General features: G+C 40.4%; 1 protein-coding gene across 1 annotated transcript; it reads left to right on the top strand.

Annotated features, from left to right (window-relative positions):
- The first annotated feature begins 20,686 nt into the window (after nucleotides 1–20,686).
- Nucleotides 20,687–69,785, top strand: mettl14 (methyltransferase like 14). The gene is made up of 11 exons (XM_034188483.1): nucleotides 20,687–21,087; nucleotides 25,991–26,079; nucleotides 26,175–26,262; nucleotides 30,203–30,280; nucleotides 40,356–40,443; nucleotides 44,318–44,408; nucleotides 44,538–44,679; nucleotides 45,719–45,811; nucleotides 60,447–60,563; nucleotides 68,994–69,204; nucleotides 69,398–69,785. The coding sequence occupies exons 1-11, from the start codon at nucleotides 21,022–21,024 to the stop codon at nucleotides 69,703–69,705; spliced, it is 1,371 nt and encodes a 456-aa protein (XP_034044374.1). The 5' UTR covers nucleotides 20,687–21,021; the 3' UTR covers nucleotides 69,706–69,785.
- The last annotated feature ends 2,304 nt before the right edge of the window (nucleotides 69,786–72,089 follow it).

Here is a 72,089-nt window from a genome sequence, read left to right as displayed (position 1 = left end):
AGTTTTGACACTTTATAAAGGTAATTTGAGGTCTTCTGTGAAAGACCGTACAACAAAAAGCTTCAAACAATAAACACAAATGCACATTTTGAACAATATATACAAAATGGTCTATGCGTTTTGTTGTCCATTGATATGGTAAACAGTGCTTTACACAGTGAAAGCAACAGAGTTATCCAGTAACATTCACATGCAAACTAGTGGAGCAATCCTGATAGTTACACACTCTTTGTTTGAGCAAGTGAGATTGTCATCAGAGGCTCTCGTGTGCTCCTGCTTTCACTGATCGCTGTGCGTAATGGCACAGGGCACACTGAGTATGTACTAATAGTATGTACTCATTGGAGCACCCAGGGGGCTATTCAAACGGGCCAACTAGTAACATATCACTCCTGAAAACAATCTTTGGCTTTTCACGTGAGGTAAATCTGCCCTACAATTGGATTTTGGAAAACCATGTGATGGTGAACCAATTCCGATTGGACACTCACATTGCACACGTCATCACACAGCTTCTATGAGGAGTACAAAGATGGCCGATGGCTGGCTCGAAAGTCCACGGAGTTAACTTTTCAGCAAAAAAAGTAAGTTTCTATCTCATATCATTAAAAAGTTATTTATAATTTAATAAAGCTTGGTCTTAGCAGTTGTATACGACGGCGTCAGCCCCAGAGGATTAATGTAACCTGAGGGATAAGAATGTGAACCTGTAATGGTGGGAACTGGTTGCTGTTCAGAGGAACTTTCAGAGTTTAGAGCACAGTTAAAAATGGTGGTTATTATCTGCATTCATATCAGGTGTTTACAGTTACACAACACACTTTCATTTCATTTCTATATGTCTTTTTTTGAAGTCAGAGCTCTCTTTTTTATCATTAAATGCAAGAGGTCTTAAGGACAATGTTAAGCATAAGGCTACCTTCCTATTTTGTAAAGGACTTAATGCACATTGCATTTTTTTTGCAAGAGACTCATTCATGTGAAGAGGACGCCCTTTTTAGGAAAAACCAGTGGGGGAGACAAGATTCTTTTTTCTCATGGAAGCAGTCGTTCTAGAGGTCAATCAATCAATCAATCAATTTTTTTTTATATAGCGCCAAATCACAACAAACAGTTGCCCCAAGGCGCTTTATATTGTAAGGCAAGGCCATACAATAATTATGTAAAACCCCAACGGTCAAAACGACCCCCTGTGAGCAAGCACTTGGCTACAGTGGGAAGGAAAAACTCCCTTTTAACAGGAAGAAACCTCCAGCAGAACCAGGCTCAGGGAGGGGCAGTCTTCTGCTGGGACTGGTTGGGGCTGAGGGAGAGAACCAGGAAAAAGACATGCTGTGGAGTGGAGCAGAGATCGATCACTAATGATTAAATGCAGAGTGGTGCATACAGAGCAAAAAGAGAAAGAAACAGTGCATCATGGGAACCCCCCAGCAGTCTACGTCTATAGCAGCATAACTAAGGGATGGTTCAGGGTAACCTGATCCAGCCCTAACTATAAGCTTTAGCAAAAAGGAAAGTTTTAAGCCTAATCTTAAAAGTAGAGAGGGTGTCTGTCTCCCTGATCTGAATTGGGAGCTGGTTCCACAGGAGAGGAGCCTGAAAGCTGAAGGCTCTGCCTTCCATTCTACTCTTACAAACCCTAGGAACTACAAGTAAGCCTGCAGTCTGAGAGCGAAGCGCTCTATTGGGGTGATATGGTACTACGAGGTCCCTAAGATAAGATGGGACCTGATTATTCAAAACCTTATAAGTAAGAAGAAGAATTTTAAATTCTATTCTAGAATTAACAGGAAGCCAATGAAGAGAGGCCAATATGGGTGAGATATGCTCTCTCCTTCTAGTCCCCGTTAGTACTCTAGCTGCAGCATTTTGAATTAACTGAAGGCTTTTTAGGGAACTTTTAGGACAACCTGATAATAATGAATTACAATAGTCCAGCCTAGAGGAAATAAATGCATGAATTAGTTTTTCAGCATCACTCTGAGACAAGACCTTTCTAATTTTAGAGATATTGCGTAAATGCAAAAAAGCAGTCCTATATATTTGTTTAATATGCGCTTTGAATGACATATCCTGATCAAAAATGACTCCAAGATTTCTCACAGTATTACTAGAGGTCAGGGTAATGCCATCCAGAGTAAGGATCTGGTTAGACACCATGTTTCTAAGATTTGTGGGGCCAAGTACAATAACTTCAGTTTTATCTGAGTTTAAAAGCAGGAAATTAGAGGTCATCCATGTCTTTATGTCTGTAAGACAATCCTGCAGTTTAGCTAATTGGTGTGTGTCGTCTGGCTTCATGGATAGATAAAGCTGGGTATCATCTGCGTAACAATGAAAATTTAAGCAATACCGTCTAATAATACTGCCTAAGGGAAGCATGTATAAAGTGAATAAAATTGGTCCTAGCACAGAACCTTGTGGAACTCCATAATTAACTTTAGTCTGTGAAGAAGATTCCCCATTTACATGAACAAATTGTAATCTATTAGACAAATATGATTCAAACCACCGCAGCGCAGTGCCTTTAATACCTATGGCATGCTCTAATCTCTGTAATAAAATTTTATGGTCAACAGTATCAAAAGCAGCACTGAGGTCTAACAGAACAAGCACAGAGATGAGTCCACTGTCCGAGGCCATAAGAAGATCATTTGTAACCTTCACTAATGCTGTTTCTGTACTATGATGAATTCTAAAACCTGACTGAAACTCTTCAAATAGACCATTCCTCTGCAGATGATCAGTTAGCTGTTTTACAACTACCCTTTCAAGAATTTTTGAGAGAAAAGGAAGGTTGGAGATTGGCCTATAATTAGCTAAGATAGCTGGGTCAAGTGATGGCTTTTTAAGTAATGGTTTAATTACTGCCACCTTAAAAGCCTGTGGTACATAGCCAACTAACAAAGATAGATTGATCATATTTAAGATCGAAGCATTAAATAATGGTAGGGCTTCCTTGAGCAGCCTGGTAGGAATGGGGTCTAATAAACATGTTGATGGTTTGGATGAAGTAACTAATGAAAATAACTCAGACAGGACAATCGGAGAGAAAGAGTCTAACCAAATACCGGCATCACTGAAAGCAGCCAAAGATAACGATACGTCTTTGGGATGGTTATGAGTAATTTTTTCTCTAATAGTTAAAATTTTGTTAGCAAAGAAAGTCATGAAGTCATTACTAGTTAAAGTTAAAGGAATACTCAGCTCAATAGAGCTCTGACTCTTTGTCAGCCTGGCTACAGTGCTGAAAAGAAACCTGGGGTTGTTCTTATTTTCTTCAATTAGTGATGAGTAGAAAGATGTCCTAGCTTTACGGAGGGCTTTTTTTATAGAGCAACAGACTCTTTTTCCAGGCTAAGTGAAGATCTTCTAAATTAGTGAGACGCCATTTCCTCTCCAACTTACGGGTTATCTGCTTTAAGCTGCGAGTTTGTGTTATACCACGGAGTCAGGCACTTCTGATTTAAAGCTCTCTTTTTCAGAGGAGCTACAGCATCCAAAGTTGTCTTCAATGAGGATGTAAAACTATTGACGAGATACTCTATCTCACTTACAGAGTTTAGGTAGCTACTCTGCACTGTGTTGGTATATGGCATTAGAGAACATAAAGAAGGAATCATATCCTTAAACCTAGTTACAGCGCTTTCTGAAAGACTTCTAGTGTAATGAAACTTACTCCCCACTGCTGGGTAGTCCATCAGAGTAAATGTAAATGTTATTAAGAAATGATCAGACAGAAGGGAGTTTTCAGGGAATACTGTTAAGTCTTCTATTTCCATACCATAAGTCAGAACAAGATCTAAGATATGATTAAAGTGGTGGGTGGACTCATTTACATTTTGAGCAAAGCCAATAGAGTCTAATAATAGATTAAATGCAGTGTTGAGGCTGTCATTCTCAGCATCTGTGTGGATGTTAAAATCGCCCACTATAATTATCTTATCTGAGCTAAGCACTAAGTCAGACAAAAGGTCTGAAAATTCACAGAGAAACTCACAGTAACGACCAGGTGGACGATAGATAATAACAAATAAAACTGGTTTTTGGGACTTCCAATTTGGATGGACAAGACTAAGAGTCAAGCTTTCAAATGAATTAAAGCTCTGTCTGGGTTTTTGATTAATTAATAAGCTGGAAAGGAAGATTGCTGCTAATCCTCCGCCTCGGCCCGTGCTACGAGCATTCTGACAGTTAGTGTGACTCGGGGGTGTTGACTCATTTAAACTAACATATTCATCCTGCTGTAACCAGGTTTCTGTAAGGCAGAATAAATCAATATGTTGATCAATTATTATATCATTTACCAACAGGGACTTAGAAGAGAGAGACCTAATGTTTAATAGACCACATTTAACTGTTTTAGTCTGTGGTGGAATTGAAGGTGCTATATTATTTTTTCTTTTTGAATTTTTATGCTTAAATAGATTTTTGCTGGTTATTGGTGGTCTGGGAGCAGACACCGTCTCTACGGGGATGGGGTAATGAGGGGATGGCAGGGGGAGAGAAGCTGCAGAGAGGTGTGTAAGACTACAACTCTGCTTCCTGGTCCCAACCCTGGATAGTCACGGTTTGGAGGATTTAAGAAAATTGGCCAGATTTCTAGAAATGAGAGCTGCTCCATCCAAAGTGGGATGGATGCCGTCTCTCCTAACAAGACCAGGTTTTCCCCAGAAGCTTTGCCAATTATCTATGAAGCCCACCTCATTTTTTGGACACCACTCAGACAGCCAGCAATTCAAGGAGAACATGCGGCTAAACATGTCACTCCCGGTCCAATTGGGGAGGGGCCCAGAGAAAACTACAGAGTCCGACATTGTTTTTGCAAAGTTACACACCGATTCAATGTTAATTTTAGTGACCTCTGATTGGCGTAACCGGGTGTCATTACTGCCGATGTGAATTACAATCTTACCAAATTTACGCTTAGCCTTAGCCAGCAGTTTCAAATTTCCTTCAATGTCGCCTGCTCTGGCCCCCGGAAGACAATTGACTATGGTTGCTGGTGTCGCTAACTTCACATTTCTCAAAACAGAGTCGCCAATAACCAGAGTTTGATCCTCGGCGGGTGTGTCGTCGAGTGGGGAAAAACGGTTAGAAATGTGAACGAGTTGGAGGTGTACACGGGGCTTCTGTTTAGAACTACGCTTCCTCCTCACAGTCACCCAGTCGGCCTGCTTTCCCGGCTGCTCGGGATCTGCCAGAGGGGAACTAACGGCGGCTAAGCTACCTTGGTCCGCACCGACTACAGGGGCCTGGCTAGCTGTAGAATTTTCCACCGTGCGGAGCCGAGTCTCCAATTCGCCCAGCCTGGCCTCCAAAGCTATGAATAAGCTACACTTATTACGAGTACCGTTACTGCTAAAGGAGGCCGAGGAATAACTAAACATTTCACACCCAGAGCAGAAAAGTGCGGGAGAGACAGGAGAAGCCGCCATGCTAAATCAGCTAAGAGCTAGAAGCTGCGCTAAGCTAGTGGATTCCTAAAACACACAAAGTGAATAATGTGTAAATAATTTAGAGGTGATTCAGCAGAAGGAGTGCTTTAGTTAAGGCACGTGAAGATTACACTGGGAAACAAATCGTTATCTAGATAACTAGATCAATCTAACTGCGCAGATTAAACAGCTAACAGATACAGCAAAACACCGCTGTGCTCCGGAACAGGAAGTGATACAATACCGCAGTGAGAGCCAACCACCAGTAGAGGCCAGGTGTGGCCTTATGTTTTTCAAAATTTCCCAGGGAGGTTGTTGTTGGGTATTTTCTCCTCCAAACATTCTTAAAACCTTTAACAAGACAAACAGAGTCAAGAAACACCAGTGTGACAGAAAGTCAAATTTAGCTCGCGAGGAGTGCAGACAGTCCGTACACGTAGTACCACTGAAAGCACTGAAGACTGCTGCGCATGCTCACTCTTTTTATTAGGAGAAAGCCCTACCCACATTGTGAAACTTGTCCTAAGGGTGGGGGGAAACATCGCAAGACAAGCTTCTTCCCGTAAAACAGAACATCTTATGGCACGTATACTAATGATTGCAGCTGCGTGGAGAAACTTTTGTTTAATCTTATCAATGGAGGTCAGCACATCCTATTCTTGCAGGCTCGTCTGTTGTACTTATCATCTGTTCTTCATCTGCTTGGAATGTTCCTGTACTGCACAAAACAAGGTCATAAATTTACAACAGTCAAAAACAACCTCCAACTCTTCACTCCCAGTTCAGCCTGACCCCAGCATGCTTCACTCCCAGTCGTTAGTGGCTACAAAAACAAAGTTGAGCTATCAGTGTAATAATAACAAGTACATTCTCAGGGTTGCGTTAAGACAGGTGCAAAACAGCTCAATAACGTTTCATCAGAACAAAGACAAAGGAACAAATGTTTAACAGTGATAATAATATATATATATATATAAAATCTTTAACATTTCCCTCCTGTTATCGCTTGTTAAACATATAGTAGGCATCACCTAGCTTAGCACTTCTTTTGAGATTTTCACTAAGAGGTTCATCATGGTATGTTCTACAGGCTTACACCCCAGAGGTTATGTCATCATTGTCATCATCATCGGTGTCTGGGTCATCATTCTTCCATTGGTCTGGGTACAGGTCATGAGAGTCATCTTCCTCCTCGTCGTCGTTTTGCCCCAGGAGTGGATATGAAGCTGGTCCCCCTCCTGGTCCTGGACCTATTGCTGTGGTTATCATTCTATTTACAAGGCCTCGAAGACATGGAATACAACAACATCCACACAATGTTAGAATCGCAGCAAATACTGCTATAGACACTAATAGTGAAGAAATCAAAGACCTCCATTTTCCCATCCCTTCCAGCCACCAATCCCAGCCTTCGGTGTTTACTCCACTGTGCTCTTTCATCTTCCTGTTCAACGTCCTCAGCCCGTCGATGGCTTGAGTGAGGCTGCCATCTGCAGCTGTGTTGTTGGGAATGAATGTGCGGCATTGTTCTCCGAACATGGCACAAACACCTCCTTTCTCTGCCAACAACATATCCAGAGCAATCCGGTTCTGGAAGGCCATAAGGGATGTGGCTGCTAACTGTGAATGGACAGCCTTAAATCCTTCCTCAGTCCAATTTCCTAATTTCTGTACATTGTAGTGGATGTAGTTTATTCTGTCTACATTCTTATTAATTGAACACCACCAACAGATGGAGGATTCGAATCCAGCTGCTATTTGATCAACCAGTTTATACTCGTCAGGCACTCCTCTGGGGACTCCTATCGCATCAATATATGTTGGATCTCCCACTCCTTTCCAATCTCTTTTTACTCTATGTCTGGCTATGCCTTTCTGCCAGTCTTCAGGAATAAGAGAGGCTGCATATGTCATAACGTCTTCAGGGGTCATGGGTATAGCTTTAACTGGTAACAATAATGATATTAAGAAGATTAATAAGATAAGATTCTGTTATCACCACACCACCACCATATATCACTCCTACTGACAGGTTTGAATGTGGACTTACTATGGACCACATCCTTACACCAGGCAGTGTGGTTTAAGCTACCCAAAGTCGCGCTTGTCCCTGTCAAGTTTACACATGTATGGTTAGCATGCCCAACTTTGCTTGAAAATAAAGGTTTAATCTTAGTCAATTTGGTCAATGGATAGATCTTGTCCCACTTAGAACAATTGTTGTTTGCTGCAATGTAGGTCTGTGTCATTACAGTCAACAGACAGTCTGTGGTTAATGTTGCCGGTATTACCTGTAATATAGGTCTGGGTCCCATACATACAACACAGTCCCTTTTTGTAGCTAGTCCTGCTTGTTCTGCCATTAAAAGCCAAGTATTATTCTGCCCACTAATTCCTGTAGTTACTAGGGACCAGTCATCTGTTTTCATTCCTTTTGTACTCTTAATCGAAACTCCTTTCGTTTTTGTTGATGCGGTTAGTATTGGTTCCGGTATGTGATCATGCTCACACACAAAGAAGAAGAAATAGGGATCCTGGCCTGACTTTTCTACCCAGAGGAGGAACAACCAGCAATCACCCGTCTGCCCTGGTGGAAAAATACTCCCTGTTGCCATTGTATTTATTGCAATGAATAAATTGTCGTCAGTCTGATACATTTTGAGGAATTGACTTTGATACTTAGCCCACCCGGTTTGTGCCCAACTAGGCGTCCATCTGTCATACCTATCTGCCACCAAGGTCTCCCATCTCTTATCCTGTTGATCATTTGTCATATACCACTTGTGACCATTCCCGTACCATGCACCTGATTGACCATCCCACCTGCCATGTGTTAAAGAACCATAAGGTACAGAAATGATCACTGTAGAATTTTTTGGTATGCAGACTTGTACGCCAAAGCGATAGGCATTATTATTATTGCATTTATGTACCGAAGCGTTGTACACTGTGCCTTCCTCTCTCCTATTTAGTTTGTTGATGTGTCCTGTATTATCGTGTCCGACACTTATGGCTTTCAATAATAAGCCCAATCCAAAAACGAAAAGTAGCATAATAAGGACTGTCCATGGGGTCCAGGGACCCTCGTTCTTTTTGTTTTTTACTTTCGTCATTTCTACACACTACAGCACACCTATGTTCAGAACAGTGGTTTCTTAAAGTCTTCTGCTAGCTTTCGTGTCTAACCTGGATCTTAACACCAAGCTCACACACTATTACTAGTCTTATCCTACTGTTCTTACTGTTTGTCTGTGTCCGCAGAAATGACTTTCTTACAGTGAGTTAAATGAATCCATGTACTTCTTTCCCCAATTTTCAAAGCTGTGGGTGTTGTGAGTAGTACTTGATGGGGCCCTTCCCACTTAGGTGAATGCCAGTGTTTTCTCTTGATGCTTCTTATCAACACCCAGTCTCCAGGTACCACTTTAGGGTCATCCTGTGGAGAAATGGGATCATCAGTGTTTGAAACTCTCCCTCGTTGTCTTTCTAACACCTTTCTCATGTAATCTGCTAAATTGGCTTCCTCAGGTACATCCCAAATTTGCCCATAATATGGTAGTCGATATTTTCTTCCAAACAATGTTTCATAAGGTGTCAAATCCGTGGTACAAGTTATGTTTATGCACATCTTCACCAAATCTATGCAATGTGTCCATGGTCTGCCTGTTTCCTCCATTGTCTTTCTAAGTCTGTTTTTTACTGTCCCATTCATCCTTTCCACTAATCCGGCACTTTGTGGATGATAAGCACAGTGATTTTTGAGATTAATCTGTAGCGCTTCTCCTACATATTGCACTATTGTATTAACAAAGTGCGCTCCATTATCTGAATAGACTGTTTCTGGTATTCCAAATCGTGGAATGATGTCTTTGCACAGTGCTTTAGCCACTGTAAGTGCATCTGCATGTTTTGTGGGGAACAATTCTACCCATTTTGAGAAGGCATCAATTACGACTAAACAAAATTCCTTCCCTTCATGTTTACTCAACTGTATATAATCCATGTGGATCACTTGAAAGGGGTATTGTGGTGTTGGAAATTTGCCTCTTTGGGGTCTCAAATTACCCTGTGAGTTGTGTTTTGCACAGGTCATACATGCTCTACAATGCTGTTTAGCATATGCATCGAACCCATAAAGACAAAAAATAGATTGTAATTGCGATAACATACCCCCTGATGAGACATGCGTCACGCCATGGCTCATGATAGCTGCCCATTTAAACATATTTTTTGGCAATATGGGTTTCTTTTGTGGTCATAAGTACAAGTCGTTTGCATATGTAGCTCCTTTGTTTAACCACATTTGTTTTTCTTTTTCAGGTGCCTGCTGTTGCATGTCAGCAAGCAGTGTGTGACCTAAATGCAAATCCGGAGAGGTTTCGTGTAGGAGAAAAATAGAAAAAGCTGCTGCTGCCTTTGCGGTTTTGTCAGCGAAATCATTTCCTTTTGAAACACTGTCAGAGCCTTTGGTGTGAGCCGCACATTTGCATATAGCAATTTGTTTAGGCAATTTCACAGCTTTCAGTAGTGCAGTTAGGAGTGTGGCATGAGTCACTGGCTTTCCAGATGATGTCACCATTCCACGCTCTTCCCACAGTTTTGCAAACACATGCACTGTGCTGAAAGCGTACTGGCTGTCTGTATAGATTGTTACAGCCCTTCCTTTAAATAAATGACAAGCTGCAGTTAGAGCCACTAATTCAGCTGCTTGCGCTGAGAATGATGATGGCAACGAAGTAGAATCCAATACTTCTGAATTTGTGACAACAGCATATCCAGATTGTGTTTGTCCATAAGCATTTTTAGTGGAGGATCCATCCACATACACAATTGTACTGTGTGGGATGGGCGTATCCAAAAGATCAACACGGGCCTTCATACAAACAGTTGCTACGTCGAGACAATTGTGCGGCTCACCATCCTCAGGTAAAGGTATCAATGTGGATGGATTCAATGTTGTACATCGCTCTACCGTAAGGTGTGGTTGTGATAATAGCAAGGACATGCACGAAAGATGTCTTGCTGGGGACAAAAAGCTCATGTTTGTCTGCAACAGAAGTGCAGAAACTGCATGTGGAACTTTCAATGTCAGCTGATGGAATAGAACAACATTACTGCTACTTTGAACAGCCATAGAGGCTGCAACAACGGCTTGTACGCATGGTGGTAGAGCACTTGCCACTGCATCCAATTTAGATGAGTAGTAGGCAACTGGCCTTAATTTTGAGCCATACACTTGTACCAAAACACTAGTCATGAACTTATTCTTACAATCAACTGTTTGAATGAATGGTTTACTATAATCTGGTAGTGCCAAAACTGTGGATGACACTAATGTTTGTTTGACTTTCACAAAAGCTTCCTCAGCATCTTTGTTCCATTCCAACACGGTTGACATTGAAATATCATCTTTGTACATCAAATCAGAAAGTGGACTAGTCAGTTCTGCATAGCAAGGGATCCATGCCCTGCAGTAATTAGTCAGTCCAAGAAATGACATCATTTGTCTACCAGAGGATGAACTGGGAGTGAAGCATGCTGGGGTCAGGCTGAACTGGGAGTGAAGAGTTGGAGGTTGTTTTTTGGGTTGTGGTTTTGGAGCATGTAAAATCGCTTCCTTCCTGTCAGACAGGATAGTACGCCCTGTGGCTGATAATTCATGTCCTAAATATTTTACTTTATCCCTACACAACTGAACTTTGTTTTTACTCACTTTGTGGCCATTATCAAATAAGAAACACAATAATGCTACTGTGTCAATTGTGCAGTTTTCTCGTGTGTCAGAGGCAATCAAAATGTCATCAACATACACTAATAGTTGGCTATCTTCCGGTGGAACGAAATTGGCTAAACATGCTGACATGACTTGAGAATAAATAGTTGGACTTTCTGCATAACCCTGCGGTAATCTGGTAAATGTATATCGTTGTCCACCTTGTCTGTTTTGCCATGGCTTTTGGGGGCGCTTCCACTGCTTTTGCTGTCTTAAGTTACCCTGTTGGTAATATATTTCATCATCTCCTTGTGCTACATACACTCCTTTGTCACTGTTTCCTGTCTTTTTCTGCTTTAAGACTTCTTCTGCATGACAACAGTGGGTATGTGTTTCTTCCAATGTGCCTGTTGGCAATCCAATCCAATGTTTCTGTATCCAAGCTTTTATATCCTTATTGGAGTGCTGGATCAGAGCGTTTTTTAATTGTTGTTCATACACTGGTGTACCTGGCAATATGCCACTATGGACCCTAAATACACTCTCAAATCTGCATCTAAACTCTGTCCATGGCTCTCCTTCTTTCTGAGTTGTCCTGGTAATTTCAGTATAATTTATTTTTGGTCCTAACACACCTTTTGCTCGTGTAATCATAGCTTCCACTCGTGTTTGCAAGACTGGATCATCATGTGGCAACGGTACGCCATCCTGGTCTGCAGGATTCCAGTCTCCGCGTACCTGACTCTAATATTTTCTATATCTTGCATGAATCCATCAATATCGACATGTGGTGATGGTATCATGTCGACTGCTGCTTTGATATCATCAGCATTCCATGTTCGATATACGAGCATGGTTGGTCGGTGCCCTGGAGTTCCTGCACGAGGATTTGGTACTTCTATCAAAGGATAGGCACCTTCCTGGTCACTGTGTTCCTCCATGGGAGGAGCTGTAGGCACTTTTGTTTGACTGCGTGTTTGTGGCTTTTCTTGTTTTTCACTTTTTACCTTAGGTTTTACTGCCAAATCATACTGTGGTGGCGGTACATCGTCATCCTCTGGTAGAGAAGGATACAAAGGCTTTCTTTATCCTTGCTTTCTCTAATCGTCGCTTCTCTGCTCCCTTCCGTCTGTTCTCTGCTTCCTCCTCCCAAAATGCCACTAAATCTGCCCCTATTTTCTGCTTCTTTTTCTCATCACCTTTATGTTCCTGTTCTAACTCCTCCTTCAGTTTCTGAATACTGGTCAGGTTCAGTCATCCGTCAAAGTCATGTTTAGTTATCCAGGTCTCCAATTTCTTTGTTGCTTTTGGATTTTTTGCTTCCATAAATTTCCAGTCGTCAGTTGATAAATTTTCTTTCTTTAAGACGTCTTTTCCCCCATTTTTGTTATTCTTTGTTATAATTTGGACTTCAGACGGGGGCACACCTAGGGTGTTCTAAATCTGAAGTTTTCACTTCCTTTGGATGTGACAATTAACAGCCCGTCGTGTGGTTGATTCCTTTCACCTCCCCGTAGGAAGCGGAATCACTTGCCTCTGCTTCCACACACGGTTGTCACTTCCTTTGTCCAAAGTATTACACTTTCACACAGTTATTTTATTTACACAAATACATAGAAACACTTTTAATAACCGTACGCGTATTCTTAGGCCAGGGGAGCTCGCCCTCCCGTGGAATTTAACTAATGTCCTGCATTAGGGGACTCCACCGTCCCTGCGAGATTTAACTGCCTTTTCACTGTGCACGTATTTCACTGTGCACGTATTTCTACCCGGTATTTCCTTTACGTATTAAAACAGAGGAGTCCGTACCCTCCTTCGGAATTTAACTACGTGCGTTCCTCGCTACCGTAGAGGAGTCCGCCCTCCCCACGGAGTTTAACTGTGTTACATTAACAGACGATTCCACGCCATCGCTTACGGAGTTTAACTGTTTTATGTGATCTGATCACCACTCACTCAGTACTGTTACAAAGAAATTCTACTCACCGACTCGACCTCCTGTCTGTCTTCTTCTGGAAAATCTCGTCAACCAGACGATGCCAACGGCGGTCGACAATTGCAGACACGATCAATCGATCGGACCTTGGCCAAGGATTTTCGTCTGGACTTGACGACCTCCGCCGGACACCTCCGGTGTTGTTGAGCTCCCGGACGAGCCCCCAGTCAATGTTGGGTATTTTCTCCTCCAAACATTCTTAAAACCTTTAACAAGACAAACAGAGTCAAGAAACACCAGTGAGACAGAAAGTCAAATTTAGCTCGCGAGGAGTGCAGACAGTCCGTACACGTAGTACCACTGAAAGCACTGAGGACTGCTGCGCATGCTCACTCTTTTTATTAGGAGAAAGCCCTACCCACATTGTGAAACTTGTCCTAAGGGTGGGGGGAAACATCGCAAGACAAGTTTCTTCCCGTAAAACAGAACATCTTATGGCACGTATACTAATGATTGCAGCTGCATGGAGAAACTTTTGTTTAATCTTATCAATGGAGGTCAGCACATCCTATTCTTGCAGGCTCGTCTGTTGTACTTATCATCTGTTCTTCATCTGCTTGGAATGTTCCTGTACTGCACAAAACAAGGTCATAAATTTACAACAGTCAAAAACAACCTCCAACTCTTCACTCCCAGTTCAGCCTGACCCCAGCATGCTTCACTCCCAGTCGTTAGTGGCTACAAAAACAAAGTTGAGCTATCAGTGTAATAATAACAAGTACATTCTCAGGGTTGCGTTAAGACAGGTGCAAAACAGCTCAATAACGTTTCATCAGAACAAAGACAAAGGAACAAATGTTTAACAGTGATAATAATATATATATATATATATATAAAATCTTTAACAGTTGTAACCTCCAAAACTGATAAGGATGGTCATTGGATTGCAGTAGTTATTAATTTTTAAGGGTCTTTTGCAATTTTAAATCTATGGATACCATAACATTGGTCAAAACAAAACATTATTAAGTACCCTCACAGATATTATGGAGGATTATAAGCAAAGTTATTCTATAAGATTTACTTTAGTAGGTGGAGATTTTAACATGGTTCCAGATGAGTGGCTCGATAGATGTCCATCTATTTATAATATAATGATAACCACTACAATACGACGTTACAGGAACTCATGAATGTTAACTCTCTTTGTGATATTTGGAGGGAAAATAACACGAATAGAAGGCAATTTTCTTGGTTGAAACATAATGGAAGATCAAGATCTGGAATGGTTGATATTTCCAGATGTATTAAATTATGTTGCTAATGTTTCAATGTCTGTTGCACCCCTAACAGACCACTGTGTAATTGAATTTACAGGGAAATCGGATAATTATCCTAAATTCCGGAAAAATTACTGGAAATACAGTGCGCCTTTGTAAAGCTCAGATGATTTTGTTGAGGAAGTTAAAAGTTTGCTAACGCTAATTAAGAATGATAAGGATATTGATACTTATTGCGGAAAGTGGGAATATTTCAAGTATAAGGTCAGGAAGCTAGCTGTTAAATTTAGTAAAGCCAGATACAAACAACAGAAGGAAATTGAATTTAAACTGGTCCAAGAAATTAATCAGTACTGTAGACAAACTGAATTATTGGAGGAAGACAATTTAAATTTATCAAGTTTACAAGGCAAATTAGATCAATTATTTATTCAAAGGGCACAAGGAGCTCATAATAGATCCAGAGCAAAATGGATTGAACAAGGAGAAAATAATTGTTTTTGTTTCTTTAGCTTGGAAAAAAGAAGGCAAGAAATAAATAAAATAAATGCCTTGATGGTTAACAACGTAGAATGTTCTGATAGAAAAATAATGGCAGAAGAAACTTATCAGTTTTACTCTAAACTGTATTCTTCATCCTTTTCACATGAGGCATCAATATCATTTCTAGCGAGTATTAAACAACATGTTCCTCAAATTGATTCTGGATTTAAAGAGCTATGTAACTCAGATTTAACAATGAAGGAGTTACATACAGCAGATAAAGCTCCTGGTCAAGATAGCCTGACTTCAATCTTTTACAAATTCTTTTGGGAGGTCATTAAGGAATTGTTATTTAATGCCATAAACATGTGTATTACAAATCATAACTTAATGTCTACAATGAAACAAGGCATAATCACTCTGTTACCCAAGCCTGGCAGGGATAAAAGGTACTGTATATTGAAAACCTTAGACCAATAACTTTATTAAATGTTGATTATAAATTACTTACACATATCATTGCAAATCATTTAAAAGTGGGTATAGGATAAATAATTAGTGGAACTCAATCTGGATTTATTAAAGAAAGATATATACATAATAACATTAGACTGGTTTTGGATCTATTAGATTATAATCATCTGATTGAAGATAAAGGCTTCATTCTTTTTCTAGACTACTATAAAGCCTTTGACTCAGTTGAGCATCCATTTATTTGAAAGTTTTGGAATACTTTGGCTTTGGCTCAAAATTCATTAAGGTTATTGACATATTGTATACTGACATAAATAGTTGTCTCTCTCCCTCAGGGAACTTCCAAAAGATTTGAGGTCAAACATGGCATAAGACAAGGTTGCTCTTGCTCTCCTTTACTATTCATTTTAGTTGCAGAATTGTTGGCTATTCTCACAAAAATTGCCCAGAAATTGAATCTTTAAATGTGTTAGGAATGAATTTGAGCATAATTCAACTTGCAGATGATTCCACAATCTTCCTTAAGAGCTCAGACCAGATTCCTCTGGTTATCAAAAGAATAGAGGTTTTCTCTAAAGCATCTGGACTTCATTTGAATTTAAAAACATGTGAACTTATGGCCATACATGACCATCCACTAATATATTCTGTATGAAATTCCAATTAAAAAAGAAGTGAAATACATCCCCAATTCCAATGAAGTTGGGACGTTGTGTAAAATGTAAATAAAACAGAATACAGTGATATGCAAATCATCTTCAACCTATCTTCAATTGAATACACCACAAAGACAAGATATTTAAGACAAGATATTCAAAACGTTTTTGAAATGTGTTGCAGGCATTCATTTCAAAATGAGCAAATATTTGCACAAAACAATAAAGTTTATCAAAAACTTTCCTTTTTGCTAAAGCTTATAGTTAGGGCTGGATCAGGTGACCCTGAACCATCCCTTAGTTATGCTGCTATAGACGTAGACTGCTGGGGTGTTCCCATGATGCACTGTTTCTTTCTCTTTTTGCTCTGTATGCACCACTCTGCATTTAATCATTAGTGATCGATCTCTGCTCCCCTCCACAGCATGTCTTTTTCCTGGTTCTCTCCCTCAGCCCCAACCAGTCCCAGCAGAAGACTGCCCCTCCCTGAGCCTGGTTCTGCTGGAGGTTTCTTCCTGTTAAAAGGGAGTTTTTCCTTCCCACTGTAGCCAAGTGCTTGCTCACAGGGGGTCGTTTTGACCGTTGGGGTTTTACATAATTATTGTATGGCCTTGCCTTACAATATAAAGCGCCTTGGGGCAACTGTTTGTTGTGATTTGGTGCTATATTAAAAAAAAAAATTGATTGAATTGATTGATTGATCAATTTGAACATTAAATATCTTGTCTTTGTGGTGTATTCAACTGAATATAGGTTGAAGATGATTTGCAAATCATTGTATTCTGTCTTTTATTTACATTTTACACAATGTCCCAATTTCATTGGAATTGGGGTTGTATTTAGGGGTGATAATTACAAGAGATTATAAAGCTAGAGAAGAACTAAATATTGTGTCTAATAAAAAAGAAAAGTGAATTGATTCTTAAGGCCTGGTTACAAAGAGACTTATTATATGGACGCATATTGATTACCAAAATTGAGTCTTTATCTAGAATAATGTATCCCGCTTTCTCAATAGCTATCCCTTATACTCTAATTAAATCAATTAACCAAACGAATTTCAACTTTATCTGGAGAAATAAACATCACTATCTCAGAAAAGGAGACTCAGTAAAACCATTAGATGAAGGAGGCTTAAATGTAATTGATTATGAAGCAATGAATGGTATGATAAAACTAAAATGGTTAAAACAATTTACTCAAAATACTAATGGTTTCTGGTTTCATAATCCCTTTAAAATATTTGAGGTATGTGGGGGTATTGATCTGTTGTTGAAATGTGACTTCTGTTTGTCCACTCTTCCTATTAAGTTGTCTAAGTTCCATGAACAGGTCCTGCTATATTGGAAAATGGTCTATAAGCACAATTTCACTCCACATAACTCCCCTATCTGGAATAATAGATATGTATTATTCAAAAGGAAATCCCTTTGCTATTATGATTGAGCAGAGAAAGGTATTTGGTCTGTTTTACACCTGATGAACTCAAGTGGCAAGTTTCTTAAATGTAATGAATTTAAGGTAAAATTATAGGTGCACTGTACTAAAAGGCAATACTTAGTGGTGACTAAAGCAATACCACAAGTAATGGTGAATACAGTGAGAGGTATGTTACTTTATATGGTGTTAGTACCACAGCTTCCTTCACTTAATATCATTGACATTGATTTTAAGGGGGGAAAATGTACAAATAAAATTATAAGAAATGCTCTCACTTCTGAAATTTTCCCTCTGTCGCTAAAAAAGATACACTTGTTAAAACGTTACCCTGATGAAGTCAAAGTTTGAGTCAGAACCAGATATCTCTCTTTCCCGGTCCCACCAAAAACTAAAGAAGTTCATTTTAAGATCTTAAATGACATTTACCCTTGCAATGAATTTCTTAAGACAAAGATTTAATCTGGAAAGTAATGACTGTAAATTCTGTAACTCTGACACTGAAACTCTTGAACATGTATTTTTTGATTGTCTTTATACCAAAACTTTCTGGGGAATTTTTCAAAATTGGACTTCTGAAAAGGACTCTGAACCTCCAGTTCTAGTTTTCAACACTATTAAAATTGGTGCTTTATTGCAGGACAAAAAAAAAAAAAAAAAAAAGAGATATCCTGTACAACACTTGTTAAGGCAAAATATTATATTCATAGGTGTAGATTTTAAATTTCACTCCACTGTTTCTAATATTTACGAATGAGATGCTTAATTAAAACAAAACTTTGAAACATATAAAAACTAAACAAGCCTTATGTGTCTATAATAGCTGAACAACCTTAATTCCTGATTAAATCTCTGACATTTTTGTGTTTTTTTTTCCCTTTGGTTTGTTTTTTCTTTCTTTATACTGCACTTTATTTTTGTTGGCACAGCATTGTTATACTGTTCCTACTTGTATATTCATATTTTGCTTGGTATACTTGCTACTTTCTGATTGAATTTTATGACTTTGTAATGAGTACAAAAAAAATGCGATTGCCATCTTGGACAAGCATAGACATTAAAGAGCTATAGAAGACGCATTGGTTGCTGAGGCGCAAGAAATGCGGTCGCCATCTTGGAGCTGTCGTAGTCATTCTATCACAAGGCACAGTGAAGGTTTGATATTATGATATTTTCTTTTTTAATCTTTCTAACATAATATCTGCTCCAATACTTTTGGAGGGCGCTGTATCCTAATCTTATGATGAATGCAAAATGAGTGTGGTATTATTAGTTTTGTTTAAGAATGTTTAATTTTTGCTGCAATTTGTGTGAAATCATATTCGATCGTATATATATCATATAGACAGTATTGCAATACGATAATCTGGCCATATTGTAGGCAAAAAAAGTGCTTAAAAAGGTGGTGGATCGAAGCTGAAAGGCAATAAATAAATAAAAGGTGGGGAGTCTGGGGGGCTCCACTACCCAGAAGCTGAAAGGTTTTAGCCATGTTCATGCTCCACTAAAGCATTTACTCAAAAAAAAAAAAAAAGGTATGAAGGACCTAAATGACATTGTGAGATGCTGAAGAGCTTCGCTTGTTATGTCCTCGACATATACGTCCATCCATCCATCCATCCATCCATCCATCCATCCATCCATCCATCCATCCATCCATCCATCCATCCATCCATCCATCCATCCATCCATCCATCCATCCATCCATCCATCCATCCATCCATCCATCCATCTCCTACCGCTTAGTCCAATTAAGAGTTCCGGGGGGCTGGAGCCTATCCCAGCAGTCATAGAGCGCGAGGCGGGGTACACCCAGGACAGGACGCTAGTCTGTCGCAGATATACGTACATATTATACAATAAGCCCATTATATTTTTAATTTTATTTTCATGTATGCAGCTATTTCAAAATTTTGTACAGTACCTGTTTTGTTTATATTTGATTCATAAATCAATGAATAAATTAAAAAAAAAAAAAAACATTTGTCCAAAAAGTAAAAATAGATATACACACAAACCTTACAGTGTCTATAATATCAACAAATTGGGGGGGGGGGGGTTTGCAGGAAAATAAAATAAAGTAAATAAACAGAAAAGTGAAGAAAAGGAAATAAAACCTCAGCTCAGCTCAGAGGTATGGAGTGACATTCACGCCATTAATATCTGAAAGGAAATGCTTTTGACAAAAACTACAAATTTTATTTATTTCTGTTTATGTCCAGAGATCAAGGATCCAGTGACCAATTTCATTATTTATTCACTTTAAGACTCAATAAAATGTTGTTGACATAGAATACGTTTAAAGCCCACTTTTAGTACACAGAAAATTCACAGGAGGTATTGATAAGGGAATCAAGAAGTAACCAGATCGATAAGCAGCATCGATAATGGCATTGATATTGATAAAATCTTATCAATACCCATCCCTAGACCTAAATGACATGGTGAGATGCTGAAGAGCTATGCTCGTTCATGTCCACGACATATACATAATACAAGGGAAGCGCTGTGCAGTGGCGCGAAGCTCGCTCTATAGTAGACGAAGACACAAACCGGAAGTGGCATCAAAATTCAGCTCCAGTGCAGAAAAAGCCAAAAAATCAGACAAAACTGACGTAAAAAGCCACAAACTGACGCTAGACGAACAAACAAAGAGGAGTAGATGTTGCATTGGTTGCTGTGGCACAAGAAATGCTGCCGCCATCTTGGATCGGTCATCACAGTGATTCTAACAAGGGCAGAGCTCCCCCAGATGCTGAAAACAAAACAAAACAAAAATTAAAAAGCAGGTCATAAATCTCGCTCTATGGTGGACGAAGGCACAAACCAGAAATGGCATATGTATATATATATATATATATATATATATATATATATATATATATATATATATATATATATATATATATATATATATATATAAATTAAGTCAATGAGAGAATCAGCTCAGTTATTGAAATTGTTGACGTTCTCATAAGCAGTCTGCATAAGTTGGGAGTGGCAAGATGGCCGCCAGTTTGCTTCAGCGGATTCACCTTGCTCAGAGTAAGCTAGTGGCGCTCGTGAGAGTGTGCTAGGATTGTACACACTGAACTCGTAGTGTAGAGTTCAGTGATTGTACAGTGTGTGGACCAATGAGCGATCCAGTAATATATACAGATCAGTGATTACATATTATAATTGCGTCATCATCAAGCGTCGGTTACGTCACTCAGAGGTTGTTCGTTGTGTTTTCCGGCGTATGTTGACGATCACCGTATCCACCGCGCTATATTTTATGTTAAACTCTGAGGTGTTCATGGGTCTTGCTCGCACTGAATTGTGGAGTTGACAATCAGTTTCGAGTCGGCATAAATAAAGCGGCTGCGAATTTGTGACGAACGATCCAGAGTAGCCGCTGGACTTTGTTTTAGCGGCTAACCCCACATTCGTCAACCAAACCGGAGTGACCCGGTGACAGTATGGAGTGCACGTACCGCTGTCGTGCCTTTGGGTTTTAGCCGCGATTTGCCGACTGTTGTTCAACTGTTCAGCTAGCCAGCAGCTAACGCGGGCTAATGACAAAAGCTTTTCTGTGTTAAAGTACAAACCACGATAGGAAATGAACAGTCGACTTCAAGAAATCCGTGAGCGACAGAAACTTCGGCGTCAGCTTTTAGCTCAACAGGCAAGTAAAAATGTTATTTAATCTTTACAATAAAAGGTGCGTGTATTTTTGATATATCTGTTTGTCTTTGGAATTCTATTTCACCGGGAAAGCACCTGATTTGCTGTTTCAAATATTCTAAATGCTGTTTAATTTCGACCCTTCCAGTAACCCACCTTAAAACATCTCACTAACAAAACTCTACTAAGAACAGTGTATTATGCCACAAGAGTGTATAAATAATTTATTACATGAACATAACAGAATTGAAACATTGTGTTATTAGAGTGGGGTGATTTCACTACAGTGGGGTGACTTCAGTTGGGGTGAGTTTGCAGTGGGGTGACTTCACTATGAACCCTTACCAAAAAATAGTACTGATAAGTATATAAAAAGTAAATTAGAAGTATACTTGAAACATACTTACATATACTACTTTTTGGTAAAGGAACCGCCTCATGCAACCAACCATCCACGAGAAATCTCCTTAAGCTCCCAAGTTTCGATAGGAATACGAACTTCCTACGGGCACTACACTAGTAAGTGTAAAGTAAATTAAAAAATAAATAAATAAAAAAGCAAAAGCCGCGATTAGCTCTTCCGTCTTTCACTGCTGAATTTACCTTTTGAAATTTTTATCCACTGGATGAAATTTATGATATTAGAATAGTGTAGAACTCATAATATTTGCAAATACTGCTCATTTAAGCAATAATTGGACTCGGATTTCTGAAAAAAATGGTGCATTTTAGTGTCCTAAAAAGGAATAATATTGTCCCCAGCAGTAAAAGGGTTTAAAGTGAATATTCTCGTTTCGTATAGTGGCACCCTCAGTCCTTGGTACCTTGTCTTACTGTATGGTTGTGAGACTTGACACTAACCAGTGACCAAAGGTGATGACTCAATATATTTGGTAGGTGTCTTCAGAGGATTCTAGTGGACTGCTGGAATGCCTTTGTGCCTTTGTTTACTGTTTAGAAGTATCATGTGTATTGTGAGGGAGCACCATCTATGATATTTTGCACATGTGGCACGTTTCATTGTGCATAATCCAGCGTGCAGCTGTATCAATGTTGAGGACCCCAGCAGTTGGAGCATGTTAACCCTCTGGGGCCGACGCCGTTGTATACGATGGCTGAGACCAAGTTTTACTAAATTATAAATAACCTTTTAATGATATGAGATAGAAACTTACCTTTTTTTTTTTTTTTTTTTTTTTGCTGAAAAGTTAACTCAGCGGACTTTCGAGCTAGCCATCCACCATCTTTGTACTCCTCATGGGGCAATTCCAGCGTTACTGACGTTATGAATTTTCGGACATTTAGCCCTATAGCTCCCAAGTTCCTCTCCTTAGATTCTTGAGTTTTACAGTAAGAGACAATTGACCTTTACTTATTCTCACTGTATTACAAATTGGTCACTGTTCCCACTATGCTTAGTGCCAGGGCAGAAAAAGAGTGCGTCACTGACATTACGAAAAAGGACATCATGAAAAATCAAGCAACTTTATTCAGAATTTCTCCTCAAACTACTGATGAGTTCAAACCAAGTATAATATTCATTTATACCCAACATATTGACAAAATCATCCACAAAACTTTCATTCAAAATTAATGATTTCTGGACCCAGATGAATGGAAAACTGCATCACTGGTGATTTTCGGAAGCGATAACTTGAGCATGAAGTTCGCCCAAGTAGTACAGTGCAGCTGTAAACAGGGTAACTTGCTGCTGTTTCCAATGTGCAGATTGCACCTCATCCTGATATACACATGTATAATTATCAGCATAGTCCACCTACAGGAGAGCCTTTGAGTTGTCTGCATCCGAAGAAACGAAAGCTGCTCGTTCTTTGGCATATCTTGTCGCTTGTTCCGCTTAAGGAAACAGTGGACCAGGAACGTGGGAGTTATTTCCACGATGTAATCTCTCAGTTCTTGAACTGCTCCATCCTCAATGGTCTTACGAAGTTGATCATTTTCATTGTTTCGCCAGACGTACCAAGTGACTGCATCAGTTCCTTCTATCTCATGTTGATCGAAGAATTGAAGGAAGCCTTGCCCATCCTTACATTCCTGACATTTATTTAGCCAACATTCCTGTGTAGCATCCTTGCACATTAATTGCTCAGGCAGTTTATAGGTGTCATCTTGCTGCCATCGTGTGTTGATGAAGATAATTATCCATTGTCTCAACAGTTTAAGTCAGTCACTCCTCTTAACCATCCATGTTTTAGTGTCACTAACGTTACAAACATCACTGACGTTACGCGTCACTGACATTATGAATATTACACCCTCATAACTTCCTACATAAAACTCATAGAGCTTGAAACAAGTACTCAATAGGCTTCTCCCAGTGCCTTGTAGGAAAAATTAATAGGTCACATTAATATCTCCAAAGGCATTTTTGCAGCATAAACATAGAACTTTTTTCGTCACTGACGTTACATATTTTACTTCAATGTTAGGAAATACATTTTCAGAAAAACTGACAAATATCTGGTATTGAATGTTTGTGAAATCATTAGACAAGGCCTCGAACCTTTCAATAAGCATAAAACACTTTAAATTACTGTTGTCTTTAAGTGTTAGGGTCTGAGTAGATGAACCCTTTATTTCAATTTTATTTTTTTACTTTTCAATAGCATGATGATCTCCTGCTGAAAAAAAAAACACATATTGAAATAAATTAATCTCCATGAATAAATGAGGGATAGACCTTAGACTTATCATCCCAACTGATTCCAGTCAAATACTGATGACTTTTACATTTTTTCATTTGTCCACTTCAGCACGGAATTGCCCATAGAAGGTGTGTGATGATGTGCGCAATGTGAGTGTCCAATCGGAATTGGTTCACCGTCACATGGTTTTCCAAAATCCAATCGTAGGGCAGATTTACCTCATGTGATAAACCAGAGATTGTTTTTAGCAGTAATGTGTTACTAGTTGGCCCGTTTGAATAGCCCCCTGGCTGCTGGCTCCAATGCACCCTGTGCCATTACGCACAGCGATCAGTGAAAGTCATCAGAGGGAGCAGATGGAGAGCCTCTCATACAATCTCATGTACTCAAACACCGAGTGAGTTTCAGAGATGCTCCACTAGTCATTGCCTGTGAATGTTATTGAATAAGCCTGTGGCAAGCTCTCTCGCTCTGGTGTAAAGCACCGTTTACCATATCAATGGAGCAAGGGGGAGGGGCTGCTCCTCAGAGTGTAAAGAGGCTTTCACAGTGGCGTATTCGTAGAGCTGCTCATTACAGCGTATCATCTACGCTGTAATGAGCAGCTCTCCGCCCACTTCACAAGGAGTTTTTTCTCAATATGTAGCAGTATGTTGAGGGCTACGCGCATAGGATGGAAGAAATTAAACCTGTTTAATTTTCTTTGGCGTACAGCACAGCATGGAGCCTTCACGGGAGTACACGCAGTGTCGTGCTACTGTCCGCTATTGTGAGCCCGCCCACGCTTCAACACGGTACTGTGCGCCACTTCACATCTCCCTGTTGTTCTTCTGGAGCTATATAGATACAGATACTGCAAGGTCGTTGCTTCACTTTATCATACTGGACTAATTATATAACTGTTTCACTGTGTCGCATCGTTTCATAAAAGCGCTCTCTCTCCTCTATCAGACTCCTTATAATAAAATAAAATAAAACCGCTCTCTCGTGCACGCACGCTCTCCCTCCCTCACTCTGTCTCTCTCTGTGTGTCTAATCGGAGCTGTGACTCTTTAAAATAAACGCGCACTTGCTGCATGTCGGTGCGCTCATCAAACGCCCTGATCGATCAGTCTGATCAAAGCTGAAAAGTGCTGTGACTCTTTAAAATACACGCGCACTTGCTGCATGTCGATGCACTCATCAAACGCCCTGATCGATCAGTCTGATCAAAGCTGAAAAGAGCTGTGACTCTAAAATAAACTTGCACTCGCTGCACAAAAAAAAAAAAAAAATAATAGTAATGTTAAATGACTGTTTTTGAGCCGCATCACACCATGCAGTAGAGAACAGAGCGCACTTCTACAGAGGCAGAAAACAGCACTGAAACTGGTGCGGCATGGCACACGCGACTGTGTGCACATATTAAAACGCGAACACACGCAGCTGCAAGTATGAACGAACACTGTTAAAGGCTGAGTACGCGCGTATTTCGGGCATATTTAAATGAAACACAATGCTGCAATGAGCAGCTCTACGAATACGCCACTGTTAAAGCCCCTTAAGGAGCCAAAGTGAGACAAAGTGTGAAAGCTGCTTTCAGAGCAGGAGAGAACACTCCAAAACCCATTAGAAGTAAAAGTTTGTGATGTGACCTTTGTGTAATAGCAGACAGAAATTGCTTTGAGATGAAGAAAAACAAAACGCAGACCATTTTGTATATATTGTTCAAAATATGCATTTTTGTTTATTGTTTGAACTTTTTGTTGTACAGTCTTTTACACAAGACCCAAAATTACCTTTATAAAGTGTCAAAACAGTTGTTTATTATAGTTTGCTGTATGTTTTGAATAAATGTGTGTGGAAAATTATTTACCGCTTTACTTTTTCCTTTCTTATTTTTGATTGTAAACCTTTATCACACTTATAAAACACCGCTATAGCATATATATTCTGAAAGTGCAGGTTGTCCTGAAAAAAAGAGACATAAAACTTGCCAAAAAAGTAAAAAAGTAAGTCACAAATCATTGAGAAAAGATGGACGAACGAGCTTTATCACCCAATAGCCTGCGAATCAAGAGCGCAAAACTTGAATATTCAATAATGAGCAGTTGATTAATCGTTGCATACATTTGTAGTATTTATGAAGGTACTGTAAAGACTTTATTTAAAAAGTACATGGTATAAATTACACAAAAAAGGAAAGATGTGGAAAAGATTCAATAATCCATTTGATTGTATCTGCTTCTTTATCCTCAGTTGGGAGCTGAAAACCCAGACAGCATTGGTGCTGTCCTAAATAGCAAAGATGAGCTTAAAGAGATAGAAGATGCAAGAGAAACATGCAGGTGAGATATTTGTTCATTTTTTTCTTTATCCTCAAAAATGTTTGTGCTTTCCTGAAACAAGGATGCTGCAAATGTCTTACTAATGCATTTTACAGAGCTTCATTTGACAGTTCAGTCCCACCCTGCAAACGGAAGGCACAGACTGAAGGAGAGGACACAGAGGAAGACGTGGAAGAACAAAAGGTGAGTGTCCCCATATTATTCAATATGACACATAACATGATCCTGCTGCATAAAACAACTTTCTTTGTCGACAATTTTTGTATGGTAAAATGTATAAGTTAGGGGTGGGCAAACATAAAAAATCTTAATTGCATTAACTCAATGACTTTCTGTGATTAATCATGATTAATCGCATGGTATATGTGAAACCCAAAAATGAATTCAAAAGCCGCTTAAAAGCACAGTTTTATTTGAAAATGTAAATGAACATTGCATAAATTTGAAAATGTAAATTTCAACTGAAACACACTAATGAAATCAAATGTAAAACCACTGGCAGGTCATTTGTTATCCTGTTTCATATCAAAATAACAATATTCATGTCCATGACTAAATGTACTAAAACAAATGCGTCACAATTGTACACATACCACAATTTGATATGTGTACAATTGTGATGTATTCGTTTTAGTATATTTAGATTTTGTTGTGATTTGGCACTTTATAAGCCGATTAAATTGAATTGAAATTGAACATTTTATTGAGTCTTAAAGTAAATAAATATGAATTTGGTCACTGGATCCTTAAACTTTGTACATAATGAACTCTACATGGTGAATCCTTGATCTCTGGACATGAATAGGAATAAACAAAATCTGTTGTTTTTGTCAAAAGCATTTCCTTTCAGACATTGGCATGAATGTGTTTCCATATATCTGAGCTGAACTTACAGCTGCTGTGCTTCACTTCAGGATGTAATTTGAAAAGAAAATACAGCACGTTTCATTTTGGGAGAAAAAAAAAACGTTTTAGTGGATTGTAGGTGGTTGTTGTGACAGAGGAAGATACAGAGGACAGGGTGAGATGGAAAAGATTGATCTGCTGTGGCGACCCCTAACGGGAACAGCTGAAAGACAAAGAAGAAGAAGTAGTTTCTTGTCTGTATTACATTTGGAAAGAGGTGTCATTTTATTTAAAGCGGTGATTCATTTTGAAGTTATTAATTCCGACCGGACTCTGTCTCAGCCGTGCAGCGTTTCGAGCTGTGTGAACGGAACGGAGGACGATTCTCGTTTCTTGACAGCAACAAGACGAGTCCCAGTTAGTGACTTTAATCCACACAGAAGTGACTGACGATATTTTAATGGCTTTGCGAGGGGTTAAGAAGCGGCTTGCCGTTTCTGAAGAGCAGTGAATCAAAGAACCAATGAGCTACTGCAGAAATAGTTTATTACAGACCAAACCCTGAATATCCGACTTTATTTGTACGTCCGTATGACTCTGAAACTTGGAAAAATCCGTATCATTTACGGACTATAGGTTGACATGAAAACCACCGAAAAGCTGTGTTCACCGCGGGGACACGTTCGGCTATTCAAGATTTTTATTTTTTTTTTAACCGATGACGAACGATGCGTAAAAAAAATTTGACCGATGCAGCTGCATCGGTCCAAACCGGTCTGGATCCGGGCCTGATCCTGTAGAACTTTGTACCGAAAATGTCCATTCAAAAGTTTGGCGTCTTTCTGCATTTTGTTTTGTTGTGCATTGCATAGCCTGTACTTTTCTCGATCCTCGTGTCATTTTCTGTGTGAACTCAGCTATCAGCAGGAAGCAGCAGCATAAGCTCGCCCCCGACGAGCAACAGTCATAAAAGGCAAAAAAAAAAAAAAAAAAAAAAAAAAAAAAAAAAACCCCGCAGCGTTAAGGGGAGGAACAAAATTGTCGGCGATAATGACCTCAATAATTAACGCAACGTTAGCGCGTTAACGTTGCCCAGCCCTAGTATAAGTAGAAACAGGGTTCAATAAGGAAGGAAGTATAAGTTGTAATGAAAAAGTAACAGTTGCATACTTTTTCTTGTGGCCATGGCAAATGGCAACGATGCAGGCCAGAGTGTGGAAATGGGCCTCTGAGAAAAATCAGAATTTCTGTACTTCCTGTGCCTTTTCAGCACATAAATAGTGATGACTGTCATTAAATGTCACTTTTAAATTAAAGAAATTTTGTATTGCTATTGGGCAGCACGGTGGGTTAGTGGTTAGCACTGTGTAGCCTCACAGTGAGAAGGTCACGGGTTCGATTCCCACCTATGGCCTTTCTGTGTGGAGTGAAGACACACAGGCTGGGTGGATTAAAAAATTTAAAATTGTCTGTAGGTGTGCGTGTGGGTGTGAATGTGTTTGTTTGTCTATATGTGACCCTGTGACACTGGCATCCTGTCCAGGGTGTACCTGCCTCACGCTCTGTGACTGCAGGGATAGGCTCCAGCCCCCCGCGACCCTCAATTGGACTAAGTGGTTGAAGGTGTGTGTGTGTGTGTGTGTGTGTGTGTGTGTGTGTGTGTGTTGCTATTATTAGCATGAGTCTAAATTCACATTATGACTGGGTGTGTTTTAAACATATTTCTGTACAGTTTTAATGTGAAACATTTAATTATGACCTAAACCAAAACAGGACATTCATTAATGGCTTTAATACACTCAGAAAGGTCACAAATAAATCAGCACACTTTGTATCATAATGCTGACTGAGTCAGTCTGAAACCTATTCATTGGTTTGCATTTGAAAACATTTTGAAGATTTGTGGGAAACATCTGAAATACTTAAAAACACACTAAGCAGAATCCTCTTAAGACACTGACTCTGAATGTTCATAAACTATATGTTTTGGTTTATTTATTATTGTTTATAATTAGATTATCTTTGGAAAGGTATAAATTATTCTGATGTTTACTAGTTTCATCTATATGCAGGTTCCTGCAGAGGTGCTGCGGGAAGACCAAAATAATAACTTTATTCATATACCATTTTCAGGGTACATTAGTACTCGTCTGAGCAGGCACAGCACTGTGACAGAGTTGGATAAAGTTATGTTTTTTCTGGATCTTAGTGGATGTCCAGTCGCTCCCAGCCCTTGGTGTTGGGTATCGGGACTTGTCTTCCTTTATCAAGTACTCCACAGTTTTTTTTGATCAAGTTATAGAGCGGAGTCGAGCAGTGAATACATAGACAACGGCGGACAACTTGACAGTCAGGAGCGAGGATGATTGTTGTCGTGTGTTGTCATATTGTGGCAGACAGAATGTCTGATAAAATAAAATCTTATAATCGGTCCCATTCTTACCTCCAGGAGTGGAATGGAGGCATGCCCCCCGCCCCTTTCTTTTCCTGCAGGTGAGCATGTAGCTGAGTCAGGGCAGCTGTTGTGGGTGTGTGGGGCTGTGTTTCATCTGTATCTGTTTTATTTCCAGACTCTGTATCTCATTCTCTGTGACCACACAGTGGATATCATTTTATCACAGTGTGCATTAAACTTTTTTGTTATTGTTGTTTATGTGCCTGTGAATGCACGCTGGCCACCTATTTAATTTTTTTTTAACTCGTTTGTAGCTATAGCCATATACAATATCGGCATTCCTTTTGGAATAATATAGGTCCATGTCACAGAGCTCCATGAGCATTTGCTAAAAGTGTAGAGCAGAAAGTGACTTCTGTGACCTTTTTCACTTACTTAACTGTTAAAAAAAATAACTATTTTTTTTTTTTTTTTTTTTTTTTTTTATGTTTTCCAGGTCAGTCACTTGTTTCTCAGTCATAGAAAGGCCAGTAACAGGTGGTAATTATTTTATGTTGCTGGAATGATGTGAAAAAGACTACATATGTTTGTCTTTGTCTTTTTGCCTGCATGAATGAACCTAGAGCTGCTCAGATATTTTGATGCTGCTGCAGTTTAAGCTAAAATTATTATTATTTTTTCTTACCTGATGTAGTGTTTTGTTTTGTTTTGTTTTTTTGTTTGTTGTTTTTTTGTTTGTTTTTCTTTACGAATCTCTGCCATACGCTGCCTTTTTCACAGGGAAAATATTTAAGCCTTTACCTCAAATGAGCAGACTCATCAGTGCCACTGGTTTAAGTTATGAAGCTCAGTGTGTATGTGCTTGTTCATGTTCCTTTTTAGGATGAAGTAGAGGTGCAGCAGCCAGAAGAAAGCAACCCATATGAAGAAATTTATAAGGACTCAAGTACGTTCCTTAAGGTTAGGGAAACTGTTTGACTCTTCCTGACATCTGATGACCCACTCTTTCTTAATGCATCTTGTCTTGTGCTGTCTGCTTAATATTTCAAGCAAAGCTTTATCCTTTAAAGTTTAATAAATAGAAAATTATTTAAAGTAAATCTCTACACATCATCCAGCCAGGAGAGGTGAGCATGAAGGGCTGGTGGTACACTGTTACCCACCACTAGTACAGGAGAATTCTTCTTAATTCTAATTAAGTTGCCAGTCATGGATGACAAGTAAGTTCGTTTGGCTTTTCCCTTGGGGTTGACACAGCTGATCCTAGATGGATCGACATGTTGGTACACATTTTATGCGGGATGTCCTTCCTGATGCAATACCACATTACATGGAGAATGCACAAGGGCAGTCTTGAACCCAGCACCTTCCACTCTGGAAACAAGCACACTAAGCGCTTGACTGCAACCTTGCATACCTCAATCATTGATAACTATGCTGAAAAATGTAATTGACAAACTCAAATCAACATTATGGTAAATCATTTGAGTGGAAATAATTGTAATTTATACCTTGTTATCCTCAGTAATTATTTCTATTTGTATTTTACATTATGAATGTTTCACCAATAAATCTTTTTTATACCACTTAAATAATAAATGAAAAATGACAAACTTTGACTGCTTTAAAGACTGACATTTGAAGATTTGCTGCTTTTCTCCATTTATATCTCTGTGAACTGATTATGTTTACAGTTGGTCTAACTCAAGATAAACATGAAGATGAATTTGGGTTCTCAGAAATCATGATTTTTTTTTTTCCCCCACTTTTAATAGGTCATTCACACAATGAAAAAAATCAGCTGTTCAGATAATTAATCAAATCAAATCTATTTTATTTATATAACGCCAAATCACAACAAACAGTTGCCCCAAGGAGCTTTATATTGTAAGGCAAAGCCATACAATAATTACGGAAAAACCCCAACGGCCAAAATGACCCCCTGTGAGCAAGCACTTGGCGACAGTGGGAAGGAAAAACTCCCTTTTAACAGGAAGAAACCTCCAGCAGAACCAGGCTCAGGGAGGAGCAGTCTTCTGCTGGGACTGGTTGGGGCTGAGGGAGAGAACCAGGAAAAAGACATGCTGTGGAGGGGAGCAGAGATCAGTCACTAATGATTAAATGCAGAGTGGTGCATACAGAGCAAAAAGAGAAAGAAACACTCCGTGCATCATGGGAACCCCCCAGCAGTCTAAGTCTATAGCAGCATAACTAAGGGATGGTTCAGGGTCACCTGGTCCAGCCCTAACTATAAGCTTTAGCAAAAAGGAAAGTTTTAAGCCTAATCTTAAAAGTAGAGAGGGTGTCTGTCTCCCTGATCTGAATTGGGAGCTGGTTCCACAGGAGAGGAGCCTGAAAGCTGAAGGCTCTGCCTCCCATTCTACTCTTACAAACCCTAAGAACTACAAGTAAGCCTGCAGTCTGAGAGCGAAGCGCTCTATTGGGGTGGTATGGTACTATGAGGTCCCTAAGATAAGATGGGACCTGATTATTCAAAACCTTATAAGTAAGAAGAAGAATTTTAAATTCTATTCTAGAATTAACAGGAAGCCAATGAAGAGAGGCCAATATGGGTGAGATATGCTCTCACCCATATTGAACATAATTGCTGGTCTAAGCAGTGGTATCAGCGTTAATGATGTTTTGTTTTTTTAACTTTGTAGAATGAATGTCAACAGGGGTGGTGGCCAAGTGGTTAATGCGCTTGGTTTCAGTTCAGAAGGCTCCGAGTTCAAATCCCACCCCTGCCACATTTCCCCATGTAATGTGGAGTTGCGTCAGGAAGGACATCCGGCATAAAACCTGTGCCAATTCAACATGCAGATCCACCTTGGATTTGCTGTGGCGACCCCGAGTGCAAAACAAGGGCGCAGCCGAAGGGACTTACTAGAATGAATGTCAACACCAAACTCTTATAAAGAAGGAAAAAAATACCTGGGCATGTGCAGGCAAACTTTGATATAAACTGAACAGAATAATACAAACTGTTTTGACTCCCCATGTTTTTTTTAAATAAGAATAAAACAAGAGGTAACTTACTTAAAAATAAATAAAACATCTAGCTGCAGCCTAATAACTTTGAAAAATAACATCAACATTGTTATATTGTACAACATTGGGGTTGTACAATATAATTTGTCAGCATTAAGCAACAAGAAAAACAGAAGAAATACTAAGGTGATCGCCGGCCGTTAGCCCTAAGCTTCACTAAAAGACCCAGACTTTAGATAAAGTTGAGGCCATGACCCACTCCGTTTCCTAATAAAATTAATTTAAAAGGTAAAAAACATAGTAACATACTATGTCAGTATGCTAGCTATACGAAAGGGGCCATAGTTCCATACTATACTGGTATGCTAGCTGTACAAGAGGGGGGGAATAGGTGCGTCTTTAGTCTGGACATGAATGTCTCTATGGAATATGACCGTTTTATCTTTGCAAGGACAACATGCCACAAGGCAGGCGCACAATAGGAGAAGGCTCTGTGGTCTGCTGACATTTCTTAACCTTAGGGACACAAAGTAGTCCTGTGCTGTGGGAACACAGAGCACAGTCTGTTATATAGGGTGTAATTGGGTCAGCTAGGTAGGGAGGTGCTAATCCATGAATAATTTTACAACTTCATAGCAGAACTGTAAAATCACACCTCACAGACAGGTTTGAGCTGACAATAAAATCAAATCAATTTTATTTATATAGCGCCAAATCACAACAAACAGTTGCCCCAAGGCGCTTTATATTGCAAGGCAAAGCCATACAATAATTACGGAAAAACCCCAACGGTCAAAACGACCCCCTGTGAGCAAGCACTTGGCGACAGTGGGAAGGAAAAACTCCCTTTTAACAGGAAGAAACCTCCAGCAGAACCAGGCTCAGGGAGGGGCAGTCTTCTGCTGGGACTGGTTGGGGCTGAGGGAGAGAATCAGGAAAAAGACATGCTGTGGAGGGGAGCAGAGATCAATCACTAATGATTAAATGCAGAGTGGTGCATACAGAGCAAAAAGCGAAAGAAACACACAGTGCATCATGGGAACCCCCCAGCAGTCTAAGTCTATAGCAGCATAACTAAGGGATGGTTCAGGGTCACCTGATCCAGCCCTAACTATAAGCTTTAGCAAAAAGGAAAGTTTTAAGCCTAATCTTAAAAGTAGAGAGGGTGTCTGTCTCCCTGATCCGAATTGGGAGCTGGTTCCAGAGGAGAGGAGCCTGAAAGCTGAAGGCTCTGCCTCCCATTCTACTCTTACAAACCCTAGGAACTGCAAGTAAGCCTGCAGTCTGAGAACGAAGCGCTCTATTGGGGTGATATGGTACTATGAGGTCCCTAAGATAAGATGGGACCTGATTATTCAAAACCTTATAAGTAAGAAGAAGAATTTTAAATTCTATTCTAGAATTAACAGGAAGCCAATGAAGAGAGGCCAATATGGGTGAAATATGCTCTCACCCATATTGAACATAATTGCTGGTCTAAGCAGTGGTATCAGCGTTAATGATGTTTTGTTTTTTTAACTTTGTAGAATGAATGTCAACAGGGGTAACAGTTAGACACCATGTTTCTAAGATTTGTGGGGCCAAGTACAATAACTTCAGGTTTATCTGAGGTTAAAAGCAGGAAATTAGAGGTCATCCATGTCTTTATGTCTGTAAGACAATCCTGCAGTTTAGCTAATTGGTGTGTGTCCTCTGGCTTCATGGATAGATAAAGCTGGGTATCATCTGCGTAAAAATGAAAATTTAAGCAATGCTGTCTAATAATACTGCCTAAGGGAAGCATGTATAAAGTGAATAAAATTGGTCCTAGCACAGAACCTTGTGGAACTCCATAATTAACCTTACTCTGTGAAGAAGATTCCCCATTTACATGAACAAATTGTAATCTATTAGATAAATATGATTCAAACCACTGCAGCGCAGTGCCTTTAATACCTATAGCATGCTCTAATCTCTGTAATAAAATTTTATGGTCAACAGTATCAAAAGCAGCACTGAGGTCTAACAGAACAAATACAGAGATGAGTCCACTGTCTGACAATGCTGTACAAGACACAGTGAGAGTGACTGGTTAGGTAGGATGTCCACCATACAAGGACATTCCCAGTCATCTCAAACTGATTCTCCTACCTTTCAGGTAGTATATGATGATGCACGGTGTCAAATGCAGAACTAGGATCTCCTTGTAGCAGAACTGGTGGTGGTGTCTGAATCCATAGCGAGCAGGAGTTCGTCTACCACTTTAGTAAGCACTGTCTCTGTGGAATGGTGCATTCTAAATGCAGACTGCAGTGGCTCAAAGAGGCTATTCTCAGTAAGGTGGCCCACAAGCTGCTGCGAAACCACTTTTTCAAGGATTTTAGAACAGAATGATAGGTTTGATATCAGCCTATAATTTTTCAGAAGACCGGGTCAAGGTTTGATTTCTTAAGTATTGGTTTAATCACTCCAGATTTGAAGCATTTAGGAGCAGATCCTGAGGTTAGTGACAGGATAATAATTTCCTATACAGTAGGCCCAAGAGTAGGCCACATGTCCAAAGCAGTTTTGTTGGTATAGGGTCAAAAAGACATGTTGAGAAATTGCAAGTTATGTCAGCACACCCATTGAGATAATATCTGTAAATCTAGGTGAGGTGTCAGCAGTGGCACACGCATCAGTAAATGGGTGTAGTGGTGGTACTAAGGCATGCTGGGATATATTAGACCTAATGTTATTATATATTTTCTTTTTGAAGTAATCTAAAAAATCCTGAGCAGTAAATGGAGACTGACTGAATAAGTGTTGCCACCCTGTTGAACAGGAACTTTGTATTGTACTTGTTTTTGTTTGTCAAATCAGAGGAGTAGACTCGTGTTGTAGCCAGTAGTACATGCTTATAGTCCAGAATAGCATCACGCCACGCAAGGTGGAACACCTTCAGTTTTGAGCTATGTAGAGCTGTCACAAACGACCGTTTTGATAGTTGAATAGTCATCGGTTATTTTTGCGATTAGTCAACTAGTTGGATCATATGTAAATTGCAGCTTATCACATTTTATTGATATTGATACCATTATCTATTCCGCTTATCAGTCCGATTCCTTATCTGTTCCCTTATCGATAGCTCCTGTGACTTTTCTGTGTGCTACAAGTAGGCTTTACAGGTTTTCTATGTCAGCAACATTTTATTATCTCTGGACATAAATAAGCTCTACATGGTCGATCCTTGATCTCTGGACAAAAATCTGTAGTTTTTGTCAAAAGCATTTCCTTTTGGACATTAACGGCATGGATGTCACTGCATATGTCTGAGCTGAGCTCAGCTGGCTGCTGGAGTCTGCAGGTCTGCAGCCATACAGTCTTGGGCTGCTGCACGTCAGCCAGGACATCTTATTTTGGGAGGAAAAAAAAAAAACATTTTGATCGATTGCAGTTTATTGTTTGTATTACAACGTTTGTAAAGAGGTGTCATTTGATTTAAACGGCGAGTTGCATTGAAGTTATTAATTCCGAGGGGACTCTATCTTTCTAACTTGACTTGGCGGCGCAGCGTTTGGAGCAACGGAATGGAGGACAATTCTCTTTTCTTTTTTTTTTTTCCCCTCACAACAAGATAGGAGTCCCAGTTAGTCACTTTAATCCACACAAAAGTGACTCACGATTGACATCTTTTAATTGCTTTGAGAGGGGATAAGAAGCGGAGTTGCCGCTTCTGAAGAGGGGCGAAGCAAAGATCCAACAAAGTAGCGGATCGAAGCACTGCTTCATTGGTTCAAGGTTCAAAGCAAATGACTCATCGACTACTAAATTAGTTGTCGATAGTTTCAATAGTCGACATAGTCATGACTAGTCATGGCAGCCCTAGAGCTATGCCATTTTTGCTCGAGACCTCTAGACATATGCTTGAGGCCCTGTAGATGATCATTGAATGTGGCGTGGTTTCAGTGTAGGCGGGGGATCATGTCCAATGTGCTCATGAGTGCTGAGTTTAATCTGTCCACAAGACTGTCAACTGAATGATCATGTTACGAATGTGACACTAAGATATCGGGCAGTCTGGCTCCAGAGTCATTTGTGGTTGAGGAGTTAATGCATCACCATGATGATAAATAAGCATCTCGTCCCAGTGGACAAGGCAGTGAGACTGTAAATTGTGATTTGAAACCACCGATGCATCAGACGCAATGTCAATATTTGAGGCAGCAATACCATTAGCTAGGACCAAATCCAGGATGTTTCCACTAATGTGAGTTGAACTGGATTTGAATGATTTGCAGAAGGTGTCAGAAGGCTTGTTTAGATCAATGTTGAAGGCATTGACAATCAGAATGCTATCTGCACGGCTTGCCTAATTAGAGATAACTCATTAACCCTCTGGGGTCCGAGGGCATTTTTTGGACAGTTCACTCGCCTGGCATAAATGTTTTATTATTGCTGTTAACAGCTCTCCCTACATCCCACAATCAAGTTTTATGTCTCTTTTTTCAGGACAACTTGTGCTTTCAGAATATATATGTTTTTGTTTTGTTTTATAAGTGTAATAAAGGTTTACAATCAAAAATAGGCAAGGAAAAAATAAAGCAAATTTTCCACACACATTTATTCAAAACACACAACAAACTATAATAAACAACTGTTTTGACACTTTATAAAGGTAATTTGAGGTATTGTGTGAAAGACTGTACAACAAAAAGGTTCAAACAGTAAACACAAATGCACATTTTGAACAATATATACAAAATGGTCTATGCGTTTTGTTTTCCATTGATATGGTAAACAGTGCTTTACACAGAGAAAACAACAGAGTTATCCAGTAACATTCACATGCAACTAGTGACGCAATCCTGATAGTTACACACTCTTTGTTTGAGCATGCAAGATTGTCATCAGAGCCTCTCCGTGTGCTCCCGCTTTCACTGATCGCTGTGCGTAATGGCGCAGGGCACACTGAGTATGTACTAATAGTATGTACTCATTGGAGCACCCAGGGGGCTATTCAAACGGGCCAACTAGTAACATATCACTCCTGAAAATGATCTTTGGCTTTTCACGTGAGGTAAATCTGCCCTACGATTGGATTTTGGAAAACCATGTGATGGTGAACCAATTCCGATTGGACACTCACATTGCACACGTCATCACACAGCTTCTACGAGGAGTACGAAGATGGCCGATGGCTGGCTCGAAAGTCTGCGGAGTTAACTTTTGAGCAAAAAAAAAAAAGTAAGTTTCTATCTCATATCATTCAAAAGTTATTTATAATTTAGTAAAGCTTGGTCTTAGCCGTCGTATATGACAGCGTCGGCCCCAGAGGGTTAAATTCATCTAAGAATTCAGAATATGGGCCCAGGGGCCTGTATACGGTGACAAAGTAATATGTTTATTATATTATAATATTTTATATGTTATATTCGAGGCAAATTCTTTGCCTCGAGGCTTTGTTTAACACTGTAGTATATACGCCAGGCCTGTATGTGGTGCTGTAACGTTCCCACAATAAAACAGAAAAAGAAAATAGAGCATAACTAATGTAAGAGCTAATTAATGTAGCAGGTGACGCTACAAGTTGACAAAGCTGCATGCTGAGTAAAATAAAGCCTTTTAAGAGAAAAGGTCCGCGCTCATCATCTGAAATGGACTTATTGTGCATTTAAAGTGAAGGTGTGTTTGTATGTTTTCTTCTTTTTTTTTTTTTTTTTTTTTTTTACAGTTTGGTGCACTGGCTGCTCTTTAAGAGAATACTTTATATTACTTTAAGAGAATCATGTTTAACTATTAAAAAAAATGCCTTTATTCAGATTTGATAAGAGTTTTTATCAACAGGCTGTACAGTTGATTTATCAGTGCAGCTTTTGTGGAAACGCTGCACTCCCCAGTCGTTCTTCAAAGGCTGTGTTATTGTGCCAAGTATCCACAGAATACAAGGAATATGACTTAGATTTGAGCTGCAGTCTCTGTACAGCATGTATAAATATACACTAAACACTGAATAAGTAATAAAAAGTCCAAATGAAATGTGCAATAACAGAAAAAAATGTCCTGTCTGCACACTGAAGAATTCACAGACCGCCTGGGTTTATGGTTCGGCAAAGCTCCAAAACTCTTAACAATGTGAAAAAAATAATTACCTGGGAAAACGGAGAGAGTGAACATTCTAAACTTAAAATTGTGCATAATGGCGCACAGTGACATTGTGCCATTGCTTAAGGAGAGCCCTGCCACTATTGATATTGTTTAAAAACACAAAAGTACTTTTTATCTGATTAATCAATAGAATACTTGATTCCAAAAATATTCGATAGCTGCAGTCCTATTTTAGACCCCCAGCAGCCAGTAAGCTAAACCCAGATTTATGAATAAAAGCAACACCTCCGCCTTGCTTTGTGACTAAATGTGTATGCAAGTGGGCAGGCTTCATTCAAGGGGTGGACAATGGTAGGGTTCAGCCAGGTTTCACATAAACCGTTCATATCTAGGCAGTGTTCCACACAGTCTACAGTTCTACAGTCATATATGATGGAAGCCTTAGAATAGGTTTGAGTTTGTCTGTGCCACACAAACTGGGGATAGCAGACACAGAATATTTAACGTTGCAGAAACAGCCAGTGGGCCTCAGTTTTAGTGCTATCTAGTGTAGTAAAGGGTGCCAGGTTTGCATAGCATATCCTGCTACAGTTTTTATGGGTACATCTGCGGAAATGGGCCACAGTTTTAATTTGAAAATTTCTCTCCCTGGCACATAAGCTACGATGTCACTCACATTTATGGTAGACCCTGCAGGTTCTCTCATCACCTGCTCCTTGGCCTGCTGTACAGTCCTAATATTACCCTCCCTGTAGGACTCAATGTTTGCAGATAAGATGGCGGTGCCTTCCCCAGTAGAGTGAAGGCTGTCCAGCATCAGCAGGCCACAGCAACCCTAGAAAGAGGGCCAGTTATCAATAGAACTAAAGCCTTGCTGCCTGCAGAACTCCCTCAGCCACCTATGCAAAGATATCAGCCTGTTTGCCTCGTCATTTCCCAGAGAGAGGAGGGGACCACAGACTATTAATTGATGCTGACTCATCTTCCTGGCGAGGTTCCAAATCCTCTCTATGTCCATTTTGGTGACCTGTGATTGTCACATCCTAACATTGTTGGAGCCGATATAAATAACTATATGGGTATAACTAGTGTCGTGTTCCTTTGTCTGGCTGCGCTTGTGCATAGTCAGCACCCTAAGATGAGAGGCAATGTTGGGCCCTCTGGCCCCAGGAATACATTTATCATTGGCTGGCGTCTGTAATCTGACTTTGCAGGTAATAGAATCCCTGTCACTAATGCACAGCGCTCTTGCCTGGAGATAGGGATAGAAGTTACCTGTGCGCTAGGAGGGCTATCAATAGGCTCGGCTAAGGTTCACAATCGGCAGCGGTGCCTGTGAGCCAGGTACCATAACTGGGCACCAAGTCTTACCAGGAGTTCTTCTGCCTAACAACAGTCCGAAAGCCATCGTTTTTAACCAACAAGCTAAACTAATACTAATGGATGCACTAGCCGGCCTGACACTATGCTCATCTGGAATACCTATGATATCTAACTCCAGTGAATTAAGATACTGCTCTAACTTACGGACACAGCTCTTTAAGAGGGCCACCCTCTCCGACAACATCATGTAAGATTAAAGTAAAGTGTTGTGCACCAAGAGAACCTAAGCATGTAGCAATAGCTAGTGCAAGCTTAGTGCTAACAGAAGGCTAAACACTCCTATGATTAACACGAGTAAAATAATGAGCTAAAATTCATAGCTTTCGCACTTAAATACTAACAGAAGATAGACAGGTAACAGAAATCTAACCTTGTAAATTTAGAAGAGCACCATTCAGCACCATTCATTACGCCGTTCAGTTCTCTGGTGTCAAATCTGGTGACAAAAACAAGCACTTTAATTAAGCTAATTGTGCACATGCTGTTGAATTCCTAACTCCAGTTTCTTTTTTCTTTCTCTTTAGTTGCACGCCATAATTAATTCTGTATTGATTAAATTCTTCTTTCTTCCATTTTTTTTACCTCTTATTTTCAGGGTACCCAGAGTCTGAACCCTCACAATGACTACTGCCAGCACTTTGTTGACACAGGGCATAGACCACAAAACTTCATCAGAGATGTTGGTACGTTTGTCTGTATATGTGTGTGATTGTGTTAGATTTTAGCCTTTGTGTGGCCGGTTATAAATAGAAAAACCTGACATGACAGAACCATTATTTCATGTGGGTTTTTAAATCTCAGACTGCAATCATTATGAAGCAGCGTTAATCATATAACTTTGAGGAATAACTCCCCTCAGGACAGACAAAGTGATCAGGTCAAATTTTCTTAAAAATTTATTTTTAGACATGTCAATTCATAGCTAAAAATGCAAACATACAAAAAAGAAAAAATTTCAGCAACAGCAGTGGTGATGACAGATAACAATAGTAGCCCTCTGCTGGACACAGATAATAAAACAACTCTGTCAAACCTTACATTTGTTCTAACATGAATATCACATTTTATTATATGGCTATGTGCGCTCTGATTGGCTGATATTTAGTCTGATATTTTCCCATATCAGACATCAGACTGTTACCATGACAGTCGGTCCGCAACACATATCAGATTCGTTACAAACCAGAAAGGTGTGTGTGTGTGTGTGTGTGTGTGTGTGTGTGTGTGTGTGTGTGTGTGTGTGTGTGTGTGTGTGTGTGTGTGTGTGCGCGTGTGCGCGCAACCCCTGGCAATAATTATGGAATCGCCAGCCTCGGAGGATGGTCATTCAGTTGTTTAATTTTGTAGAAAAAAAAGCAGATCACAGTTAAAGGAAATTTTTTTTAATGAAAGACATGCTGACGGATTAAGCCGACGCGCCAATCCGTTGGAAGCCTTAAGGACAAGTTGGAACATGCCCTGCTGTTAAACAATTTCTGATACTCACTCAACTGAAAACCACCCAAAGCCGCCTGGATTTTACAAATGGTTATCAACACGGAGGTGTTTTTCCTGTGGCGGGCATGCCGCGCTGGCTGCGAGCCGACGCGCCAATCCGTCTGCACATCTTTCATTAAAAAAATCTCCTTTAACAGTGGAATGTCCGGATAAACTGCTGATTCCGACCTCTTATGAAAGTTCTCTGTTCTCTCATGACGTCCTGGGTCAACAGAGGCTTAAATTTGGAGGTTTTCAGCTTGAAACAGGATGATGACGTCGCCTTGGACCGCTGCGCGACGTCCCGCTCCATGGGAAGTCCTTACAGCGATAGAAACAATCCAAAATCTCTCATCAGCCGTTAAAATTTACACCGAAAACCAGCTGAATTTCTCGAATGGTCTCCACTCGGATGTGCCTCACAGTTCTTGAAAAAATTTTGATCAAGCACAGCACCAGTCTCTCAGCAACTTCTCAGACAATGAAGATCCGACGAGGGGGCTGGACCACTCCTTCCACAAGGCGTGCTCACAGGTGAATGACGTCACCGACAGGCGTGAAAAAACTCACGCATGCGCACGAGGGTTCAAGCTTGGCTGATGTAATCACACGTGATTCAAATCCATATAGTTTTTTAAAAAAATAAAACTGTCGGTTTCTTTTCTAATAGACCTCGTATATATAGCCAAGCTTGAACCTTCGTGCGCATGCATGAGTTTTTTCACACCTGTCTGTTGCGTCATTCACCTGTGGGCAGGCTTTAAGTGAGCAGTGGTCCACCCACCTCGTCGGATTTTCATTGTGAAGAAATGGCTGAGGGACTGCCGCTTTGCTGCATGAAACGTTTTTCAGAAACTGTGTGAGACAGCCAGGTGGAAACCATTCGGAAAATTCAGATGGCTTTCGGTGAAGATTGCATGGGCATCACAGAGATTAACGAATGGTACAGCCGGTTTAAAGACAGCCCACAATGGCGCAGGGCGTGCCGCGCTCCGAGTGGCGATCGACAGGCTGAAATGACCAGATCATTTCCAAACTGAATGCTGTGTTGATCCGGGACGTCGTCTGACTACCAGATAAATGGCACAAGAGGTGGACATCAGCCATTTTTCGGCAGATTCCACTGTTACAGGAGATTTTGTAATGAAAGACGTGCGGAGGCTGTGTGGAGAAAAGATTATGTTGTTTTGCCCCTGTCTTAAAGTAACCCTCACTAATTGCACGAATTTGTTTTTGTAGCCACTAACGACTGGGAGTGAAGCATGCTGGGGTCATTCTGAACTGGGAGTGAAGAGCTGGGGTTATTATGTTTTTGCAAGAGGAAATAACTTTCAGATGCCTGTTGATTAAAGGAATTATGTGCGCCAGGGAGTTTGAGATGGCCACTCACCCTCCCTTCGCACACACACTAGAAAAGAGGGGGCAGAGCCATGCTCCGATAGAGTCTGCTGCGGGTTACGTACGAACGCCCAGCCGGTTGACAAGCGCACTCTGCCGAAGGTGTTGGCTCTCCACCTTAAAGGCGTCACGGTAAGAGAGAAAGAGATATTTTATGCGCTGCAACCACTTGTGTTTGATGTAACTACTTTTGTGGGGAATAAATATACGCCTGTTTGTTCTAGCAAAATGCAGTCTGTGTGATCATTTCTGTGTGCCGATCTGACCGAACCTTGTTACAAAACAGAGGCATTCGCGTGTCGGGACGGAGCCGCTAATGGCGGAGAACAAAAGCAAGTCCGTGTTGGAAGTCTCACAGGACATGTTGTGACATGCCAAGCTCTCCACAATTTCTCGAATACTCACTCGACTAAAAACCCACCGAAGAAAGCCGTCTGAATCTTCTGAATGGTGCTTTTGTTCTCCGCCATTTGTAGCTCCGTCCCGATGCGCGAATGCCTCCGCACGTCTTTCATTACTAAATCTCCTGTAACAGTGGAATCTGCTGAAAAATGGCTGATGTCCACCTCTTGTGCCATTTCTCTGGTAGTCAGATGACGTCCCAGATCAACACAGCATTCAGTTTGGAAATGATCTAGTCATTTCAGCCTGTCGATCGCCGCTCGGAATGCAGCGCGCCCTGCACCATTGTGGGCCATCTTTAAACCGGTTGTACCACTCCCTAATCTGTGTGATCTCCATAGAATCTTCACCAAAAGCCATTTGAATTTTCCGAATGGTTTCCACCTGGCTGTCTCACACAGTTTCTGAAAAAATTTTCATGCAGCAAAGCGGCAGTCGCTCAGCCATTTTCCTGACAATGAAAATCCGACGAGAGGGGTGGACCACTGCTCACTCAAAGCCTGCCCACAGGTGAATGATGCAACTGACAGGCGTGAAAAAAGTCACGCATGCGCACGAAGGTTCAAGCTTGGCTGATACAAGCGCACATGATTCAAATCCATATAGTTTTTGCAAAAAATAAAAAGGTCGGATAGTTTTCTAACAGACCTCGTGTATGTGTGTGTATATATATATATATATATATATATAAACAAATTATTAACCTAGCTTGCTCAGTCTGTTTTCCTGTACAAACCTCACGCTCAGTTAATAATTCTTTAATACTGCCTGTTTGTTGCATTCAAAATACATCAATCCGTCTGCAATGTCATTCACAACAGTTCAGATAGACAAAAAGAAATGTTAAGTTCACTCAGTGTTTGACCCCTGTTTGCAGCCTACATGCACGCCAGCCTTGCACATCTGGCAGAATGTGCAAAATGGGCACAGCTTAGCAAAGCAATCAGCATGCATCACAAAAAAACAGGCTAACCCCTTGGCTTTATGGCCACTTGCGCCGTTCTGCTCGTCAGAGTGCGCAACAAGGACCAAATTCGGCACAGCGCTCTTATTCATAGCCTCTTCTCCCACTTCAGCCAGTTCCTGATCCACCTGAATCCACATGTTAAATACGTTCCTGCGATCTCACAAGGGCTTACGTCACCGGGTTTCTTAAAGTGACAACACCACATTTAACAGGAAACAGTCTACAACAAAAGCTTCAAATCAAAACATGTTGTGAAAAGAGCTGTTTCCTTAACCCCCCGTTTCACCTGGTCACATTTGTATTCTGTGGTTAAGGTTTGGCTGATCGCTTTGAAGAATACCCTAAACTTCGGGAGCTGATCAGACTGAAGGATGAACTCATCTCCAGCACCAACACACCTCCCATGTATGTTAAACGATTGTGTAAATTTTAAAGTAGGACCTGGTTGTCTGTGCTGTTATTCTGGGAGATGCTTGGAGACTTGAGGGTAACTTTAAAATTAACTCCACTGAGGTTGTGCATGTCTGCCTTTAGGTACCTCCAGGCTGACCTTGACCATTTTGACCTGCGGGATTTGAAGTGCAAGTTTGATGTCATTTTGCTTGAGCCTCCTCTAGAAGAATATTACAGAGAATCAGGCATCAGCCACACTGAACGCTTCTGGACCTGGGATGACGTATGTATGGTCATGTATCTTGTTTGAACTGCACCAGTAATTATGAGTCCAATATAGAGAAATAGATACACATTAGGAGTTTTTTCCCAGAGGGTTATCTTGTTAGTCCAGTGGTTTAAGCCCACATTTTGCTGCATTTCTTAGGTGCTGCTTTCTTCAGTTCATTCTGATATGCTCTCTCATCACTCATCTTGAACTGCTTATCCGGGATCGGGTCGCGGGGGCACCAGCTCCAGTAACCTTTTCAACGTTATTTATTTTATTAACTTAGACTTTGACAGAAACATTTTAAAAGAACTTTGGTTTTACAAATATTACAACATAAATGTCTTTTTTTGTCTATTATTCTTGCTTTCAGTGCATCTAAAACCACTAAAAATTGGTTAAAATAGGGTTTGCCAATAACATTTTAGAGGTATAAAACCCTATAACTTCAGGGGGCCCTGCCTCCTTGACCCCCGCCGGGGGCCCCTGCGCTCATGGCCGTGAGCCGCGATCACATAATTTATCCGGCACTAAAATGGTTCTAGCTAGAACCCTGGTTTAATGGTTTCGAAAGTTACTGCCCATAACTTATAATTATGCTTGAATCATTTAAGCACTCTGGCAGAAGGTTGCTGGTTCGAGTCTCGGCTAGGATTGGCACTCGATGCTCCCCTGCTGCTCACTGAGCAGTAATAGGTGTACTTGACTAATAGCTGGGCAACTTATAAGGCAGTGAGGAAAACAAACTTGCCACCCTAACTCATGATGCCGTGGTCCGGCCCTGCACATGTGCAACATTAACTCACACTTCCTTTAAGCTCAGTAAAACTATGGATTAGTGGTTGTATCCTTGTCAGCCCTTTACCAGCAGGGGGTGACATATCAAGGATGCTTTGCTGCTTGTGAAGCCTCATTACTTATGACCAGTGCAGATAGGAACATTTGTGGAGAAAGAGACTGAAAGTGCTCAGTGAATGGTGTTTGCATAAATTATACCCTTGGGACACCATATTTATTATCATGTCTTTCCCTTGTTTTCTTTCTGATATTTTAGATCATGAAACTGGAAATTGACGAGATGTCAGACCTGCGTTCCTTCGTCTTTCTCTGGTGTGGCTCTGGGGAAGGACTAGACCTGGGCAGAATGGTAACACTGGCTGTCAGACAGTACAAATTAAATTACAAGCCAATTCTCACTCTCTAAAACATTATCAAATCCTTTCCTGGATTCCAGACTCTGTAAACCTAGCACTGGGGCTAATTTTGCAGTGTGTTTGGCAGCCTCATTTATTTTGAGTCTGTTTCTGTTGCTGTTGGTCTGATAATGCGGTTTGAAAAAGTGACAGGAATTGTTAGTCTTATTGGTGTTGGTGTGAGAGCAGCCATGTGCTTTGTCAGTGGCAGCATTGGCAATTTAATTATAGATGCTGGATTTTTGTCAAGAACATCCCAGACAATAATAGATGGTACAGGACCCAAAAATATCACCTTTTTAATTATTTAAAATATAATCTGCAATAGATGATTAACGAAAGATCCTGCTGTACATGTTCCTGTTTGGAAGTGGACTAGTATTTCTTCCAAGCAGATCTAAATGTAGTTGAACTCTGACATTATTTCTAATGCTCCCTCAGACAAAAGCAGCAACTGTTTAGGAATTATGGCCATTTGTGTGCACGGTCCCTCCATTTTCAGAGCCTGTAGGTATTTGGACATGTGAGGATATTCATGATGCAAATCATCATTTAATTGACAGTTTTCATTAGACAAGTCAGGTTGAATAATTTATGAACATTTCCAAGTTACTGAATATTTTTTGTACTTCATTTCCATGAGTCATTAAGAAATACAAATAGCATGATACTGTGTGGTAAATTACATGGAGCAGAGGTGTGATTCTTCTGGATAAATCCGGCTGTCCTGACCTACAAAATGAGACACTCATAAATCATGTAAATTTGTATTTTTTTGGGGGGGAGCATCATGTACACTCCGGGTCAGTGTTGGTAAACACACCACTGTGTGAACCTTTTTGTACCTCTGATTCATGTCTTCATGTCACTCCGCAAGTAGTCCATTCATTTGTTGCGATGAAAGCAGAGTTCCATCAGAGAGCCTGCAATCAGTCAGGAAGGTTATCTGATGTGTTGTAAGAATTTTTGACGTGTGCGGTGAACCATTTCTTTCTTAGCTGAAGCTGACAGGTGTGCAGGTGCAGGTCTAGTTAAACTTAATCAAGTGATCCATTGATAGTTTTTGGTGTGGTGCCGTTAATAATGTTAAGCAATTCTGGGCCAGCAAACTTTATGCATCAGTCAGTTATTGCAGTAGTAAGATCACACAGATGATGAGTAAATTAAGTACTATCATTTATTTATTGGTGGCATTTTGGAAATGCACTCTTTCTCAAAACATGCCATTGTGCAATAAATCAAACGTATCCACCCGCCATCCTTATTGTTGCATTGCTGCCACCTGCTGCATCAGTCTGTTATAGCAGTGCTAAATCCTTTCAATGAGTCCAGTGTTTTTCAAGTATTTAAAAAGCCAACACTTGACCTTATGTCTAAAATACTTTTACAGAAACTTCTTTGAGGCCTATTCTTCTAAATTCTGAGAGAAGCTCTTGCCTTTCTCTGGAGTATTTATTACAGTACATGAGAACATGCTGCACTGTCTCTGGCTGTAAACATCCCAAACATAGTCCATCCTGATGCTTTCTTAGGCGGAAGAGAGTACTGTTCAAAAAAATATGACCAATTCTCAGTCTAACAATAGTAACTTCATCCTTTGTTTTCCACCCTTTTGTTCCATAATTATTTACTGAATCTGTCACTCTATTCAGCTATTGAAAATAAGTGCCTACCCTTAGTCTCTTGCTCCCAGCATTCTTGCCATTGTAAATTAATTTCCCTCCTGACAATACGCTTGCCGTCTGCTTTGGAAAGATTGATACAGATGTCCATCTGTGTTTATTTTTTTATTTTTGTCACGGCTTTTTGGCTAACCTATACACCTTCTCATTTGTTGGGAAACCTATATGCACTGGAACCCATATCGATATTATCTCAACCCCTTTCCTTGCCACATCTCTAATCGCCAAAAGAATGTCATAAATGAGGTCTTGCCGACTCCTGGATGAACCAGTCCCCATACTATTGATAGCACAGTCGATTCAATGTGCACTGTTTTGTACTGCCTCTCTGGGAACCATCACCTGTGGTTGAGAGGTTTGTGTGTCGCTATGAAACTGAGAGCTGTGTTGACCTGGGTGGCAGGGGCTAGTTCTGAGGGTGTGGAATGTCACCTTGCTGTGGGGGGAAGGAGCCAGAGCTTGTGCATTAGGTGGAGCGTTACTCGTTAGATCTGCTGGGCCTCGCCTCCACACACAGCCTAGGCTCCGGAACCACTCTCCTTAATAGGAGTTGGACCTTAGTCTTCACTGGAGTTGCTCAAGGTATGAGGCACCAGGCGGGTGCGGGGATACTCACGAGTCCCCTGCTGAGCACCTCTACATTGGAGTTTACCCCAGTAGATGAGAGGGTCGCCTCCCTGCACCTCGGGGTGGTGGGGTGGAAAACTGTTGTTTGTGCGTATGCACCAAACAGCAGTTTGGAGTATTCGGCCTTCTTGGAGTCCCTGAATGGAGTCCTGTATGTGACTCCGGTGGGGGACTTGCATGGGCAATGACAGAGACACCTGTAGAGGTGTGATTGTCAGGAACGGCCTCCCCGATCTAAACCCGAACGGCCGTTTGTTATTGGACTTCTGTTCTAGTCATGGACTGTCCATAACAAACACCATGTTCGAACATAAGGGTGCTCATAAGTGTACATGGTACCAGAGGACTCTAGGCTGATGATCGATTTTGTGATTGTATCATCTGATCTGAAGCTGCATGTTTTGGACACTCAGGTGAAAAGAAGTGCAGAGCTGTCAGCTAATCACCTGTCAACTGAACACTTCTGGACCTGGGACCTGTCAACTGAGTTAGATTAGAGGGTGTGGGAGGACTTTGGACAGACCTGGTAAGCCCTGATGGATAGTGCGAGTGAACTGGGAATGTCTGGAGAAGCCCACTGTCTGACAGATCTTCAACTCACACCTCCGGCGGAGCTTTTCTAACATCCTTGTGGAGGTTGGGGGCATCGAACCAGAATGGGCAATGTTCAAAGCTTCCATTGCTGAAGCTGCAGAGGGGAGCTGTGACCTGAAGGTCTTATGTGCTTCCTGGGGCAGCAACCCTCGAACACCGTGATGGACACCGGTGGTTAGGGAAGCTGTCTGACTGAAGGAGTCCTTCCGGGATATGTTATCTTGGAGGGCTCCAGAGGTAGTTGCAAGGTACCGACAGGCTGCAGCCTCTGCTGTGGGGGAGGCAAAGCAGCAGGTGTGAGAGGATTTTGAAGTAACCATGGAGAAGGACTTTCGATCGGCACCAAGGTGCTTCTGGCGGACAGTAAGGCACCTCAGGAGTGGAAAACGGGAAACATCCAAGCAGTCTACAGTAAGGATGGGAGTCTGTTGACCTCAACTGAGGCTGTAATCCGGTGTTGGAAGGGACACTTTGAAACACTTTCAAAGGACACTTTGAAAGGAAAAAAACAACACAAAAAGAAAAAGAAAAGGCGTTCTTTAAAAGGAGTGGAGACAGCGTGACCACCAGACTTCTTGTAAGTCAGAATAGCTGTTTTGATTGTATTTTCTGCTTCGTGCGTCCATCAGCTCGCTTTCTATTTGGGTACACGTCACATTCAGCAGGCTCTGTGCTCATTTGTGATCGGAGGACACCACACACACTGCGATATGAGGCCAAGACACTCCAATATGTCGAATATCCCCAATTTGCGATCGGAGTGCTCCTGACGTCCTTCCGATCAGAGCGCTCCTTACACACCACACACGGCAGGAATATCTGATAAGATTATCTTTAGTGTCATCACAATTGTCTGGGCGTCTTTAAGATTGTCGGAAGGGGAAGATCGGGTCCGATATCGGCCTAATTATCTTGCCGTGTGAACCAGGCTTTATTTTTAAGGAAGTCCTTCTCTGTTCCACTCGTAAGTACAATTGAAGAAGTTGCACAATAGTTTTCATGTGTTTTGGTGGTTTCCTTCACCAGTCTTCAAAATTCTCAAAGAAGTTCTCAAAAATTTAAGAACTTTTTTATGATATTACAGCTTCGTTTTTATCCATAATGTCACAAATTATTCCTTATGTGATACAAAATTGGGTGTATCTGCACTAAAACATTTTCATTTGTCTTTCATCTTTGTTGAAATTAAACCAGCCTTTGACCTTGCCGCTGCAGCAGTGGTAAAAGTTGCAAATTAAAATTATAATGTGCGTATCATCACAGCTTGCAGGTGTTCAACAAAGATCAACAGTGGGAGGATATCCCGCTGTGCTCTTTGTAAATACTATGCCGAAAGCATCTGCATCAGACTGCGAGTGGTCAGTTAAATATTTTAAGATTTTAAAGCGAGGATTGATGTCTGAACTTCATGTCTGAACAAAGTAACATTACATGCAGCACTAGTATGTTTCCAAATAAGTCAGAACACCATTTGCTATATTTTAAGGCACATGTAAGGCTGAAAACTGACACAAGGGGGCGCCTGAGGATTGTTCAACCAAAGGCACATTGACAAGCTTGCATGCACAATTGTTTTATTTTTAAATCGGCCTCATGAGCACATAAGGTGGCCAAAACTGATAGTCTCAAATGTGTTTAATTAGCCTGATTAATTCATCTAGGTGCTTGCTGCCTGTTGAATTGCTACTGTTATTGAATACAGTGGGCCTGCTTCTGCAGCATCTACAACAAATAGACCCTCGTAAAAGAGTGTTTGTGTGTGGGGGGGAATTCATTTGTTATTCTTACCTTTAATGACCTTAATCACAAAGTCTTGGACTGAGAGCAATTGCATTTAATGACAATGAAAGTAGCTTACTTGCATTTATAAAAAGAGGGAGGCTAACGTTGGCTTACTTTCTTCACAGTGCTGGTCATCACTTATGTCTCGATGTTTTAGGTTTGCCGCAAAATACTCTCTGTTATTGTTAACCCTCAAGCGACCAAGTGCGGTCGTTGATGACCCTGAACATATATTTTTGTGCACCATTTGCTAATTTTAATCGGAAAAAGTTTCCTACCACAAATTTGTCAATCTGTTTGTCCCACATTTGTTCATAGAATTTTGCAAGGCTTGGCCAATCATGTGCAAGTATAATCCACGCTTGTGTCAGCTTCAGATGGTATTCTAATTTGCCCTAATCATCATATTTTACTGTTTTTCGGGGAGCATAACCAACAGACCTAGAATAACAAGATTTACAGCTGCACAAGCATTGACACTGATTCTTGATGCCCAGAGTGAGGATGAAAATAGTTCATGATTGTCAGAAAGGATGACTGATGGGTTCATTGAGATTTCTGTTAAATTATTGGCATATTTGCTTGTCACCGGTTCTTCTATGTTGGATGCTATAATTATCCTACTATATTAGTCGCCAGAATAGCTTGGTCACTTGAGGGTTAAAGGGATGTGTGTGTCCTTATTCACCTTATTCAGCCCCGCCCACTTTTACAACAAAGGCATTTCTGTTTTGTCTTAAGACCTCCAGTGAGCGGTGTTTTCAGTATAGAACAATGGAAGATATTACATGGGTAAAAACAAAAACCTTGGAAGTTGTCCTTGGATATCTTACCCCCCATGAAATATAGAGTTTAAAGGTTGCTCTATCCTGATTGGGCCTTATCAAGGTTTGGGTAAGCTTTAATCAGTGCTGCCCTGTAGGAATGTTGCCTTTTTGGGGGGGGTATACACTGTTACAGCGGGTTAATAACTGCCACCGGTGCCATTGTCCAACAGGGTGCTGACGGAAATTGGGCTACTGCTGGGTGAAGAAGAAGAGGAGGAGAACATGTCCACAGACAGTGGGAGAAGAGGAAAATTAGATGGGTGGAAGTGACGGTCTGGACTTTGAATGTTGGCAGTATGACTGGTAAAGGGAGAGAGCTGGCTGATATAGTGGAGACAAGAAAGGTAGACATATTGTGTGTGCAAGAGACCAAGTGTAAGGGAAGTAAGAGCAGGAGCACAGGCGGTGAGTGCACGTTGTTGTCAGTGTCGATAGGAAGACAAATGGTGTTTGGTCATTTTAAATTAAGAGTAAGTTAAGAATGTGTTGGAGGTTAAGCGAGTGTCTGACAGGGTAATTAGACAGCTGGGAAGGTACTGGGTGTGACATCTGGACAGTGGAAGAAAGACAAGGAGACTTATAGGTGGAACGAAGATGTCCGAGAAAGCATAAGAAAGAGGTTTGTGAAAAATTTTTAGGATAGTCTGAGAGATGAAGAAAGTAGTCAGGAGTACAAGGAGATGTGGCGTAGGGCCAAAAGAGAAGTAGCAAAACAGTCATTGCGAGTTATGAAAGAACTTGAATAGTAAAGAATAGGGATGGGTATTGATAAGATTTTATCTGTCTGTCGATGCCATTATTGATTCCGCTTATCGATCCAATTCTTTATCGATTCCCTTATCAATACCTCCTGTGAATTTTCTGTGTACTAAAAGTAGGCTTTACAGTTTTTCTATGTCAATAACATTTTATTGAGTCTTAAAGTAAATAAATATGAAATTTGTCACTGGATCCTTGATCTCTGGACATAAATAAAAATAAATAAAATCTGCTGGTCACTGGATCCTAGATTTCTGGACATAAATAAAAATAAATAAACTCTGTACATGGTGGATCCTAGTGTTCTGGGCATAAATAGAAATGCGCAAAATCTGTAGTTTTTGTAAAGTATTCCTTTCAGGTATTAGTGAGACAAATTTAACTCCATATACCCCGAGCTGTGATCTTGCACCCAGCTGTGCTGCACGTCGAAATCAATGCCATTCGTAAAGAATGGAGGACGTCTCATTTTGGGAGGGAAAAAAAGCGGTTTTGGTCGGTTGTAGTTTGTTGTCTATATTACAACGTTTGGAAAAGAGGTGTCATTTGATTTAAAAAGACAGTTCACTTTAAAGTTATTCATTCCGACCAAAATCTATCTTTCCAACTTTACTTGTCAGAGAGTCATGCAGTGTTTGGAGCTGTGCAGTTAATCTCACAAAACAGAGGATATCATCATTATTATTATTATTATTATTATTATTACAACCCCTGGCAAAATTTATGGAATCACCGGCCTCTGAGGATGTTCATTCAGTTGTTTAATTTTGTAGAAAAAAGCAGATCACAGACATGACACAAAACTAAAGTCATTTCAAATGGCAACTTTCTGGCTTTAAGAAACACTATAAGAAATCATGAAAAAAAATTGTGGCAGTCACTAACGGTTACTTTTTTAGACCAAGCAGAGGGAAAAAAATATGGACTCACTCAATTCTGAGGAATAAATTATGGAATCACCCTGTAAATTTTCATCCCCAAAACGAACACCTGCATCAAATCAGATCTGCTTGTTAGTCTGCTAAAAAGGAGTGATCACACCTTGGAGAGCTGTTGCACCAAGTGGACTGACATGAATCATGGCTCCAACACGAGAGATGTCAATTGAAACAAAGGAGAGGATTATCAAACTCTTAAAAGAGGGTAAATCATCACGCAATGTTGCAAAAGATGTTCGTTGTTCACAGTCAGCTGTGTCTAAACTCTGGACCAAATACAAACAACATGGGAGGGTTGTTAAAGGCAAACATACTGGTAGACGAAGGAAGACATCAAAGCGTCAAGACAGAAAACTTAAAGCAATATGTCTCAAAAATCGAAAATGCACAACAAAACAAATGAGGAACAAATGGGAGGAAACTGGAGTCAACGTCTGTCACCGAACTGTAAGAAACCGCCTAAAGGAAATGGGATTTACATAGAAAAGCTAAACGAAAGCCATCATTAACACCTAAGCAAAACTGTGAAAACATTCCTTGCAAAAAGACACATAGGGTCAATGTCATGGCCTGCAAATAGTCCAGATCTTAATCCAATTGAAAATCTTTGGTGGAAGTTGAAGAAAATGGTACATGACAAGGCTCCAACCTGCAAAGCTGATCTGGCAACAGCAATCAGAGAAAGTTGGAGCCAGATTGATGAAGAGTACTGTTTGTCACTCATTAAGTCCATGCCTCAGAGACTGCAAGCTGTTATAAAAGCCAGAGGTGGTGCAACAAAATACTAGTGATGTGTTGGAGCGTTCTTTTGTTTTTCATGATTCCATAATTTTTTCCTCAGAATTGAGTGATTCCATATTTTTTTTTTTTCCCCTCTGCTTGGTCTAAAAAAGTAACCGTTACTGACTGCCACAATTTTTTTTCCTGATTTCTTATAGTGTTTCTTAAAGCCAGAAAGTTGCCATTTGAAATGACTTTAGTTTTGTGTCATGTCTGTGATCTGCTTTTTTCTACAAAATTAAACAACTGAATGAACATCCTCTGAGGCCGGTGATTCCATAATTTTTGCCAGGGGTTGTATTAGTATTATTATTTATTACCTTTGCCTGTACCTGAGCTTCAGTTTACGAACCGACGAAGCGAGTTCAGAGAACTATTGCGTGCGCTGCCCCACAAAAAGTTCATGAGGAAAGAATAAAAACGGTGTGGAATGGAGAATGATTCATTTCTTGCCCGCAACAAGACAAGAGTCCCAGTTAGTGACTTTAATCAGCACAAAAGTGACTCCTGATTGATATCTTTAAATGGCTTTGAGGTTAATGAAGAAATTGCAGACCCACTGCTTGTTCTTTGCTGCTTTAAAGTGATTTGCCGCTTTAAAGCGATTCACTGCTTCGCAGCTCCTGAGAAACAGCAGGCCCAGAATCAACATAAAAAAAATTACATTTTCCAGATACACACTCTCAAAAACAATGGCCGCTCTGACGTAATGTGAACTTAAGAATCGACAAAGGAATGGTGAAGCAAAAAGGCTATTGATGTTGGTGGATTGATCCTTTCTTATCGATTCTTGACAGGAACCGTTTTTCGATACCATCCCCAGTAAAGAGAGAGAAAAGGACATGCACCGATTGGCCAGACAAAGGGACAGCGCTGGAAGTGATGTGCAGGAGGTTAAGGTGGTAAAAGATGCAGATAGTAATGATTTAACAAGCGAGGAAAGTGTGTTGAGAAGGTGGAGGGAATATTTTGAGGAGGTGATGAATGAACAAAATGAGAGAAAAGGCTGGTGTGGCAAGAGTAAATCAGGAAGTACAAGAGATTAGTAAGGATGAAGTGAGGGCAGCTATGAAGAGGATGAAGAGTGTGAAGGCATTTGGTCCAGATGAGATGATATTCCAGTGGAGGCATGGAAGTGTCTAGGAGATATTGCAGTGGAGTTTCTAACCAGACTGTTTAACAAAGTATTGGAAAGTGAGAGGATGCCTGAGGAGTGGAGATGAAGTGCGCTGATTCCTATTTGTAAGAACAAGGGTGATGTGCAGAGCTGCAGTAACTACAGAGGCACAAGTTGATCAGCCACAGCATGAAGTTATGGGAAAAGAGTAGTATAAGCTAAGCTTAGAAATCATATGACAATCTGTGAGCAGCAGTATGGTTTCACTCCAAGAAACAGCACTACAAATGAAATGTTTTCTGTGAGAATACTGATGAAGTATAGAGAAGGCCAGAAAGAGTTGCATTGTGTATTTGTTGATTCAGAGAACGCTTGTGACAGGGTGCCAAGAGAAGAGTTTTCGTATTATATGAGGAAGTCTGGAGTGGCAGATTAGTATGTGAGGGTAGTGCCGGACATGTATAAGGATAGTGTGACAGCGGTGAGATGCGCAGTAGGAATGACAGACTCATTCAAGATGGAGGTGTGATTACACCAAGGATCAGTTCTGAGTCCTTTCTTGTTTGCAGTGGTGATGGACGGATTGACAGATAACATCAGACAGGACTATGATGTTTGCAGATGACATTGTGATCTGTAGTGAGAGTAGAGAGCAGGTTGAATCCTGCGTGGAGAAGTGGAGATATGAGAGGGGATAGAGAAGGGAATGAAAGTGAGTAGGAGCAAGACTGAGTACGCGTGTGTGAATGAGAGGGAGCCCAGTGGAATAATGCAGTTTACAGTGAGTAGAAGTTGTGAAAATACATGAGTTAATTAGATGGGGTCAACTGTCCAAAGTAATGAAGAGTGTGGTAGAGAGGTGAAGATGAGAGCGAAGGCAGAATGGAGTGGGTGAAGAAAGGTGGCAGGAGTGATTTGTGACCGAAGGATATCAGCAAGAGTGAAGGGGAAAGTTTACAAGACAGTAGTGAGACCAGCTATGTTGTACGGCTTTGAGACTGTGGCACTAACAAAAAGACAGGAGGCAGAGCTGGAGGTGGCAGAGCTGAAGATGTTGAGATTCTCTTTGGAAGTGACGAGAATGGACAGGATGAGGAATGAACATATCAGAGGGACATCTCAGGTGGGACAGTTTGGAGACAAAGTCAGAGAGGTGAGATTGAGATGGTTTAGACGTGCAGAGGAGAGGCCCAAGATATATAGGGAGAAGGATGCTGAGGATGGAGCCACCAGGGAGGAGGAGAAGAGGGAGGCCAAAAAGGAGTTTTATGGATGTGCTGAGGGAGGACATGCAGGTGGTTGTTGTGACAGAGGACAGTACAGACCCCTAATCAGAAAAAGAAATTGGGACAGTATGGAAAATGTGAGTAATCAAAAATTTGGAGTTATTCTCGCATTTATTTTGAATTATTTTTCATTGCAGGCACTATAAACCCTACAACCCCAATTCCAATGAAGTTGGGACATTGTGTAAAATGTAAATAAAAACAAAATACAATGATTTGCAAATCCTCTTCAACCTATATTCAATTGACTACACCACAAAGACAAGATATTTAATGTTCAAACTGATAAACCTTATTGTTTTTGTGCAACTATTTGCTCATTTTGAAATGGATGCTTGCAACACATTTCAAAAAAGTTGGGACAGTGGTATGTTTACCAGAAAAAGACATTACTTGGATGGCAGCATGTGTTGCTCCAAAACCTAGATGTTTCTTTCAGCATTGATGGTGCCATCACAGATGTGTAAGTTGCCCGTGCCACCCCCATACAATCACAGATGCTGGCTTTTGAACTTTGTGCTGCTAACAATCTGGATGGTCTTTTTCTTCTTTTGTCTGGAGGACAGGACAGCCCAGTCTCATGTGTTTTGTTTTTTTCCTGTGCTCCTGTCCCGAAATGAGTAAAATTTTCGTGACGGGAGTTTTTTTTTTTTTTTTTTTTTAAGTCACTATTACTAACCCGACTCCTACCCCCAACCCTAACCTTAACCATAACCTAGCCCTACCCTAACCATAACCACTCTCGAACCCCCCTGCTTCACTTTTAATTTCGTGCAGCCATCACGGAATGAATTAGAATGAATTTGTGCTGCTGTGACGAAAATGAGGCACTTTTCGTCACAATATAATGAACCAATAGATTAATGATTCATTTCATGCTGCTGAATCACAACTTGCCGTGAGACCCTCTCTCACTCGCTCCCTCTCTCTCCCTCTCTTGTTGTCTCTCTCTCACTCGCTCTCCGTTTTCCTGCTGAGCAAACTTGGAACTTTTTGGAAACACGAAGCCTTTCAACTGTAAAATAAACTGTAAATTTCTAAACATATCATCACTGACACCCACGCAGCAAACTCTGGATTAATACTGAAGGATTTTGTTGTTTTTTTTACCAGAGAGAAATTGAAGCTCTGTTCAGCTCTGCTCCTGACTGCTGCGCTCTGAGCTGCTGTTTTGTAGCACTTCACAGCCTTGGGATGCTGAACTTGCTGATTTTATTTTATTTTTATTTATTTTTTTATTTTTTCCCCAGCAACAATTCAGTTCATTTTTCTGAAAATCTGTGCTCGGTGGCACAGACAATTTGAACCTGAGATCCGGGCAGAAATTTGCCTCTACCCGTGGATTAGAACACTGCGGAAGAAACAGATCGGCTTCAGCTCAGACACCTCCCCCTTGCTTCCTCACACTCAGCAGTAAACAGAGCAGGGAGCATGCAGCAGCAGTTGAGAGGTTTCACAGATGTGGCTTCTCTCTGGTATCGAAAAACGCCACAGGTTGTATTGGTATTTTCTGATACTTGAATTCCATTGATATCGGAAGCCGATACGACACTGGGTCAGATCGGTCGCAACCTTAGTTGCATGTGACATGGCTATTTGGTTCCAGTGGCATTCAAAGCTCTAACAGCAGTTGGGTCGAAACTGTTTTTCAGTCTATTTGTATTTGCTTTAATGGCTCTGTACCATCTGCCTGGAGGCTGTAGTTCAGAGAGTGGCCAGGGTGGGATGAGTCCTTTAGGACGGTATTGGCTCTCCTGAGACAGTAAGATCCATGAAGGTCCCCCAATGTGGGTAGAGAGCACTCAGTGATCTTCTGTCATTTTGGTAACCCTGTGGAGCTCTTTTCTGTTTTTCTGTTTGTCCCCATGCAGCTGGCAGACCATGTACAGAGGCAGTATGTGAGGATGCTCTCCGTCGTAGAGCGGTAAAAAGACACAAGCAAACTCTGGTTTATTTTTCTGAGGATTCTCAGGAAGTGTAGTCTTTGCTGTGCCTTATTTGCCAAGTGTGTAGTATTCCGGGTCAGTTTCTCATCTATGTGGACTCTCAGGAAATTGAAGTCCCTGTCCCTTTCCACAAAGGTCCCCCCAATGATAATGGGCTGAATGTCTGTTTTGTTTCTCCTGAAGTCTGTGATTGCCTCCTTGGTTTTGGATGTGTTCAAGAGCAGGTTATTTTTTCTTCACCACACTGTCAGTTGTTCCACCTCATCTTGGTAGGCAGACTCATCTCCTCCAGTGATACAGCCTACCACTGTGGTGTCATCTGCATACTTAATGAAAGTGTTGCTGGTGTGGATACGGGTGCAGTCAGAGGTGTAAAGGGTGAGGATGTAGCCTGGGTTAACTTCAGTATTAAAAAATAACGTACATTCTCATATTCTGGGTATGTTTCTGCTTAGAATAAAATTTAAATTGACACCTTAAGTAAATTAAATAATTTTTTAAATAAAAATCATGGTATTTCTCTAAACAATACCTTGTTATGTAAGAGGCTACCTTAAATTATGATAATGTATACCTGCTTTCTTCAAAGTCTGTATGATCAGTTATTTCTGCTGCCTAGAGTCTGTAATACCAGAAAATGGAAACATGGTTATTATATATTCATAACTCAAAATTTTATCTCATGAGGATACTTCATGGGATTTTGAACCAATATCCCTAAATGACTGTATTTTACATTGGACATAAGTTGATCATGCCCATTTGATTGTGGCTGCCCCACTGGCATGTTGGTGCTCTTACCTCACTGACAGCAATGTGTAGACATTAAGATACCCAACAATGACAATGTTTGGCCACTTTACACCACTGATTGGTCCATCAGAATCCACAGAATCCTGTTCAGGGTGACCCATAAAATCATCCGATTCTGAACAATCGAATCCAAGTTATTATGCACACCTTTATAATCAGACACTCGATTAATTGACCAATACCAAAGTGATGCCACATTAAAATCATTAAATATCAGGAAAAGTAGTGCAGTAAGAGATGATGGGGCATAATTGCAGTGGGTGGTGGCCAAGCGGTTAAGTGCACTTATTTCCAGTGAGCTTGCTTCCCAGTTCAATCCCACCCCTGCTCATTCTCTAATATGGATTTACGTTAGGAAGGACATGTGGCGTAAAACTCGCGTGAAGCTCACTCTATGGTAGATGAAGGCACAAACCGGAAATGGCACAAAACAATCTGCTGGACAACACTGTCATAAAAAGCCACAAACCGAGGTAGACGAAAAGTCTGAAGGACCTAAATGACATGGTGAGATGCTGAAGAGCTTTGCTCATCATGTCCGTGACATATACATATTATTTATATAACACTTTACACAGTACTAAAAGACACTTTACAGAACAGAGAAAATAACAAAGAACAAGCAACTTTAATATAGATTGATTAAAATAAAAACAAACAAAATTATAAAACCTTCACTGTGCCTTGTGATGGAATCTCTACAATGACCGGTCAAAGATGGCAGACACATTTCTTGCACCTCAGCAACCAATGCGGCGTCTACTCTTTATAATGTCTATGGGTGTAACAATCTCAGTGTTTGTTCTGCTGAGGCAGAGGAAACTGTTTAACTGTTTAAACTTGTCAAAATAAAGAAATAAAATTTGTTTTGTCACACCTGATGTTAATAATTATGTTTTTTTCTTTTAAAAGTTTGTTCTTAATTTTTCTTTTTTTCACAGAACATGGGCATGTGGAAAAAAAAAACTTTTTCCACTTCTTTTTCTCTCTTACTTTCTCTTTGAGTTGTTTTCCAGACAGTTCTTCGGTTACTTCAAAGTGCAGGAAAAGAAGCTTGTTAGTCAGGTTGATGCCTCCAGGTCTGCAGATGATGCCAGGTGTGCTGAACACTCATCCTGAAGCACAGCTTGAGGCTGGAATGCGCAGCTTCTGTCTGGCGAAATGTGCAAGAATTAGCAGTCTGGATGCATAGTTCTTCTGAAACAGAATGTTTTTGGATTGTGGACGAAAGAAAATGTTTGAGGACTCGATCTTGAGTTTTGGGGAACAATGATAAACATTTTTCAACATTTTATGGACCAAACAATTAATCAGTTAATTGGAAAAAAAATCAACACATTAATCGATCATCCACAATGAAAACATTCAGTATATGAAGCCCTTGTAAAAATAATTATTCAGGCCACAGTGACACTTCTCCTTCTTATACTTGTTTCAGTGTTTGAGGAAGTGGGGCTTTAGACGGTGTGAGGACATCTGCTGGATCAAGACCAACAAAAACAATCCAGGCAAAACCAAGGCACTGGACCCAAAGGCAGTGTTTCAGAGGACGAAGGTACACAATACACACAACGTATCCACATTCTGTATTATAAAAAAAGTATTATTATTAGTTGTATGTTTACTCAAAGCTTTCTTAAATGTGAGTTTTTAAAAGATACTTAAAATACTCAGCACCAGCAGCAGGTTGACCTTTCACAGGCAGGGGGTGACAGCAGAGAAGGCTTTGTCTTGGACAGTGAGGAATCCACAGCCAGGAGATCAGAGAGAGGACGTGGAGCAGACCATCGATTTCTATTTAATCCACTAGATGGCGGATGTAGCCTGTGAGCTGTTGCCAGAGCGCCTCCATCTTGTTTAGCGTTATTATGTGTTGACGGTACCGCGTTCACACTGGACGCCACAAATTTGTGTCCCTTGCCTGGCAATGGACGCACCACCATTGCCTGGGGTGTTGCTCTGCTTTGGCTGCGAACATTCGCCCCAATGTGTCATCAAATAGGAGGAGCTTCCATTACGCTCTACGTCAAGTCAACATGACAAGACCTTGATCACACGGAGCAAGTTGCTGTGCTCTATTTGCTACTGCATTTAATCTATTATTAGACTCAATTGGCTTTGCTCAAAATGTAAATGAGTCCACCCACCACTTTAATCATATCTTAGATCTTGTTCTGACTTATGGTATGGAAATTGAAGACTTAACAGTATTCCCTGGAAACTCCCTTCTGTCTGATCATTTCTTAATAACATTTACATTTACTCTGATGGACTACCCAGCAGTGGGGAATAAGTTTCATTACACTAGAAGTCTTTCAGAAAGCACTGTAACTAGGTTTAAGGATATGATTCCTTCTTTATGTTCTCTAATGCCATATACCAACACAGTGCAGAGTACCTACCTAAACTCTGTAAGTGAGATAGAGTATCTCGTCAACAGTTTTACATCCTCATTGAAGACAACTTTGGATGCTGTAGCTCCTCTGAAAAAGAGAGCTTTAAATCAGAAGTGCCTGACTCCATGGTATAACTCACAAACTCGCAGCTTAAAGCAGATAACCCGTAAGTTGGAGAGGAAATGGCGTCTCACTAATTTAGAAGATCTTCACTTAGCCTGGAAAAAGAGTCTGTTGCTCTATAAAAAAGCCCTCCGTAAAGCTAGGACATCTTACTACTCATCACTAATTGAAGAAATAAGAACAACCCCAGGTTTCTTTTCAGCACTGTAGCCAGGCTGACAGAGTCAGAGCTCTATTGAGCCGAGTATTCCTTTAACTTTAACTAGTAATGACTTCATGACTTTCTTTGCTAATAAAATTTTAACTATTAGAGAAAAAATTACTCATAACCATCCCAAAGACGTATCATTATCCTTGGCTGCTTTCAGTGATGCCAGTATTTGGTTAGACTCTTTCTCTCCGATTGTTCTGTCTGAGTTATTTTCATTAGTTACTTCATCCAAACCATCAACATGTCTATTAGACCCCATTCCTACCAGGCTGCTCAAGGAAGCCCTACCATTATTTAATGCTTCGATCTTAAATATGATCAATCTATCTTTATTAGTTGGCTATGTACCACAGGCTTTTAAGGTGGCAGTAATTAAACCATTACTTAAAAAGCCATCACTTGACCCAGCTATCTTAGCTAATTATAGGCCAATCTCCAACCTTCCTTTTCTCCTCAAAAATTCTTGAAGGGTAGTTGTAAAACAGCTAACTGATCATCTGCAGAGGAATGGTCTATTTGAAGAGTTTCAGTCAGGTTTACAATTCATCATAGTACAGAAACAGCATTAGTGAAGGTTACAAATGATCTTCTTATGGCCTCAGACAGTGGACTCATCTCTGTGCTTGTTCTGTTAGACCTCAGTGCTGCTTTTGATACTGTTGACCATAAAATTTTATTACAGAGATTAGAGCATGCCATAGGTATTAAAGGCACTGCGCTGCGGTGGTTTGAATCATATTTATCTAATAGATTACAATTTGTTCATGTAAATGGGAAATCTTCTTCACAGACTAAGGTTAATTGTGGAGTTCCACAAGGTTCTGTGCTAGGACCAATTTTATTCACTTTATACATGCTTCCCTTAGGCAGTATTATTAGACGGCATTGCTTAAATTTTCATTGTTACGCAGATGATACCCAGCTTTATCTATCCATGAAGCCAGAGGATACCCAGCTTTATCTATCCATGAAGCCAGAGGACACACACCAATTAGCTAAACTGCAGGATTGTCTTACAGACATAAAGACATGGATGACCTCTAATTTCCTGCTTTTAAACTCAGATAAAACTGAAGTTATGTACTTGGCCCACAAATCTTAGAAACATGGTGTCTAACCAGATCCTTACTGTGGATGGCATTACCCTGACCTCTAGTAATACTGTGAGAAATCTTGGAGTCATTTTTTGATCAGGATATGTCCTTCAATGCGCATATAAACAAATATGTAGGACTGCTTTTTTGCATTTACGCAATATCTCTAAAATTAGAAAGGTCTTGTCTCAGAGTGATGCTGAAAAACTAATTCATGCATTTATTTCCTCTAGGCTGGACTATTGTAATTCATTATTATCAGGTTGTCCTAAAAGTTCCCTGAAAAGCCTTCAGTTAATTCAAATGCTGCAGCTAGAGTACTAACGGGACTAGAAGGAGAGAGCATACCTCACCCATATTGGCCTCTCTTCATTGGCTTCCTGTTAATTCTAGAATAGAATTTAAAATTCTTCTTCTTACTTATAGGTTTTGAATAATCAGGTCCCATCTTATCTTAGGGACCTCATAGTACCATATCACCCCAATAGAGCGCTTCGCTCTCAGACTGCAGGCTTACTTGTAGTTCCTAGGGTTTGTAAGAGTAGAATGGGAGGCAGAGCCTTCAGCTTTCAGGCTCCTCTCCTGTGGAACCAGCTCCCACTTCAGATCAGGGAGACAGACACCCTCTCTACTTTTAAGATTCAATCAATCAATCAATCAATTTTTTTTTTTATATAGCGCCAAATCACAACAAACAGTTGCCCCAAGGCGCTTTATATTGTAAGGCAAGGCCATACAATAATTATGTAAAACCTCAACGGTCAAAACGACCCCCTGTGAGCAAGCACTTGGCTACAGTGGGAAGGAAAAACTCCCTTTTAACAGGAAGAAACCTCCAGCAGAACCAGGCTCAGGGAGGGGCAGTCTTCTGCTGGGACTGGTTGGGGCTGAGGGAGAGAACCAGGAAAAAGACATGCTGTGGAGGGGAGCAGAGATCGATCACTAATGATTAAATGCAGAGTGGTGCATACAGAGCAAAAGAGAAAGAAACAGTGCATCATGGGAACCCCCCAGCAGTCTAAGTCTATAGCAGCATTAGGCTTAAAACTTTCCTTTTTGCTAAAGCTTATAGTTAGGGCTGGATCAGGTGACCCTGAACCATCCCTTAGTTATGCTGCTATAGACTTAGACTGCTGGGGGGTTCCCATGATGCACTGAGTGTTTCTTTCTCTTTTTGCTCTGTATGCACCACTCTGCATTTAATTATTAGTGATTGATCTCTGCTCCCCTCCACAGCATGTCTTTTTCCTGGTTCTCTCCCTCAGCCCCAACCAGTCCTAGCAGAAGACTGCCCCTCCCTGAGCCTGGTTCTGCTGGAGGTTTCTTCCTGTTAAAAGGGAGTTTTTCCTTCCCACTGTCGCCAAGTGCTTGCTCACAGGGGGTCGTTTTGACCGTTGGGGTTTTTACGTAATTATTGTGATTTGGCGCTATGTAAATAAAATTGAATTGATTGAATTGATATTTGTTGTGGAAAGCTGACAAACGTTGCCAACGGCGCCGTCCCTGGGTTCACAATATCCTCATGAGACGTTCTCAATTCAGGGAGTTTCATCATTTGCTGACGGCCGCTTTCAACGGTACTTCCACCTCTCCAGGACCCAGTTTGAGGACCTCCTGTCCCGTTTGCGCGCGCACGTGAACAGTTAAAAAAAACTGGCTGCTGCTGTAGTTCCTCACTCTCCTCTCCAGCTCTGTCAATAATTGTGTTATAAACCAGTCACCATTTGTTCTGTTATACACCTGTGTAGTTAATAAAATTATCTTCACGGATGATTGTTCACGCGCACACATCTGAACAAAGAGAAAAAACTGGCTGCTGCTGCAGTTCCTCTCTCCCCTCAAACTCTGTCATAATTGTGTTAAATCAAGGACAAAATGGACATAAGTCCTGCTCACAGGCTGGCTGCCAGAGACAGGACATGTCCCATCAAGTATAACTCCAGACACCTCCACGTCACTACATATCCAGTCCCTGATTGGTCATCGCGGCACGACAAGACGAAAAGGTTCAGATTTTTCAACTTGGGGAAGAGGGCGACGCGATGCAACGCGATACCGTGCCACAAACGCGTCAGCCGCTCAAAATCCCTTTATTCGCGTCACTTCATTTGCGTCCATTGCGTCGCATTGAGTGGCTTGGACGTTTGTGGCGCCACAATGTGCCCTTTCATAGGGATTACATGGCAACCTCTCACCGCTGTCACTCACATGGCGTCCGGTGTGAACGCGGCATTCGATTAAATAGAAATAGATTATTTGCTGACTTAAACTTGGGTAAAGTGATCTGAAAATGCTGTTTTGTGCAACGTTCAGGTGCTACGACAAGCTGACAAGGAGTATCAGTTGGTTAAATAAGGTTAAATAAATAAATTGTGTACACATAGTTTGTACTATATGTAATATTAATGATGGAGAAATTACTAAAATTGCTTAATAAAGGTTAGAAAATTATTTATTTTTTTGTGTTGATCCGCATTCTATAAAGTAGTGACTTCAAATTTACTGCCTGAATGATTTGTCATTATAAATATCTCACCATTTGTTTAGTGATTCAGTTAGAAATCTCACTTTCATACGTCTCAATTTTGCCCTTTTTTATTAGCCTCTGGGTTTTAATTCACATCAGGTTTTCCATCCTGAGATGGAAATTCATAGAATGGAAATGCTTTTTCTCTCAATTTGGTGGGTCACAGGACAGTCACTTTGACATTGTATATTCTACTAATATAACAATATACACAAATTAGATTAATTTCTCTGTGATATACTCTGTGTAAACAGTGTAGTACAGATTTCTTTGAACTTGGTCCAGAAATGATTGAATAATCTTACTTTCACCCTGGCTGGGTTTCATTTTATTTATTTGATATTTTCGCAAAGTGCTCCGTGAAAGTGGCGCCGTGGGTTAAGAACAGTCTTTAATATTAATATATTTAATATGAGTCAAGCGTGTGAAGCTCTTTCTTTGACCCCTGATTTCCCATCTTTAACTTAACTTCTCGTCTCGTGGCAGACATAATGTGTTTGACAAACTGATGGTATTATTTTCTCTCTGGACTGGGAGATGAACAGTCTCAGTCTATTAAGTGTATTATATAAACATCTGATCATCTTCTGTATTTGTTTTGACACATAGTGGCTGCACAAATGTGGGACTGAGTTTGAATAAATGTAACAGCACGGAAAAAAGCAGATTTATGGTGAAACTCTCTTGAAAACATTGATCATGCCCACATTGATTTCTGTTTATGTTTGAGTGTCTGACGCTAACCAAGATGGCGGTGCTCTCGCAACAGCCAGCAAATGAGCAGATCGCCGCGGCCCTCCATCTATTGGATTAAATAGAAATCGATGGAGCAGACACATAGGCACGTATAGAGCCACGTCTGGCAGTAATGGCAAGTAGAAGGACTGATAAAGTTTATCAGTTTCAACATTAAATATCTCGTCTTTGTGGTGTATTCAATTGAATATAGGTTGAACAAGATTTGCAAATCGTATTCTGTTTTTATTAACATTTTACACAACATCCCAACTTCATTGGAATTGGGGTTGTAAATATTTTTCAGTTTAATCTGACAATGGCACATGGCACATGCCCCGCCTGGTCAATGATGCTTTACATCATAAATGACAGTTATCATATTTTATATGTATACGTCATACCACCATATAAGTCACACCTATAAAAAATCCTCTTAAACAGAATAAAAACCATATAAGTCACACCGGACTATAAGGCTGAATCTCACTTCTACCCTTTGGTCCTTCCCCTTACCCCTTCCTCTCCATTTTGCGCGGGCATGAGAGACAGAGGGGTGTCTCAATTCTCTTTTTGGAGCGAGGTGGAGGGGTAGGGCTTCAAACCCCTCCAAATAGAGTGAATCTGGATGCACACTGCGTTTGGAGGGGTAGGAGGAGCTTACCGCTGTCTCCACAAAAACAAACATGGCGCCGAAAGAGCTGCACAAATGAAACGGCTTTCATTACAAATTACACTGTTGCCTATGACAGCAACGTGTATGCAGCTGGATGCATGTTGTGTATATTGTCGTTCTGAAGAATATTGTAACTTTGCTCGTGCGATGAGGCGTTATAATGCGCATAATACATACGAACACTACGATAAGACACTTTATATCTCACAATGGAGAAAATCATGATAAAGTGTAAGCACATTAATTTGTATGTTCATAAATCTTTGGATAATAGTGATTCCTGCTGTTGGATTTCAAGGTCTGTAATATGTGTGTATTTTGTAAACAAACGGAGCCCTGAGCAAACTCATCTCCTAATAAACTTTCAGGCAGAAAATGAGAAGTTTCATCAATGGGAATAAGTTGGAAAATATATACACACACATGTATATGTGTAACACATAACCTGATGTCCTAATAGACTGATATTTTTTGTCAAGGAAATTTCTAAAGGAAATAGGGCTGGATACAAAAAATGGGAGAATTTGAAAAAGAAATACAAGGTTAACAGAACTAGATGCAGCCCAAAACATACATACAGGTGCTGGTCTTATAATTAGAATATCATTAAAAAGTTGATTTATTTCAGTAATTCCATTGAAAAAGAATTGCACACAGACTGATATATTTCAAGTGTTTATTTATTTTAATTACTAATCAATCAACTAATTATTAATCAAACATTAATTATTACTATTATTAATTATTATTCATATTATTAACATTAATTAATAATTACTTAATTATCAATACTATTAATTACTATTATAAATTACGAATTAATTAAATCTTCGACTTTTTCTATTTCTTTGCATTTATGCAGAAAGGCGAGAAAATAAAAAGCAAATGGGCTACTGCAACAAGTTGCATTTCGGTTGCCATGTGAAGATGGCAGTTTGACACAGGCAGTTTTTTTCTCCTAAGGCAGAGGGGTGTCTCAATTCATAGGGCTAGAGGCATACCCCTTCTCCTTTCCCCTTGTTTTAAAGGGGTAGGCGTAGGGCCAAGGGGAAGGGGAACAAAAGAGAATTGAGATTGGGGGTAAGTCCCACATGTTTACCTCCGCCAACAAAGTTGGGTGGATGTTATGTTATCCATTGTTTGTTTGTTGTTGGGTTTGTGAGCAGCCTGTAACCCCCAATTTTTCCATTATATCTTTATGAAATTTTACAGAGGATTCACATCCTGATAGGCAAGAAACTGATTCAATTTTCAAGGTCAAAGTCGGGAAATATTTGAAAATTGGAAAAATCCATATCCTTTAACATTGAATGAATGTTAAAAAATTCTAAACTGTTAAAAAACATCAAATTTCTTTCCAATTTGAGAGTGTTATTTGGGATGGTATCCTTTATCGACTGAGGATGTTTGATCCAGATCTGATCCAGATTACAGATTTTGTGGCCATTTAAATGTAGCATTTAAAACCCCCATTTTATGTATATTTCACATTATGTCAAATCAAATGTGTCTCAATCACTTTTATACTTGAAAGGGAGGTGCAGGCTGGCACTCATTATCACCTGACAAAGTTTGATTTGGATGTGATCCAGATTGTGGATTTTTTGGACGTTTGAATTTAATATTGAAAAGCCCATTTTTTGCATTATATCTCAATCAAAAGTGCCTCAATCACTCTCATTTGTGACAATGAAGTGCAAACTGTCACTCTCAATGAATAGACTAAGTTTGAGCCCCATCTGATCAGTATTGCGGATTTAGCGGCTATTTGATTTTAATCTGGAAAAGCCCTTTTGATCTATATTTTATATTATATTTTAGCTTATGAAAAGCCACTGCTAACAGGACTTTGACCTTAAATATTTTCCAAGGTAAAAATTTGTAGAATTGGAAAGTTGTATTGGAGGTTTGCGCTCTACGAGCGCAGTGCTCTAGTTTCTGTATCAGGTCTTTGATATTGGATTTTTGGGGCATTGTAGTGTGCTTTTTATTGTTGGCACTTATTCTTTTTTTTTATTATAGTTTAATTTGTTCAGTGCTTTGATTCCTGAGAAGTCCTATATACTTTAAATAGTTGTAATTATTATGAACTAACTTTTTTCAGTGTATATAAGTCAGGACAACTGGCAGGACTGTCAAAGTAGTGGAAAAAGGGTAACTAATCAGTTACATTTTAAAACATTTATGGTTCTCATCATTATCCCCCCATCACATTCTTTGCAGGAGCATTGCCTGATGGGAATTAAAGGAACAGTACGTAGGAGCATCGATGGTGACTTCATCCATGCTAATGTGGACATTGACTTGATCATCACTGAGGAGCCTGAAATGGGAAATGTGGAGAAGCCTGTTGAGATTTTCCACATCATTGAACATTTCTGTTTGGGCCGTCGAAGGTTGCACCTCTTTGGACGAGACTCGACCATCAGACCGGGTGAGTTCTTTGGCACGCCTTTCTTTGCTTATGTTACCCTTCAGTTTATGTGGTCGTAATTAATATGTACATTTATATGGTCATTTTTAACAGCATAATCGTAAGTTCACATTTACAGTACTATTGTAAGTTTTTGTTTTTCTGTTTCTCAATGCCTATTTTCTTTTTTGTTTGTTTTTCTGTGTCCTTCCAGGCTGGCTGACTGTTGGTCCAAATCTGACAAACAGTAATTTTAACCCAGAGACGTATGCCTTGCATTTTACGTCACCTAACTCCTACTTGTCTGGCTGCACTGAGGAAATAGAGAGGCTACGGCCCAAATCGCCTCCTGTTAAACTGCCATCAGACCGTGGTGGTGGTGCACCCAGAGGGGGACGAGGTGTGCCAAATGCAGGCAGAGGTGGCGACAGAGGCCGTGAACGAAATCGACCAAATTTTCGTGGGGATAGAGGAGGTTTCAGGGGCAGAGGAGGGCCACACCGGGGTTTCCAGCCTCGCTAGGGGAAACCATTAGTGTTAACTACACTGAATACTTAGAACATGGTAGTTTGGTTGGACAAATTAACAGGTGGATTCCATTTTTTTAAAATATTTGTTCATGTATTTGTTTTTCCTGGGCCTATTTCATATTGTCATCTCAATAAATGATCTTTTCTTGTTTTTCTTGGGTCTTATCTTTACATATCTAAAGTTAAGGGAGACTTTTTCATTTACCATATTTTCCAGAGTATAAGCCACTCCTGTTAAAGAGAGGAAAAACTCATACATACAGTGGGGAAAATAAGTATTTGACCTCCTGTCAGTTTTGCAGGTTTATCCACCTACAAAGAATGGAGAGGTCTGTAATTTTTATTGTAGGTACACTTCAACTGTGAGAAACAGAATCTAAAAAAAAAAAAAATCCAGAAAATCACATTGTATGATTTTTAAATAATTAATTTGCATTTTATTGCATAAAATAAGTATTTGACCCCCTAGCAACCAGCAAGAATTCTGGCTCACACAGACCTGTTAATTTTTGTTTAAGAAGCCGTCTTATTCTGCACTCTTTACCTGTATTAATTGCACCTGTTTGAACTCCTTACCTGTATAAAAGACACCTGTTCACACACTCAATCAGTCACACTCCAACCTGTCCACCATAGCCAAGACCAAAGAGCTGTCTAAGGACACCAGGGACAAAACTGTAGACCTGCACAAGGCTCGGATGGACTACAGGACAACAGGCAAGCAGCTTGGTAGAAGACAACTGTCATAATTATTTATTAGAAAGTGGAAGAAACACAAGATGACTGTCAATCTCCCTCGGTCTGGGATTCCATGCAAGATCTCACTTTGTAGGGTAAGGATGATTCTGAGAAAGCTCAGAACTACACAGGAGGACCTGGTCAATGACCTAAAGAGAGCTGGGACCACAGTCACAAAGATTACATTAGTAACACATGATGCTGTCATGGTTTAAAATCCTGCAGGGCAGCAAGGTCTCCCTGCTCAAACCAGCACGTCCAGGCATGGGAGATGGTCATGTGGTCAGATTTAACCAAAATAAGCTTTTTGAAATCAACTCCACTCATAGGTGTAGGAGGTGGGGGGGGGGCAGGGGTGCAACCACTCCCCCTGGGCTCGGCAAAATGCTCAAATTCGGGCAGATGGGCTGGGAAATTCGGGCATGGGCCATGTAGACTGAATACAGAATAGAATGACCTAAAATGTCAGACTTATTTTTGCAGTTAATGTAAACGATCAAACTGCTATTTGGTCACCAATATAAATATAAATGTGGGTATATAAATATATGGTAATTTAAAGAGTCTTGGGGGTTTCTGAAATTTGGGCAAATTTGGTGTCACCCGCCAAATAGACCCCACCTCCTACGCCTATGACTCCACTTACCATGTTTAGAGGATGAGAACAACCCCAAGAAAACCATCCCAACTGTGAAGCACGGGGGTGGAAACATCATACTCTGGGGGTGTTCTTCTGCAAAGGGGACAGGATGACTGCACTGCATTGAAGGGAGGATGGATGGGGTCATGTATTCAATCAATTTTTTTATATAGCGCCAAATCACAACAAACAGTTGCCCCAAGGCGCTTTATATTGTAAGGCAAGGCCATACAATAATTACGTAAAACCCCAACGGTCAAAACGACCCCCTGTGAGCAAGTACTTGGCTACAGTGGGAAGGAAAAACTCCCTTTTAACAGGAAGAACCTCCAGCAGAACCAGGCTCAGGGAGGGGCAGTCTCTGCTGGGACTGGTTGGGGCTGAGGGAGAGAACCAGGAAAAAGACATGCTGTGGAGGGGAGCAGAGATCGATCACTAATGATTAAATGCAGAGTGGTGCATACAGAGCAAAAAGAGAAAGAAACAGTGCATCATGGGAACCCCCCAGCAGTCTACGTCTATAGCAGCATAACTAAGGGATGGTTCAGGGTCACCTGATCCAGCCCTAACTATAAGCTTTAGCAAAAAGGAAAGTTTTAAGCCTAATCTTAAAAGTAGAGCGGGTGTCGGTCTCCCTGATCTGAATTGGGAGCTGGTTCCACAGGAGAGGAGCCTGAAAGCTGAGGCTCTGCCTCCCATTCTACTCTTACAAACCCTAGGAACTACAAGTAAGCCTGCAGTCTGAGAGCGAAGCGCTCTATTGGGGTGATATGGTACTACGAGGTCCCTAAGATAAGATGGGACCTGATTATTCAAAACCTTATAAGTAAGAAGAATTTTAAATTCTATTCTAGAATTAACAGGAAGCCAATGAAGAGAGGCCAATATGGGTGAGATATGCTCTCTCCTTCTAGTCCCCGTCAGTACTCTAGCTGCAGCATTTTGAATTAACTGAAGGCTTTTTAGGGAACTTTTAGGACAACCTGATAATAATGAAT

The sequence above is a fragment of the Thalassophryne amazonica genome, chromosome 15 (genome assembly GCF_902500255.1).
Source record: "Thalassophryne amazonica chromosome 15, fThaAma1.1, whole genome shotgun sequence".
Classification (NCBI taxonomy): Eukaryota; Metazoa; Chordata; class Actinopteri; order Batrachoidiformes; family Batrachoididae; genus Thalassophryne; species Thalassophryne amazonica.
This window is presented reverse-complemented; position numbering and strand designations above follow the sequence as displayed.

Bases quoted from the DNA above. Each gene is read 5' to 3' on its own strand.
- mettl14 (XM_034188483.1), top strand. From the start codon at position 21,022: ATGAACAGTCGACTTCAAGAAATCCGTGAGCGACAGAAACTTCGGCGT. The intron at 40,444-44,317 runs GTACGTTTGTCT...TCTGTGGTTAAG, and splicing joins AAACTTCATCAGAGATGTTG to GTTTGGCTGATCGCTTTGAA. The intron at 44,680-45,718 runs GTATGTATGGTC...CTGATATTTTAG, and splicing joins GCTTCTGGACCTGGGATGAC to ATCATGAAACTGGAAATTGA.